The sequence below is a fragment of the Pararge aegeria genome, chromosome 22 (assembly GCF_905163445.1).
Source record: "Pararge aegeria chromosome 22, ilParAegt1.1, whole genome shotgun sequence".
In the NCBI taxonomy this organism is placed as follows: domain Eukaryota; kingdom Metazoa; phylum Arthropoda; class Insecta; order Lepidoptera; family Nymphalidae; genus Pararge; species Pararge aegeria.
Window position 1 is genome coordinate 11,337,830 of NC_053201.1, and position 72,089 is coordinate 11,409,918.

A 72,089-nucleotide genomic window follows, 5' to 3' on the forward strand; every position below is an offset into this window, starting at 1 on the left:
CTGACTGCACTCCAAGAAAATTAAATTTCTCCTTTAGGTAAGAGGGAGTTTTAGGGTTAAATAACACACAGTACAGAAGCGACAGAACATGCAGATCCCGGCGACGACGAATAGGGAGCCACTTAAGCTTTAGTCTAAATTCAGATACATGATCATATTTGCGTAAGCCAAATATGAACCGAATAGCGAGATTTTGAAGACGCTCAAGTTTGTTCAGTTGGTCCTCGGTCAGGTTAAGATAGCTTGTGTCCGCATAATCAAGAATAGAGAGAATAAGAGAATGTGCCAACATAACTTTGGTCGGAATTGGAAGAACAGAACGCAGGCGACGCAATGACCTAATAGTCGCAAACATCCTCCTACTCAATACGTTGACATGCACAGACCATGATAGTTGTTTATCAAGATGTAAGCCTAGATCTTTAACAGTATCACAGTAGGGAATAGTGACACCGTTGTATACAACAGGAGGGAGATTCTGCCAATCAACTCTAACACCCAATCCCGGGCTGCCAATAATGATAGCCTGAGATTTTACAGGGTTAACCTTAAGTCCATACTGCCTGCTCCACTCAGAAATGTTAGATAAATCACTATTAACTGCAGAAACAGTAGGACCAAGATTTCCAAGGGTAGAGTGACGATATATTTGAATATCATCTGCATACATGTGATAGAGAGAAGAAATACGATGAGTAATTGAGTTAATGAAAATAGCAAAGAGTAGAGGAGACAACACGCCACCCTGAGGTACCCCAGCCGCAACATCACACCAGGACGATGAGGACTCTTCAATCCGAATGCGCTGTTGACGACCATTGAGGTAACTCCGAAACCATTCTAACACCGATGGAGATATGTTAATCGAGCGCAGGAGACTCAACAGGATGTCATAATCTACTGTATTAAAAGCATTACTAAAGTCAAGTAAAGTCAGTACTGTGAGTTCCTTGTTATCCATCGCCCTTCGAATATCATCGGTAACTTTTACTAGTGCTGTAACCGTACTATGACCAGGGCGAAAGCCAGACTGCAGAGGACTAAGAATACAGTTTTTATTAAGGAAAAGACTAAGTTGCTGGTATACTAGTTTCTCAAGGACTTTTGAAATAAACGGCAAAATTGAAATCGGACGAAAATCGGAGAAAGATGCAGGGTTGGCCTTTTTAGGAAGAGGGATAATTTGAGCCTTTTTCCAGGCTTCGGGAAATTTGCTAGTCATGATAGAATGATTTAGAATATGAGTTAAGACAGGGGAAACAACATCAAGAATAGGAATGATCATATTACGGCTAATGCAGTCAGTACCAACAGCATTCGAGGTGATGGACAGTATGCTCTTCTTAACATCACATTCAGTGAAAGTCTTGAAGGTAAAGGGCAAAAAGTCTGGAGTTGCGTACGAAGAGAGAATACTAAGGGTACGATCTTTATCGATGCTATCCATTGTATCGGAAGTAGAGAAATGTTTATTGAGGAGCTCGATATCAATGTTGACGGAAGTCTTATGGGATGATTTACCAACTCCAAGTGACTCAAGAAATTTCCACGTTTTGGCTGTATCACCATTTTCAACTGACTTATGGATGTGGCGTCGTTGAGCATCTCTACACAATGTATTACAGCGATTCCGTGCTTTATGGTATTTTGAACGGTTTGTTTCGGAATTTAATACTTTATATTTGAATTTTGCAGAGTTCTTTTTAAGCATAGAAATTTTAATCTCTTCTGACAACCACGGGGCTGGTAAGTGCTTCATTTTAACAGGCCTTACCGGAGCATGTGTATCATAGAGTTTGGTGAGCAGTGTGTTAAATATATCAACCTTGCGATCAATAGAGTTAACATCCGCTATAGCAGCCCAATCCAAATGTCTGGCATCATCACAAAGACGATCCTTGTCAATTCCTCCAAAGTTACGCTGCAGAAATATTCTCGATTTTGCTTTAGGAGGACGTATTTTATAGGAAACGTAAATCAAATCGTGATATGAGAACGCATCAGCAGGGCATTGACCATGCTTGAGGACGAATTCAGGAGAAGAAACTATAATTAAGTCAAGAAGAGAGGGTGTACAGCCGGGAGAGTAATGCGTTGCAGCAAGGGGCAGGACAGAAAGACTACAAGATTCCACCGAAGTCAGTAATTTCTTGCTACGATAGTCGTCTTTGAGTAAGCACGTATTAAAATCTCCCATAATTATAGAGTGGCTATACGAGGGGACTTCTTTCTCTAACAAGGTTTCAAGAGAATGAAAGTAATTAGAAATAGTGGGCGGGCAGTAGAATACCCCGAGAAGGATTTTCGTTTGGGATAGGAGAACTTCGACCAGTAAGTGCTCAGCCGTATCGGGAGGAGGTGGTTGAGCAGACGAACTAACAACAGAAAAAGGAATATAAGATCGCAAATAGATCGCTACTCCACCACCTCCCCTACCAACACGATCATTGCGGATTAACCGAAAACCTGGTAGAGAATAGGAAGTTGAAGGTAAACAAGTTTTAAGCCAAGTTTCAGAAACTAAGATGGCATGTAAATTACGAGAATCAAAAGACGCAAGCATATCAGGAAAATGAGCCGGGATGCTTTGTGCATTAATATGTATGACATTAAAGGTTTTCAGGCAATCTGAGAAATAAGAATCAATAGTAAGGTTAAGTGGAAGGAGAGATGTACTGTGGAAACTATCAAAACTAGATGACACAGACAGAAAAAGATCACTATCTATACTGTTTGACGACATAAGTAATAAAATATAAATAATATAAATAAACTAAATATACTTAAAAAAAAAAAAATAAAAAAAACAAAAGTTTTGTATAAATATACTAGTGTTGCCCAATCCGCCAGCTGCTCAGGAAAGAATAAAAACAGAGTATAGAATATTTACACATAAACAAATAAAACACATGAAATAAAAAAAAAACAGTAACGAATTAAAAAACAAAAAACGACCAGTGTGCTGCGGGCTTAACATGATATCTGAGCTCAATCCTCATACATTTTTGAAGTCGTTTGAAATAGCCTTAATTAGTTACCTATGCTTGTAATGCAACGTGGTGGGTCAAATATGTGCATGAATAATGCTTATAATGAATGTGGAATGGCCATTATTAGGCTTAAGGATTTCTATTTTATCGTTTTATTGCCGTAGGGTTTGTGTTCAGAGGAAAGTTATACAACAGCAGATGTAACAACAATCATTTTATTGAACCTTTGTACTTAGCAGTAAGTAATGTCTGTATGCGTGGAAATGTAGGTATGGATTTGTGTCGTGGCAAATGACCGATGCGGGTTGAGGGAACCCAGGTAGAGATGTGAAAAAACCATGTAACGACAAACGGGGAGTCCGATAGCTCATGAATATCAAAGATTCCACAACGGAAGGTTCCAGAAATTAATTGCTGTGATACTATGTAAATAAATATATACCTAAAACAATATTTTACATGAGCGATTAATTTTAATTGAAACACAAAACATTATCATAACGATATTAACATAATTTTCGTGGTTAATTTTATGCTCAAACGTTTATTCAAAATAATATTAAATACTATTTTATAATAAACATCACACTGTAATGAAGCTATGTTTTATATTATATTATGTAAACAGAAGTTATTATACTGCATCGCACTAAAATTGTTATTGCAGTCTGGTCGTGAAGAGTGTCGCTGACATTTTTTTAAAAACAATATCATTTTAATAATTGATGTTTTCCCCAAAGCTTTTTCTAGCGTGTGGGCGCAAACTTTTATTTAATTCCGCTGTTTTTTATCTTCGCATAATTCTAATTTTCTGGAATTTTAAGCAGGATATAAATATTAAAATGGTAGCGAAAGGTTTTTAAATTAATTGAATTATTTAATAATAATTATGAATATAATAAATTAACAATATTTTTAAATTAAGCTAAGAGGATTCCAACTAACAGATCTTCGGACGTTTTGCTCCGATACCGAATCAGGAGACAAAAATGTTATCCCCTGAAAAGAGTTTATGCCCATTTATTATTATATATATATATATTTGGATATTATTTCCACTTGTGCTCCGAGTGTTGATAAAGCTGTGGGTTAAGATACATTTTTATCCTTGCCGGCAAGAAAATGTTGACCTAAATAATTATTAAATAAACTACAATTATTAACAGTGGGGAGTATAAAAATTTAATCTAAATATATATAAATCTCCTGTCACGATGTTTGTCCGCGATGGACTCCTAAACTACTTAACCGATTTTGAATTAAATGGGCACACCGTGAGCAAGTCTGGTCCAACTTAAGAGATAGGATAGCTTAGATCTTTAATTATAGTCGCAATTTTATTTTATTGCTAATTATTTTTCTATAATTAATTGACAGTCACATGTTAAATATATATATATATATATATATATATATATATATATACTACTATAATCATTTAAGCCTTAGCGATACTGAATACTTTAAAAACAAAATCAAACGCAGACGAAGTCGCGGGCAACAGCTAGTAAATTATAAATTACAACATACATCTCCTGCTTTCGTAAATTAAGCTTTATTATCATAATATATCATGGAATTCCGCAAAGTTACGCCTGCCGCTGTCCAAAGAGGATTTAACCAATAGTTTTACAAACGAATTCCTCTAAAGCACAACAAATATTGCAGGACCTTATTGCAGTAGTAATAGACAATGTTTGAATACAATACAACTTCCTCATGACAAAGTTGTCCGCGTAATATAAATTGTATGCCACTTCAAAGTGAATTCAAATAGGTTCATTCAAAATCTATTTGAGTTTCATTACGTCATTATTTGGTGTACAAACGGTACACAGTAGACTACGTGTTGGCAGTTGGAGTTTAATTAAACCTTGGCTTAACCACGGATTTTGCGAGCGCAACGCTGTTTACTGCTGTGAATTATAAACACACTGGCATGCACTGCGGCCAGTTGCGGTTGCTTTGTTTTCGGTATTTCTTTCAGTTAGCCTCTCCTGAAACCTCGAGCCTAATAACCATTCCTATGGTTGGTTAGGAATACAACCAACCATATTGTATACCTAACCAACCATATTGTATTCCTAACCAACCATAGGATGAGTTTGGTAGTTTGGGTCCAACTATCAAACCCAAAAACTCACGAGGTTTTGGGTTTGATAGTTGGATTGAAAGAATCATTCAAATTTTTTGGATTTTTCAGCAGGATATCAATATTAAAATGGTAGCGAAAGGTTTTTAAACAAAACAGAAATAATATTTTTAAAATTAGCAAAGAGGATTCCAGCAAACAGATCTTCGGCAATGTACTCTCTACGCACTTTTTGCTCCAGGCAGGAGACAAAAATTATATCCCCTGAAAAGAAGAAGAGGAAGAAAGAATCAAGCATAAGTAGGTATCATTTAACAGCATGAAGTCCCAGTTTTAAACCCCCGACCCAGAAACGACGCGGTATTATGAGTTTGACTTGTCTGCCTGTGGCATCTTATTTCCTAAACGGATGAACCGAATTTGATTTAGTTTTATTTTAATGGTGAATTAGTCGAAAGCTACCTTTAAAGAAAGACGATTCAAGATGGCCGCCACCACAAAATGGCGGATTATTTTGTATTTCACAACTGCCACTATATAGGTGTCAAATTAACCTCACTTCTAACTTTTCTAATTTATGTGCGTTCTCTATAATGTTCTCAAAGGTGTGTGACCAATCCGCACTGGGCCAGCGTGGTGGACTATGGCCTTAACCCCTTCTCATTGTGGGAAGAGACCCGTACCCTGTAGTGGGCCGGTAATGGGTTGATATGATGATGGTATTACTACATACTCGCAGTTTGGGAGTGAGTAGTATGATATTACTACTCACTCCCAAACTGCCGCTAGTAAACAAATAATACAGAGGCTTGTTTAATGCACAGTTGTACTATTTATACGAGTCGCATTGAATTCTTTGGGTTAAATCGCGTTGAAAAGCGGCAATATTATTCAAATGAATTCAATAACGTTTAACACTGCAGAGCGATTTGCACTGCGAAACCATCACTATCCTCGGTATTTTCAATCAGTTTCTATTGTTTGATTCGTGTCGGTGCCACTGTTTTACATAACACCAGGTTTACATAACATTTACTTGTCTACAATCGGATAAATCATTGTGCGAGACCAATACTCAAATTATTTATAGGAACCAATTAATGAAAGCTATGTGGCTTTCTTTTCTCCATCCATACAAAGATTTGCCCGGTAATGACCACGCTGGGCAGGCGGGTTAGTCATCGCAGGGCTAGACTGATCGCACCGGTGTCGCCGCTCCCCGAAACCGGTTTGTGCCATTTATTCAGTCTAGCGAATTTGAAGTGTTTATACCGCCACTTGTCGGTCGCCAGAGCCTCGTCGGTTAGATGTCAGGGTGCACCACGTATAGTGAGGTTGCCATTTTGGGAGGCTGACTGGTACTAGCCCACACTCTAAAAAAAAATTAGTTATTCCTAAAAAGATAGTGATTGTTGTGATCAAGCATCTTGATTCCATATGAGCCTAAAGTGCCCTGTTAACGATCAAATTGTTTGTCAAATTTTACGTGTTTGTCAAATTATTTGATAGTGTACTGCTGTGTTTGAGGCGTTTGTCAAACAATCTACGTGTTTGTCGTGTTTGATGAAAATCTGGATTGATGACGAGTTTGACAAGTTTTTCGAGTTTGCTAGAGTCAGTGCCAAAAATGCGTCATCTGAATTACTCATTGTAAGCGCTCGGCACGGCGACGTCACGTCACGAAAGGAGAAACCCGAATCTACTAGAAAGTTAACAAATTTGTTTGATATTTGGTTTGATCGTTTAAGCTATTGTTTGATGAAAACGTGACGTTTGACAAACAAATTTGTCAAGCAAATTTAATCGTTTACAGGGCACTTAACAAGAACACTACATACATCAAATAAGATGATAATGATTGTTTATCATAATTCAATGGACTGGGCAACTGTATTGCTCCTATTATTGTTACTTAACTAAGGCATATTCTTAACTGATTCAATTTACGTACTTGTTTAAGCTAAATAATTAAAAATGATCTAATCATACAAAGAAGTAAATAATAATAGAAACAACGTATTCATTTGTTAGAATCAATGAACATACCTACATTGTTAGCTCAATCTATAATGAACTTGCTGCTATAACTAATCAGCTTTTGTTGTTATGTCTATTATCATAATTGTTATAATTTATATAACGTCAACTAAGAGAAAATCTCTCTTAGTTGGCTTTCTTTTTTTAGAGTGCAAGAGGCTAGTGGGGTGTAAGTGGGAACTTACACCCCACTAGCCTCCCACGTATATGCTACACCCAGTGGCGTGCTTAGAGGGTATGCACAAAGTATGCAGATGATATAAAATCAAGGAAATCTCCAGTACGAGTTATAAATACTTAAGGGTGGGTACGCTTTTTATATCTCTTGCAACGCCTATCCTTAAGTTTTTCATAACTTGTACTGGATATGTTATTCATTTTATATCATCTGCATGCCCCATGCATATCTATATGAGGAAGAATTTTAGAACATGGTGGGAGGCTTCGGCTGCAGCTAGTTAGCACTCTACCGACAAAACGGCGCCCGCCATGCGATTTAGCGTTCCGGTATAATTTCGTGTAGAAACCGATTTGGGTGTGGACACAGAATTAAGCACATACAGAACTCTCATTCGTTCATTCATTATTGCATGCAATGCGTTCAAAAACAGTCTAAACTCTCCGCTCATGTCTCGCTTTACGCCCGCGTAATGTTGCTAGCTCACAAACTTATCCAATTTTATACATGTAGACATATAAGTTTTGAACATTAGAGGTAAAGTAGTAACTGTCATCTGCTAAATGGCGTGAAGTGACTCACCGCCTGTTCGAGAAACACTACTAAAATGGAGTGGTTGATGATGATCTTAATTCTGTGGATATGGGTTTAATAGAACTACCATACCCAAATTAGGTCAGCTCGTTATCATCTAAGAGTGCATGTTCACTTACAAGCAGGCTTAAATTACAGCTCATAGTGGAATAAAAAAAAGAACAAATACTTCTCACTATCACTATTTAAAGCCTATTCGCCGTTTTTTTTTTATGCCTAAGTTTTATTAAATCAGTACCCCTAATCGGTTTTCACGCAGACCAGAGCGCGTAATCGCTTTAAAGTATTTCTTTGTCGGCAGTTGTTCACAATGCACAAGCTTCGACTGTTTTCAGTCTCTCCGAACGGCAATAGCGTTTTTTTTATGCATGATAGACTTGCGCTATAATGCCTGATGTAGAGCAATGATGCGGTCTAAGTTGGGGCGTGCTTACCTAGAAAATGCCTATTAACTCTTGCCTTGAAAGCATGCAAGTTGTATGTATCAGAAAACACCGAAGCCGGAAGAGCCGACGGCCGATTGGCGCAGTTTGCAGCGACCATGCTTTCTCAGTCCAAGGCCGTGGGTTCGATTCCCACTACTGGAAAATGTTTGTGTGATGAGCATGAATGTTTTTAGTGTCTGGGTGTATATATGTATATTGCTATTTATTTATGTATATTATTCATAAAAATATTCATCAGTCATCTTAGTACCCACAACACAAGCTACGCTTACTTTGGGGCTAGATGGCAATGTGTGTATTGTCGTAGTATATTTATTAAAAAAAAAGAGCGTCCCAAACTTTAGCAGTCCGTATCAGAAACGTAGAGGAAAAGCGCTTCATGCGTGTTGCCTGTATGTCAACCACATAAGGATGCAACCGTCCGTGTCTCGCTGTTCTGTGGAAGAATGGTAACAATATTATGAAGTTCCTGAGCACACTCGCCTAAGTATATCGTGTAAAAAACCGCCAGGTATGCAACATTAGTGTAGTGGTATGCTAGTGGTATGGTATCAAATATATCAAATATAGCGATTTCGATTTTATCATATACATTACCTTAATATATATAAATCTCCTGTCACGATGTTTGTCCGCGATGGACTCCTAAACTACTGAACCGATTTTAAATTAAATTGGCACACCGTGAGCAGTATGGTCCAACTTAAGAGATAGGATAGCATAGATCTTTAATTATAGTCGCAATTTTATTTTATTGCAAATTATTTGTCTATAATTAATTTACAGTCACATGTTTTATATATATACTACTATACTCATTTAAGGCTTAGCGATACTGAATACTTTAAAAACAAAATCAAACGCAGACGAAGTCGCGGGTAAGAGCTAGTAGTTATATATATTATTAAAATTTACATAACAGGCTGCATTGTCGCATTAGGGTAACTCTTTCCCGTAATGACAAAAAAGTAAGATTGGGAATAAATAAATAAATCAACAAAGAGAAATAGAGCAAATATCTTTAAATACCAAGTAGGTAAGATATAAAAAAGTTTCCTACTTATCTTATTAAGTGAACCGAATCTTAATTAAGTAAAAAATGTTTTATATTTTATAATTATAAAACAATAAAATATAATTTCTTAAAGAACAACTTTCTTTTAATATCTTTTTTAACCTAGACAACCGCAGAATTAAGGACATATTATGTTTTTAGTTTTGTGTGGATAACTAACAGCATATGTTGTATTATTTCTTGATCAGACATTGTCTTCGCGTTGATAGCAACCAGGGTCAAATAAAAAAGCAGGAGGCTAGTCATGAAATTCATGACTGCATTATGAAATACATAAGCATGGTGGTAAACATCGTGGGTTTTCTTATTTTATTTTATTGTAAAAAAGATTAATAAACATTAAAAAAATCCTAATCACCTATTACACGACGGGCCTTCGATTTAAATGGCATAAGTTCAGCAGATGTAATTTCACGGTACGTTGCGCCGGTGCAACTTATAGAACGACTCTTTGTGGGAAATTAATATTGGAATGAACGAACGAGTGAACAAAATGAATGCATTTAATAATCTCGCTTATGCGTAGGGCTGTCGACATTGATCTACTGAATGTGATCATGACACATTTATTCTGACGTAACGGTCAGCGCAAGGATAGTAAAAGCAGGAGAAGGAGATACCGGGGTGGGTTCTTGGTCGAGGAGGTAAAATTTGGTTTATTTCTGGTGTAAAGTGAAAGGCGTGGTTGCGGTATAGTAACAGTCACATGAGGCTTATAAAACCTGCGCCTAACATTGATGGACACCGGGTGGCACGTTGCAGGACGTATTCCTAGCATGCCCTGTATGCGATGGTGGCCTAACTGCTTTATCCGTCAAATATAAGAAATTATGACTCGTCTCATCCATATCCTCGTCATTATTGAAGTTTGTATACGTTTAAAAAATATTTCTAACAGAGGCATCTTACTTAGTTACGGGTCTATAATGGCCTTGCACTTTCCGTTTTAAACCTAAACATTGTCAGTAACCTGGAATTTGATTCCAGAACTTATCCAAATCCAATACGTGATGAAATTTTTAATACACAGACATGATTTGACGGCAGATTGGCGCAGTTTGCAGTGACCCTGCTTTCTAAGCCCAAGGCTGTGGGTTCGTTCCCACTACTGAAAAATGTTTGTTTGTTTGTTTGTTTTAAGTCTTTATTGCACACACACATTTTATATAAATTAAACACAAATAGAAGAAACTTAAAATAATAAAAATAAAATAGAGCGTGCAAAGGCGGTCTTATTACTAAAGCGATCTCTTCCAGACAACCTTTGACGTTAGGAAAAAAAAAAAAAAACCGAAGGAACGGGTTGGTGCAGCAATTTAAGTATAAAAAAAATATATATATATATTTATATATATATAAAATAATTTTAATAAACTACTTACTCATAAATTCTAATACTACATACATATTATACATAATATATATAAATATATACATATTTAAGCAATATACTACATACTAGATAAAAAATGGTTTTCCAAACGCTTCTTGAAAACATTTAGGGATTGAGCCTTACGTATGTCAGCAGGGAGGGAATTCCAGAGTCTGACACAATTAACCGTAAAAGAGTTACTATAGTATTTCGTGCGACTGAATGGAACCTGGAGTTTGCCGTCGGTGCAAGATCGAAGCAAGTCCTGGCAGTCCGCTCCGTAAAAAATAAATCGTTCCTTCAAATAAGGTGGTGTTTGAGGAAAGAAAAGGATACGATATAAAAGGGACAAAGCATGCAAGTCTCTCCGCTGACTGATTGGCAACCACCCAAGTTTGTGTGATGAGCATGAATGTTTATCAGTGTCTGGGTGTTTATAAGTATTTATGTATTAATTATTTTATATTTTAAGTATTTATGTATATAATTCACAAACATATTCATGCGATGTGTGTATTGTCGCAGTATATTTATTTAATTATTATTTATACGATGAGTCTAAGTATTTATTTATTATTAGCACGCAACACAACACAGATTTTCCAAAATACGTTGTTAATGTATTCTGTTTTTCCGATAAACTTTGAAGTGCCAACCCTAATTATACGAATAAGCCAAGTTATTAAAAGTTGTTTTTGTTCCAGACTCTGCAGACTCAGTTTTTCTTCGACGCCGTTGTCTTCTTTTCAGCAAAGACTGTCCGTTTTAAAGATTGTTCTTGACAAAGGTCTTATGGCAGACAATCGTAAGTAAGAACTAAGAGTGTCGAGTCCTTAATAGCACAAATGCTTTTTAAAATTTGAGTGCACCTTAAAGTTTTATCACATAAAACTAAATTTTTTTAAATTTTCCTTTGAAGGAACAGTGTTGAATGGCATAATAAAAATAAAATAAAATTATAAAGTAATATAATAAAAATAAAAAAAATAAAATATTTTCAGAACTAGCTCAAACATTATTAAATTCAAATTCAAATTCATTTATTTCAAGTAGGCCTACTTTATAAGCACTTTTGAAACGTCAAGTATGCATGTTTGTGTGACTCTACCACTCTATTAGATTTTGTAAAGCGTTTGAGGCCTACTATTTTGAATAGATCCCTTCGAAAACTATACGTCTTGCCTAGGGTTCCCAAATACCGTGAGAAAAACAATAAGTTAAAATTTTAAATGCAAACACAGAAAAATGAGCTCTAAGCTATGTACTTGACAAAAAAGCTCAAGGTCAGCCAGAGCCTATAGAAAAAGCTTTGATAGGTATATCTCTGCGTTGTCAATACTAATATTATATAGCGGAAAGATTTATATGTTTGTACCTAATAGGCTCCGAAAGTACTGGTCCGATTTTAACCACTTCCTCGAAAAAAACAGCTTTTATGTTCTAAAAAAAAAAGTTGGTTACTTTAGTATCGCGTACTTAAGTACTTTAGTAATTCTTATTTAAATTAATAGTTTTATCGTCAAGAGTATTTATATATCAGTAAAATACTTTGTTATTCATTACAATTGGTCATTTAATTTAGAAGTTAACGCAAGTTAAAAAAATAAGAGGACTAAGCCTAAAAAAAGAGTTATTTTTAGAGAAACACAAAAAGTTCAACCGATTTTAAAGAAGAATTCAAATATATCTATAGAACCACTCTTTAATTGAATACTTAACATCTCCTAAATAAATTGTTCCTACGGGATGATTTAAAAGCAAAAAAATAAACGCGGACGAAGTCGCGGGAAGTCGGTTGAAATAAAATGAAGTGAGCCTCAAGGACATAATTAGATTAACAACATATTCAACGAGTGCTGATGAATGGAATATAATGTTATTATATATCCAATTGGGGCCCCAAGGTGGAAAACGCCACTAACGTAGATATAAGTCCAGCAGTAGATGTCAATTGGATTGTTATGATTGAGAGAGAATTTTAATTTTGATTATATTTTGGCATACTATGAAAATTAAGCTAAATTTGCTATACTCCGCGAAAAGCAAGAGAATCTTTATGGTGTAATTTATAATTTCTTCAATCCTTATACTACAACTTTTCAAATTATGCGCGTTTTTAAATTATCACATGATTAAATGGTAAAGGATAACATCGTGCCTGCCTGCATGCCTTAGAGTTCACCGTCAATGAAGTGTACTAATTTGCATTTCCACTAGTGTGGAATGCGAGCACAGCCAGTTAATTCTAAATGGAGGCTCGTGTAGTCCGCCTATAATGAGTTGGTAATGATGTAGTTGTTGGAATGTAAATGAGAATGAAGTCCTTCGTTTATGTACCAACGCAACATAGGAATCATTGTTAAATTCTACTGAATTTATTCTACTCACGTTCTTCTCTTAGTTTCACAATAAAATAATGTTAACATTTCCGATCGTTTCAAATGCGGACTAAACACGATTAAGTTGTACCTATTGCAATAAACTCGAGCATTCTAGAGCAATATCGTGTTACGATATTTCTACGACTTTGTATTATTGTATTAGCAATAAACCCATATTATTGTAACGTTGTTATCAGGGCAAAATAGTTTTTAAATGAAACGGAAAACTTCTTATGGTTAAATGAACGAACACTTATTTAACGCTGCGGAGAAAATTAACTGAAAATCAAATACAAGCAATTTGGTAACCTTATTGCTAATCTCCCCATCTTCCATTAAATCAAAGGCAGAACAAGAAAAGCCGTAGTTCAGTTCTGTAGAAGGTATATTCAGGTCCAACATTCACATTGTTTGTTTTGAGCTAAAATTTATAAAAAAGTTGTGAGTGAAGTAGAATGAAGTAAAATTGCTATTTCATCTCTTCTGAGTTCTTATTTGAGTAAAGTACCTACAAATATAATTATTAAAATTATTGTATGTTATAAGTAATGGATGTAGAAAAAAATTTAATTCAGACTATTTCTAAAATGAGGCTAATATTAACAAAGATTTTTCTGACTGCTAAAAAACATATGTTAGTGTTAAGTGCTAAGATTAGGGGAATTTCAAATAGGTAGCTGATCTTGTAAGACTATAATAAGCTCTTCAGTTCGAGATTCCAGAACACACTTCTAATGCACAGGTCAATCGTAATCCAGAACCCTCCTCTAGGCCCTTCTCTAGGCCTCTAGGTATCACACGTTTCGCTTAGAACTTACTTGATTTCGCTCTTGAAGCTCACTGACTCACTCGCGTCGTACGCCCGCTTTAATACCATTTACCTGAGGCCTAGAACTTTCTTGACTTGGAATTCGTAAACAAAAGGAATTATCCAGAAACATTTTCACTAATAAACTATTTTTTATAGAACTCATCTCGGCCACCACTCCTTAATACCTAGGCTAAGTAGATTATTTAATGAATTTAGTGCCAAAAGTGAGTGTATTGATTTGTTAAACGATACACGAGGAAAATTTAAAACTAAAATTATTAAAACGTTTGGCACTTCGCTAGAAGGTGACTCGTAATTTGATGATTAGGTACTCCAACTTTGTTTTCTCAGTTCCTTAAATATTAACATTGGTAATGTTAGTTTCTATTTCTGTCTAAATTTTATTATTATATATACGAGTACATTTATTTTAATAATTCTTGTATTAAATTGGGTTATTGTACATATTAACCAGTGCATGCTGTGACTACATATAAGTGGAATTATGTGTGGTATTAGTGACCTAAGGCTAGCTTTATTCATAACTATAATACACGTAATTTTGTTGGTAGTCCTAATAAAAATAAATAAATAAATGACTATTTTCGGAATTAATTTCTTGTTTCGTGAGTATTATGTATATACACGTTAAATACGCGTTACGTTGTCACGCTAGTTTAGGAAGTTCCTACTAAAAAGGGTTATTTGTAATATTAATCTTGACCATATTTCTCCGGCGTCCTCAACACGATGTTGACTTACTTTCAAGTGCTGCATCATTGAGTTTAGGTAAAAAAAATCGTTCAATCTTGCTTATCTTAGTATTTAAAGACTGTTGTTAGATTCCCGCCTATTTAAGTGGTGGGAGTACTCCTGAGGAAGTTACAGTAAACTACGTGGAGAATTATTATTTAACACTGTAAGTAAGTATGATTATTATATTCTACATTTGCTTTCTGTACCGTTAACATTATTATATATAGTTTTAGTTTTATTTATTTTACCATATAGTCAACTTGACGTGCACAGTCAGTTGTGTTTTGTTAGTAATGAACGTCTAGATAATTGTTTTGATTTTAAATTAAAAAAAAAAAATTGTTTTATAAATATAACCTAAAATACTAATAATATTACCATGTAGTATTTTATTTTATATATGTACTGTTTTTGTAATTATTAATATGTATGTATATCCTTAGAGTTTTGCGCACCGCTATAAGGATTCAAATGTGAGCCAATACCTCAAAATGGTTGCCTGGAAGAACCTGTACCTTAGTTCTCTTTTTTTTTTTATCTTGTGTGCAATAAAGTATTTTTGATTCATTGATTGATTGGAGAACTACGTGTAAATAACAATCTGATGTAATTTTAATATCGTTACATTTTTTATGACATTTTACATTTTTTGAGGCGTTCCTATATTAATTTTATGTAGAACTGATGTTTGTCAAAACTTTATAAATGTATCTTTATTAGCCCAGTAGTTCTAGTAAATACGATAATTTACAAGCTATGAAATCAGTTTTGTTGTTCTTATCCTATTCATAATTTAATTCTGTAACTTCATCAAATTCGTATTTTGAACTCAATAATTCGTAGAATCACAATGCATAAATTGTAGAAATAATAGACCGAGAGCCAGCGTTATAAATCGAACACAATTGTAAACAGAAAGTGAAAGCAAACGGAAGTAAAAATACAAGTGGAATAGAAAACCAGTAGATAAATAAGATACAACAAGTACAAACGGTGTATTTGTATAATTTTAAATATTATTTATTGCACCACCTACCTCTTTTCTGTGTTTTTTTCCTTTTACGCCATTGGTTACCTGGAAGAAATCGCTATGTAGCGATAAGGCCACCAAATTGTACTCTCTTGATATGTATTTATATCTCTGTAACTACTTTTTTTTTCTTTGGTGTACAATAAAAGTGTATTCATTCATTCAAACGGTGTTGTTGTTTATGAAGGTATGGAATTTACCAATTATTACAATTTTTTTTCTATGTAATCAAAAACTTGCAATTGCAAAATTCCTACTATAATTTAAAAATATTTTATTATTATTATTTTTTTCTCTTTTACACTTTATAAGTACAGAAAGCCTCGCTTCGTACTACGGGTAGCGAGGTGCTAAGTTCGAATCCCAGATCGGGTCAACATTGTAAGGTATTGTTTTTATTCGGTTAAAGAATATTCAGTACCAGGCCAGTGAGCCTCTTAGAGCACGTTAAGCCGCCTGTCCCGCTTATTTTTTTGCCAACTTGTGCCAATAGTCGTTAAAGGCCACTAACACGCATTGCAGCAGCATGTTGGGTCTATACTCGAAAACTGTCTCCGTATGAGAGAGGAGGCCTGTGCCCAGCTGTGAGACGTTCATAATTTGCGGAAAGTGAAGTACCTATAGAATGCAATTTTATAAATTTAAAATTGATAATTCCTCCAAGTGTAGGTAAAAACACTAATAAAAATTATAAAAATATAGAATGCAAATACAAAGTCGCGCCAAAACCTATGAAATTAAGCTTAAAATAATTTAATATTCATAAGAAAGAGTTGTGCGATTGTCTCTTATACTATATGCAATTTGGAATCTAATCTCGTGGTTATACGAAATGTGGTTTCCGGTTTGTATTATTGTTCCAAATCCGTTTTGAATAGTAATAATTCAAAATTGGTTATACCTACCTAGCGTACTTTTAAAAACAAAATATATATTATGGCATACGTGGTGATTCCTTTTTTAAAATATAATTTTATATATACTCAATAGTTTCTCATTACTTTGATACACGAGTATGTTTAAAAATAAGGGTAACAGACAAAAAAAAGTAACATCATGTCACCGACCCGCGGTTGTCACATGAACTTCCCTGATGTTGAGTAATTACCGCCTGCCATGACCAGTTTCTAACTTGTTTGGTCTTTATCCGGTATTTTTTTAACCACCTCTTGAATAACCCTACCCCCGCAAATGGAGTGTCGGGCACGCCAAAATAGTTGGAGCAGCGACCTCCGAAAAGAGGCATCGACTGGACGAGAATGGCTGAAAATATTGGAAGTTTAAATGCCAACTCATAATATTTTCGGCCTTAACTGCTGAACATAGGCCTCGAGCAGTGGCTTGATTCTTATGTCCAGCAGTAGATGCATGTTGGCTGATGATGCTAATGATGAAACTTAGTGGAATTAAAGCACAAGGAAACTGGTTTTAATGGTCCCGTGGCCCAAGCTTAGATTAATTCTATTTTCGAAGGGTCCACCTGTATTTGATTAAACTTCTTTTAAAGGAGATTTAAAAAAAAAAGTACAAAAATTATTACGAGTGAAATTGCAATTGCATGCATCACGTTTCATATCATTATATCAACCCATTACCAGCCCACTACGGGCCGTAGTCCACCACGCTGGCCCAGTGCGGATTGGTGGACTTCACACACCTTTGAGAACATTATGTAACTCTCGAACATGCAAGTTTCCTTCATCGTTGAAGCAAGTAATATTTTAAATCACGTTTAGACCAATATATTTACATAAGGTACAAGAAATATTCAACTTAAATTTGTTTTTATTCCGACCACAAGGAGGCGAAATATAGACTTTGAGCATTTAAACATAACAGTCATCAGTGGCATACATAGAGGGTATGCACAGAGTATGCAGATGATATAAAATGAAGAAAATCTCCAGTACGAGTTATAAAAAACTTAAGGATAGGCATTGTAAAAGTTATAAAAAGCCTACCCTTAAGTATTTATAACTCATACTGGAGATTTTCTTCATTTTATATCCTGTGCATACCCTCTACGCATGCCACTGACAGTCATTGGCTTTTACCTCTTGAGAGACGGTTCAAACAGTGTCTAAGCGACACTGTATTGTATGGCTAAATAAGCCGATGCGCGAGCGACGCTTACAGCCACAAATATCACAGTTCAACTAAAATGTAGAATAATATAAATTCTAACACGTACACGGTTATATACGTGCTTTATTTATTTTAAGATTTAACAAAGTCGCATTACGCGAGACTAGGTTACGGCTTTTAAACTTGGTTGGTAATCAACGTCTTTTAATAGGATGATCACAACCAGTGCACGCCGCGGTCGTTCCGTGTAACGCAGAACGCCTACACACAATAAACTTGTTACGGCCATTTGCAAAACGACTATGGCTTGTAATTAAGGTTTTTACGGCCGCATTCTATTGCGTGTAACGAAAAATGTGTTCGAATTCCATAAAAATAAAGTTCAAATCTATTTATGGCTACGGCGTGGTGTGGTATAATCTTTTCACAAACGTTTGTTCCTGAGGGCGGCATAAAAATAATAACTTACATTAAGACGTATGGTTGTCAATTGACTAATTTTACAATTTCTCATAGTTTCTAGGGATCGTCGAGTTACATAAAAATTTAATTTTGTATACCTTTATTAAATTACTAGCGGACCCTCGCGACTTCGTTTGCGTATGAGTCAATCGAGAAGATGGAATAGATCTGATGATATTTTAGTTGATACATACATACATACATACATCCTCACAAACTTTCGTATTTATAATATTAGTAGGATGGCACGCATGCACTTGTTGTCCCATATGCCTTGCTACTTGCTGTTAGTTGCGAAGAGTTTTGTCCTATATCTCCGACAATATTTATCAGATCTTTATAAAAATTAGATAATACATACTTGATAGTATACACTTTCAAATAAAAAACGAATTATTATAATCGGTTCAAATTTAACGGAGCTATGAGGTAAAATTTATAAAAAAAATTATCCCAGTTCCCGGAGGAAACTTATTGTTTATCGGGATCCTATATATTGGACCCGAAATATCAGCTTCCACTATACCGAATTTTAATTCAATCCGTTCAGTAGTTTTAAGGTGATGCCCAGACAGACAAACAGACAGACAGATATAAAATGTATTAAATGTACAGAAATCTTCCGGTTACAGTTTTATTATAAGTATAGATTTTTCCTGTACTTTAAAGACAACAAAAATTTAAGTAATTAAAATATATACAGTAACCAAAATACTTAGTAACATCTACACAGTATAGTGTTATTTTTATACCAACATTTTAACAATTAAGTCGATAAACCACACTTAAAATTTCTAAGTATTTTATAAGTGTTTATGTAGATCTACCTTCTATATATCTATAAATATATAAAAGAGAAAGTGTGTGGGTTATGTTCCGCATAGGCTCCGAAATGGCTGGACCGATTTCAATGAGACTTGCAGGGAATCTCCGGATTGACCTGGCGAGTAATTATGTATAGTTTGGTGATGATCGGAGTACTCCTATTTTTGAACTGTCAAACTGTCAAATATAGCTTTTATTTACTATGATGATATTCTATTGTTGGGTGTAGATAATGATCTTCACCCGCTCGAGAAGAGAATAGAAGAGAATGAATACGGAGAGAAATAAATGATTTAATATATTATGCGACTTAAATTAAAAAAATAATGATTTAAGTTTATTGTTTAAATAAAATATAGCAAAATCTAGCTCGGCGAAGGCTGGGTACGCTAGTTATTCATAAAAACATTCAGTCATCTTAGTACTTATACATAAGCTATGCTTACTTAAGAGCTAGATGGCGATATGTGTATTGGCGTACTATATTTATTTATTTATTTATTTAACATGTTCAACAGTCTCTGAGAGAACGTCAGGCTAGTCAAGTGACATTGCGCAAATTTTACTGAAAATACAAATTTGCTACACGAAACGTATGTGGTTAGAAATAATTATATCGATTTAATTTTTTTTCATTTTCGGATTATTGGTTAGATTAATTATTATAAATATGGATTTAGAACGGCGAATTATTTGCATATCTATAAAAAAGCTAACTAAAACTGATGCACTGTGCAATATCGGTTTGATTATGGATACAATATTATGCTAATATGTCCAAGCTCCGGAGAATACTTCAATCACAATATTATTATTCTCGCACCGGTAATGTTATCTTTGATAATATTCAGGCAGGTATATTATTCCTGAATGGGAATTCCTTTATTCCTTAATATTATCTTTAACTTTAACATTTTGAATTTGGACGGCCGAGTGGCGCAGTAGGCAGCGACCCTGCTTTCTGAGTCCAAGGCCGTGGGTTCGACTCCCACAACTGGAAAAATTTTGTGTGATGAACATTAATGTATTTCTGGGTGTTCTGTATATTATTATTTACATGTATTTATGTATATTATTCATAAAAATATTCAACAGTCATCTTATTACCCATAACACAAGCTACGCTTATTTTGGGGCTAGATGGCGATGTGTGTGTGTAGTATATTTATTTATTATTTATTTACTAACACCTATTTTACAATATACAAATTGGACTCAACTAAAGCAAAGTGATTGTACTAGGATACCATAGTAAATATTATAGATACGGAGGTGTGTCTGTTTGTTGAATTGTTTGGCCCCAATGTTCGACTCAACCGCTACATCGATCTTGATGCAATTTGGCATAGAGATAGTTAGTGACCCAGAAAGGGGCATCTAATACTTTTGTCCCTAAATTAACGGTTTAACTCGAGATTTTTAACAAAACAGTATGGGATGCAGCCGGATGGACTACTAGTCATAATAGGTAATAATTGATTGCGAAAAGAAGCTACTGTTTTTTCTTTTAAATACATAATAAATTATTTACCAATGTGGCATATAACAGCCCTAGCCAGTTTCAAAGCATTCAATGCCAACTAGAAACTCTAACGCCCGTATTAGTGAACCGACATCAAGTTAAGAACGGGATCCCAAGTAGGTATCGGTCAATTTATCCGAATTCTTACCTCGATATTGGTTAATATTACCGGTCTGGTACTGGTGTATACCTATACACCAGTACCCGACTGGTAATATTAAACAAATGAACATGACCTCTAATATATTTTAAAGGAGGATTTTCGGGACTTCTTATGATTCTTTGCTACTAAACCCAGTGTTTGGATCGAAGGTACAAGGGACTTCTGTTTTTTTTAATAATCTTAAATGACAATCTGAGATGGTCATAACAAAAAGTACACTCTGCTAAGTTTGTTGTTGCTTCTTTTTAGACCAGGCTGCCTTTGGAACCCTCGTAGCTTAAGTTTCAAGTTTACAAATGTAGTTTGCGCCATGTTGTCACTACCATGTACAAATCTATAGCCTAAGATATTTTTGACGATTAACTTTGACTTTGGGCATACTTCGCTTGAAGGAGTAGGTCTTTCCCTCTATTCGTTAATGCACGATCCATCAGACTAGTGGCTTAGACTAAGGCCTGCCACTCTGACGTCTTCTTCTGGAGGGAGGGGAGTTGCAAGTTAAAAAAAGATTGTTTAAATATTCCGAGATGCTTAAAGTAAAACAATATGATTTACGGTAAAGAAACTATTTAATTTAACGTTAGTTAGGACTAACGTCTTAACGGGCGCCATGTTGCTTTCTTATCTTCCCTCTCACTCTTGCTCACACATTTATCCCTCTCACTCCTAAGTTTCGTTTCCCACAAAAATGTGACGCTTAATTTTTGGTGATTCATGTAAATGGAAATGTGGCATCGAAAATTGAAGTATTAATGAATCTTCGTACAATTTGGAACCTTCATAGCTTTAGTTTTAAATTAACAAATGTAATTATCACATTTACATTATAATGATGCAGAATAAATATAAACGCTGTTATAGAGTCTACAGTAGGCCGGTTTTATATTCATACTAGCTGTTGCCCGCAAATTCGTCTGCGTTTGATTTAGTTTTTTGATGTGGCATTAAATTAAGTTGGAGGTCTGAAAAAATTAAAGTATTTAGTATCGCTAAGCCTTAAATGAGGGGTTTGCGCTGTTATCCGCTGAGGAGTTCTGTCCTCTATCTCCAACCACAGTTTGGGCAAAATTTAACACATATTATAACCTCTATAGCAGAAAAACAATTATTTAAATCGGCTATAATTTGTCTGAGTTTTGGAGTAAAATCGTCAAACACTTTCATCAACTCTCCCAAAAGAACCGAGCTTATTGTCGGGATAAAAAGTATCCTATATTACTTCTATCACTTTCAAGAAAATGTGTACAAAAATTTATGAGAATCGGTTAAGTAGTTTTTGCGTGAAAGCGTAACAAACAGACTTACATTGACATTTATAATATTAGTAGGGATAGGGATAATCATCTTCAATAGCCTGTAACAGTCCACTGCTGGAGTAAAGCCCTAGTAGCATAGCCCTAGTAGCATAGAGGATGCTCCTGCCCTTCTCCGATATATTCCCTTTGTCGCCTCGTGCAACACCAGTAGGACCGGTCGGGAGGTGATACCTGTGTTGGGGATGACGTTAAGGGTTGTAGGTTTAGACAAAAGATAGGACTAGCCAGTTAAGCACAACTTTAAGAAATTTTACACTGGATAGTATAGATAAGGGGCGGGGGGTGTTGGGTTGGGTTTGGTTTGGTGCAAGGGAACATGCAACCTTACATTTGTTCCGCGTAGAATGAAGCGCGAACATTCTCCCGGCCCTTGAAAGGGAATCTTCAAGCAACAGATATTCTGATCTGCCATTATCACATAGCACGGTGTAGTCAATTGGACTGTCTTACTAAATTAAACAATACAAAATAAATTCTAATAAATTTTTCAAGTATCTTTAATTACTTATCTCAATAAATAATATTTGTACCATTTAGTATCTACTACTATGTTTATTTTTAAAAGTTATTAGAAATAATAAAATATTTGCGAGAATTCGACAATCACGAGTTTAAGCGTGATCAGTTCCCTTCAATGTCAATCCCGATCTAATGTATTGAATTTTTAAATCCAGTATGTAAACTAAATAAAGCGTTGATAGCACAGCGGTTAGGACTGCGGCTTCACTTTTGGGGGGCCGAGTTCGAATCCCAGCACGCACCTCTAACTTATGTGCGATTTAAGTAAGAAAACACGGTTTTTTTGGTTGGTCTTGCGCACAGATTTGGATGGTTTATAGTTCAAATTTAATTTTACAAATAGAAATGGCATGCCAATGGCATTGTCTAAGCGCTGGAAAGATGCTGGCTTTATGTCAATTATTATCTATACTCGAAATTACTTGGCGATTAAAACTAATTTTGTAAACAAGGATTTGAGATCACGATCCGTCCATCCAGGTCCTTGACGATTGGAGACTGTTGCCGCACATAATCCATTAGCACTTCGTAGTCCAGTCCAAGAATCTCCACGTTTTTACGGTTATTGGCTATCATCTGTGAAGTAAAAGATAAGTAAAATAAATAAATCCGTTTTTACCCAAATATAGAAATATTGGGGTAGAAGCATGCATAACGTATTTTACGATTCAAGAATCTTAATGTTCCTACAAAAAACAAGACGAAACAAAAGTTGTCTTAGTCTTGTTACGAAGAAACAAATTTCAACTTGTGTAAATTGCAACGGAATTGGATTAATTCCGATCATGAATCGCCACAATATACTGGTCCATTAAATTGCACCAAATTTCGCGCTAACATCTACGTAGAACGGTTCCCCCAGTTAAAATTTGACGGTAAATTTGGTCCGGTTTGCGAGAATAGGACAATCTCTAAGCTCATTTACACAGTTTTGTATCGGACAAAATTTTGTAAAGTTGAACGGCTACTTTGAATTGAGTTCAGACTTGTTATTGAAATTTGGAGAGTGAAATAAAATGTTGGTTTGTATTGGAATTCCTAATTACTCTACTCTTTGGGAAGACGGAATAAAAATTACTTTATAGTATGGTTATTCTTACGAAAAAAAGGTATTTTTACCAATTAATAAGTAATCCCACTACTGTGCAAAAGCCTCGAATGTTTATAGAAGAGCGAATACGAATATAAGAACCAATACTGGAAGTACCAGCAAAGTATCTGGGTTCCATAATATTTGGGTGCTTTGTAACTGATACCAAAATGCATCTACGGTTTAAATGATTTCAACATTGGCCCAATCCGTTATGGCTAAATGCGCGTGTTAGGAAATAGGGAATTACAGCACTTTATCTATGATAAACCCGATGATTATATTAAATATATCAACAAATCATAGTTTGTATACTCATTGATAATGTATTGAAAATAGAATAATGGACTTTAGTAGACTGTCAAATAAAAGTATAGGATCTATGGCGGGAGACGCGAGTTTGACAAGTTAGATTGGCGGCAAAGAAAAGTGAGGACGGATTTAAATTAATGAATTGAGAATAGAAGATTAAGTAAAGTATTGTGGATAGAACGTTACAAATTGGGAATAGATGATTTATAATGGAAACGACATACTTAACGAAATATTGTTGTGGCAAAACAAGAGTCGTATATACTGGTGATGGAGTTGAGATAAGTTGTTAAAAGTTGTTGGTACTATGGTTGTACCTGATGTAGCATCAGATAAGTATATCTCTTATATCCTTTGGGTTATTCAGGTATCATATATGGAGCCCTAGCATTATTTCATACAGATAGCTTATGTAGCATATGTTGCTCTATACAAACAATTTGTTTCAAAAGTCCTGATGTTATTAGTGATAATAGTAGTTATGTTTGACCTGTCTTATATGTCTTGTATCAAAGGGCCTAGCGTTATAACATATGATAATGTTGTAATTGTGTTTATAAGTCTTGTTTTAATTGATTGAATAAAAGAGCAACGGTAGAGTTTCTTGCCAGTGGTCTTCTCTGCCGAAGACAGCATTCCGAACTGGTAGTAGAGTCATTTGAAGGTAATAAGTAATATGAATTATAGAGAAGCCTAATATACAGTATTAGAGTCAGTCTAGTTGTTTTATTTCACTCCTTGGGAAGTCAGGTTTATAGAGTACAGACCCACAACACTGCTCTAAAGCAGGTTGGTGGGCTTTAATGATGTCTTTTATAAAATTAATACTTTAATATGAGAAACTAGGTATTTAGCTTCAGTAATATTGTTAATTAATGAAAGATCTAAGTGCCATCCTGAACATTGTGGGTATTGCAGTGAATATCTGAATACCTGGGCCTTCCATTCTTTTTAGCATCAGAAGTGGGATCCTATTCATGTCCAATTTATGCCTTTCTCTAATGCAGATTTACTTTTTTTAGAACCATCCCGTCAAATGTGGACATAGTAAAGAGTTTGATGTTTTTAATGATGCCTCAACTTTTTGCTGCTATGTGCTGAAACAGAAAAACTCTGGAGACAAAGCACCATGCTTGTTGAAATTCTATATAAGGATATGTGGTCCGGAGAACCAATTGATGTGATATTTTTATTTTTTATTTTTGTTGGGTCTACTTTGCAAAGATAGTACTTATTATTTGAAACTGGTATGGCCTAGTGGCTCTTTTTTTACTTGGAGTCAAAAATAGATTTGATTTATATTTGTTTTGTTTGTTATAAACCAACTAGTCAAGTTAGCCAAACAGAATGTGTGATAAGTTTGATTAATTTGAATTATCAAGTTTTATTTAATTAGTCAGGTTAGCCAAATAGAATTTGTGCTAAGTTTTATTTTATTAGTCTGTCCAGGCTAAAATAAATTAACTGGTCAGGTTAGCCGAACGGAATGTGTAATAGATTTTTCTTTTAATTCTTATTTATTACATACAAGATTTCAAGTTTATATTGAGCAACTAGTCAGGTTAGCCAAGCGGTTGACTTTTATTTAGGAACTATTCTATGTACTTCGAGATCGAAGTACTTGTCAGGAAAGCCGAGATAGGAGAGATTGTGTAAATTATTCAGAACATATAAAAGAATACACAAAAAACAAAACAAAACAAAAACAAAAAAAAAAAAAAAAAACAAAATTTCTTGGTAGAATAGAATAGAATATGATTATGTGTCAGAACAATACATATAGGGAAAATTACTATTGAATAGCTAAATGAAATAGTTTAGTTTCTATGTTGGGTTGTGTGAAGAAAAGAATTAGGAGTCAGCTTAAATGTTGTGGGTTAGGTTAGGTCCGTGATTTTTCAGTATGTTGTTGAGAGAAGTTTTTAAAAATGATATAAATAAAATACAATTATAAACTAAATTAATGTTGCTGTCGCAAAGGAAAATATATTAGTTGCATTATAAATAATTAGATTATACTTAGGTTTACAGTTGTTTGAATTATCAAATTGTATGTGAAATTTTAAGAGTCCTCGCATGATAAATGATTCTGTTAAACAGGTGGTTTAATTGATGTTTAGATTGAAATAAAACATTGAATAATAGAAATAACAATTGAACATATACCTTGGCTTTTATGATGAGATGATAAAAAAAAAAAGATGTAAACTAATAGAAATAATTCCATCTTAGCGTTTTTATATTAATTGTTTTATATTTATCTTATATATTACTTGACTTGGACAGTGGAAAAAATATGAATATCACCAGTGGGTGATGATGTTATTGATATCACTTGAGAGTGATGATGATGTGGATATCACTAGTGAGTGATGATGTTATTGATATCACTTGAGAGTGATGATGTTGTTGATATCACCAGTGGGTGATGATGTTATTGATATCACTTGAGAGTGATGATGTTGTTGATATCACCATTGGGTGTTGGTGTTTTGGTATATATTGGTTTGACTATTAGACTGTACCGATTGCATCTGTGACTAAATGAGACTAACAATGTCAATGACAGAATTGATGGGAAATACAATTACCTGTGTGGATATTTTGATAAAGTTGGACTGGAGGCAAAAGGATAAATTGTTTTGAGATTTATATTGAGATGGAAATATTTGGATTGTGATTGTACATGTTAAAATGTACAAGATAATAGAAAATGAGTATTTTTGATTTACATTGTTGAAAATTAATCATTTTACTTTATTAGAAGTATTATATTGTTGTAATATGTTAAATGGTGTGGAATTTTAATGAAAATTTTTTTTGGTCTCTTTCACTTTAATTATAAAATGTTATGATTATGCCTATCTTTTGATAAAATATTGTTTACAGTTTATTGATAAAAGTGTATACAGAATGTAACTGATTTGATGATTTTTTATGCTTATATACCATTTGAACTAATGTTATAGAGGTGTACATAAGATTATGTACTTATAAGGATGTTCTTTGAACCTAAAGACTTATGATACAATACATATACCTAAAAAGAATAACCCTATGTACTTCGAGAACGAAGTACTTGTCAGAATGGCCGTGTTAGGAAATAGGGAATTACAGCACTTTATCTATGATAAACCCGATGATTATATTAAATATATCAACAAATCATAGTTTGTATACTCATTGATAATGTATTGAAAATAGAATAATGGACTTTAGTAGACTGTCAAATAAAAGTATAGGATCTATGGCGGGAGACGCGAGTTTGACAAGTTAGATTGGCGGCAAAGAAAAGTGAGGACGGATTTAAATTAATGAATTGAGAATAGAAGATTAAGTAAAGTATTGTGGATAGAACGTTACAAATTGGGAATAGATGATTTATAATGGAAACGACATACTTAACGAAATATTGTTGTGGCAAAACAAGAGTCGTATATACTGGTGATGGAGTTGAGATAAGTTGTTAAAAGTTGTTGGTACTATGGTTGTACCTGATGTAGCATCAGATAAGTATATCTCTTATATCCTTTGGGTTATTCAGGTATCATATATGGAGCCCTAGCATTATTTCATACAGATAGCTTATGTAGCATATGTTGCTCTATACAAACAATTTGTTTCAAAAGTCCTGATGTTATTAGTGATAATAGTAGTTATGTTTGACCTGTCTTATATGTCTTGTATCAAAGGGCCTAGCGTTATAACATATGATAATGTTGTAATTGTGTTTATAAGTCTTGTTTTAATTGATTGAATAAAAGAGCAACGGTAGAGTTTCTTGCCAGTGGTCTTCTCTGCCGAAGACAGCATTCCGAACTGGTAGTAGAGTCATTTGAAGGTAATAAGTAATATGAATTATAGAGAAGCCTAATATACAGTATTAGAGTCAGTCTAGTTGTTTTATTTCACTCCTTGGGAAGTCAGGTTTATAGAGTACAGACCCACAACACTGCTCTAAAGCAGGTTGGTGGGCTTTAATGATGTCTTTTATAAAATTAATACTTTAATATGAGAAACTAGGTATTTAGCTTCAGTAATATTGTTAATTAATGAAAGATCTAAGTGCCATCCTGAACATTGTGGGTATTGCAGTGAATATCTGAATACCTGGGCCTTCCATTCTTTTTAGCACGCGCATCAATTTCACGAAACAAAATTGTCACGGCCTTTAACCGTACTGCTATGTAGATAAAATTTTACTATTTTTAGAATTAGATTTAACAAGCTATAAACTGATACCTAGCCATATATCTAAACTGATATAAAGGCATTAATACTAGTATGAATGCCTTAATTATTAATGGGTTTAGTAAATGATCACCGTGCCTTCTCCATCTACAAGACACTGGCGAAGTACCTTAAGCCCAGTTGGTAAGGACAAAAACGATATAACGGCGGCGGGAGGAGGACGCAGTCGCGGATCCTCTCCGTCGCAGAAGAGCGGGTCGCAGGCGACGTGCTCACGAACGCTACCTGCCTAACGAGGAGCCTCGGGCGACTGATTTGAGGTATCGGTCGCCCGACGAGAAACGTCTTCGAGTCGGGAGGCGCACCGAATGTTCGTGGTACGCCTCTGACGGAGTTTGGAGACCTTGAAAAGGTCCCCCTGTGGAGGGTGTGCCTCGGCAGACGCCGCTGGCTGGGATACGGACGATTGCGCAAGTGTTCTCGTGTCCCAGTCACCAGGCGACGAGTAGGAACATCGCTGGGTTTTAGTGGGTATTCTGGCCGCTTTATGCCAGTGAGTCCCACATAGCCCTCCGGAAACAGCGCAGCTTCGGATGCCCTATTTCCGGAGGGGACGCATAAACGCATTTCCCAGCGTTAAAAAAAAAAAAAAAGGTAAAAGCTATATACAAGAATTAAACGGTCCGACAGTGTACCACACTCTTCAGGCTACATTCCTAACTCGAGCTGGCGCTGAGAATTTCTGAGCATCGAATCCATCATATCAACCCATTACCGACCCATTACATGGCAAGAGTCTCCTCCGACAATTATGCGGATTGGTGGACTTCACACGCCTTTGTGAACGTTAACATGCATACCTGAGAGAGAAATCCAACTCTCAGGTATGCATGTTTCCTCCCAATGCCTTTACCATTGAATCAATTGATATTTTAATTCCCTAGAATGCACGTAACTTAGAGGTGCGTGCTGGAATTCGACCTCGGCCCTACGAAAGTGAAGTCGAACTCCAGACCACTTCTACTACGCAAATAATGTTATTCTATATTAATAAATAAATAAATAAAATAAATATACTACGACAATACACAATATCGCCACCTAGCCCCAAAGTAAGCGTAGCTTATGTTATGGGTACTAAGATCACTGATGAATATTTTTTATGAATAATATCCATAAATACTTAGAATATATATATAAACACCCAGACACTGAAAAACATTCATGCTCATCACACAAACATTTTCCAGTTGTGGGAATCGAACCCACGGCCTTGGACTCAGAAAGTAGGGTCGCTGCAAACTGCGCCAATCGACCGTTAAATAATAATAATAATTAAATACTTTTAATTGTGATCAGATATTTACCCAGAACCCATCGCCGCCTTCACCAATAAAACTTTGTGTGACGACCTTGTATGTCTTGTAGACGTCTAAAGGCTCATACCGAGGTACATCGCAGTCATTGCACCGGACGGTCGCGTTAATGATCCTACTGTTCACCGGCCGTAGACCATCAAATACTACTCGTAGCCCTGCGTTCACAAAAATAATCATCAGCCAATTTCAGTTACAACTAAATGCCTCTCCCAACTGGAGGATTTGCCCATAATCACCACGCTAGGCAGGCAAGTTGGTGTTCACAGTAGATGGTTGTAGTAGCACAGAGGACGCTGCTGCCCGCTCTATATTACCTTAGTCGCGTCGTACGATACCCGCGGCTAGAAGAGGGATGGTGACAACTGTATTCTGATCTGCTGTCACCACACGACACATCACAAAAAGAATAAAATAAAATAATTAATATCCCACACAACGTAGTCTATCTTAACTAGAATATGTGTATTTATTATGATTATTGATCACAGTAAAAGTGATATTACTAGTAAGATTCACATTTGTCTGTTTGTTGTATTTATTGTTTTTTGTTTTACACCGATTGTTGACACAACTGGAGATGTTTGTGTGATAAACATGAATGTTTTTCATTGTCTGGGTGTTTAATCTGTATAATATACGTATATATGTGTATTATATTCATAAAAATATTCATCAGATATCTGTCTTAGTAGCCATGACACAAGCTACGCTTACTTTGGGGCTAGATGGCGATGTGTGTATTGTCGTAGTATATTTATTAAAAAAAAAAATAGCATCAACAGCCATGCTTGCTTTCATAAACAGAATTGTTTCTTTCTCTGTAAATAAAAATCTCTTTCTTTCCTTATTTACTTCTTCTCTTATATCGGTTTTTTAGGTATTATTGACGGACCAAGCAGATGGCCCACCTGACGTTATGAGGAGAACTATCACCTATAAACTGAGCAAACTTGGCAGGGCATGGAAGAAGCACGACCTGCAACATGCCGCGCTGTGTCCATCGATTCGAGGAGTAGGTGTTAAGCCTCTTGGGTCTGTAATAACACCGGCAACAATGTCCATCAGACCGAAACACAGCATTGCAACAATCAACAATTCCTGCTTAGCAGCAGAAATAAGCATGGAGGTAATTAGGTACTTTCCCGGATGAGCTCTGTTACAAAAAGCTCTACTGCTACTATAGAATAGGATATATATAATATATGTTATGGAAACTATTGTATAGCAGTATACAATATATACATGTATACATATACGTATACTATAAATTAGTAAGACATATAATATGTATAGCATCCTATACAATACTTCTAAGTTTATACTGCACAGGATATGAAAAAGAACATATTATTTTAGAATTGCAATCACGTAAAAAAATTATTTATTGAATTTGACGTAAAAAGCAAATGTAAAGTATTGTACAGTTACCAGATATTTGTAACATCCTTGCGCCTGGTGAAGGATCGTTTGCCACAGCGAACTCCAAAGCTTCCAGCACATGCTGTCCTTTTAAGTCAAATACTTCCACTCTTTTTTCAAATGGTGTGGTTGATAGTAGTTTTTCAAATGTTATATCTGAAAACAGATTAGAGGTGAAGTTTTTCTGGATGTATCAGGCGTTTCATCTCCTGGAAAATACAATAACTAGATTTTAGAATACCTTAATGTTGTGGCATCGATATACAAGTAAGTAAGACACAAACGATTTCAAAACCTGAAGCAGGAAAGAAAAAAAGAAAAGAATTAAAAAAGTCCTTCTAGGTGTTCAGCTAGACCAAATGGTTTGTCTTTGAGAAAGCAGTTCCTGTTATAACATATTTCGGAAAAGAAAAAGAAAAAGTTCGATAATAGCTTGCTTTACTTTGTGCGCTCACTTAATCCAGCTGCATGTATAAATTACTAACTTAATACAATGACCCACTTGAGTGACCACAATGAGTCACTTTGCAATTTTTATTGTCAATTCAAAATCTTGTCATCGTGTGTAGTTCGTTTTAAGTCAAAGTAAAATGTGCACAGAAAGTGCATAGTATTTATACAAAAGCAATTTTCACGATCATAATGAAACTTAAGCTTTTTGTGCTATACTCCACGAAAAGTAGAAGAATCTGCACAATAATATTTGTAATTTCTTTAATCTTAATACTTTAAGTCAAGCTCTTAGAAACTTCATTGCAAAGTCATCATATCCCAAGAATGCTCCGCTATCAAGCAAACGTTCGTAGATAATACATTGTGGAAGATTATACATCACATCGTTTATATTATCCAGCAGCAGCAAGTACAGCAAATTAAGTTGAATACATATGACACTTGCATTAACATCACATTAAACTTATTTTGGCAGTACTCAGTGATTAATTTTTAAAACGTTATCAAGATTAACTTACTTCCTGCGTCGATGTCAACTCTCACGCCTCCCGTGTTAATTAAGCACAAATGTGCGTAATTCCATTGATTTCCCTGCGCTTTTTCTATTGCCTGTTTATAATTTTTTTTCATTGAATAGTTTAATATTTTATTTTAAAGTAATATTCTGATTCTGAGTATCTCTTGATTACTACAAGTGCCTAGATGCGTCCTAGGTGCGTCGTTGTCATAGAAGTTAGCGATTAAACTAATCGTTTTCACTGTTTTTATTTCAACGGATTACCTCGGAATATTAAAGTCCGTCCGGAATATTAAACAGTGGCTAAAAAATATATTGAACCAATTATTTATAATTGGAATTTTGAAACTTCAATCAAATTGAGTATTAACAATAGCCTCTGGTCGACTGATGGACTAAAGGACTGGTTTGTGATGCATAAGTTGGTAGTAATAGCACAGGGCTACTACCCGGTCTCCGTCATATTAACTTCGTCACCTCGCATGACATTCGCGGGAAGAGGACATGAGGTGACAAATGTATTCCAATCTGTCGTCACCACACGGCACAAATTGAGCATAACGATATCTTATTTCAACATTATTTATTTGAGGAAAAAAACTTACAGCATTCATAAATGCATCGCATATGAAACTCCCAAGGTTACATTCGGCGCAGGAGCAGCTTGAAGATAGTTGCACTTTAGAAGTGCCCACAAACTCTGAGGCTTTCTCGTTTATGATTGGAAGATATTCATTGATCTTTGCCAATACGTCGGGTGCTTGAAAAAAGACATTTTTTCAAACGAAATTAATCACACACACAACAAACACACATTTTGATGTACTCAAATGACAATCACCACTCCAATTCAAAAGATCCCCTTTATACCGAACTAACATAAGGATTATAAATTCAACGATGGAACCAGTGTGCCCTGCAGTTCAACGAGTGGGTCAATTGAGATAAGCTTGAGTTTATTTCACAATTTCATTACTTTGCTCAACATCGTTGCAGCTAAATGAGAGTCACCACTTCAACCTCACCTAACGATTGTTCAACTCCTACTTAGAATGCCACAGCATACGCCTTTGTACGATGGAACCAGTATGCCCTGCAGTTGGACGAGTATCAATTGAGATCAGCTTAAGCTTTTTAATAACTTCATTACCTTGCTCAACGTCATTGCCTGCAAAATGAGGTTCGCCACTCCAATTCACAAGATCCCCTTGCTCGTTGAAGTAAAGCTTGATTTCTCCTACAAACGCCGTACGGGCTGCAGCTTGGACTACGAGCACCTAAATAAGAAATTTAGTATGAATAAAGCGAGAGCCTCACAGCTTCCAATCTGTATCGTTTTCCGCATTCAAGCCAATCATGAGAGCACTGCTCGAAAGCCCGCTTCTTGGGACGCGACTATGACGCTGTGATTGTGCCTTGCCTTTAAAAGTACATTTTAATAGAGTATAATTCTTAAGTAAGTTTAAAAAAAATTGTGAATCAATGCAAATACAATTTTGTAATAGAGGTTCATGTCCTAATTTTCAGCGGTTTAATCTATAGACAGAACAACATAAGTACGTTAATAACGTAGGTTCGTTAGTAGGTTAGCTACCCACATCTTTATTTTTATAATTTTTCTCTCTCTCTCTCTCTCTCTCTATCTCTCTCTCTTTGCCTCTCAACTACTGGAGGTTGGCCTTCAGCTCAGCGAACTTATCGCGGTCTTACGCCAAGCGAAACAATGTTTCCACGCTTACGATATTGGCCCATTAATGGATGTTGCGCCACCATGACTTCTTTCTACTTCCAACACGTCGTTTGCCCTCTTCTTTGCCAATCATTATGAGCTGGAGCACTTGGTATCGCTTATGTCTCGGAACGTGGCCCAGATATTTGATTCTCTCCCTCTCTCTCTCTTCTCTCTTTCATCTCTTTCATCTCTTTTTAATGATCAGCAGTACCTCCGGCTTCTGGCAACGCATTTTTAGAGTGAGAATAATTAAAAAGGTTTAAAAAATAATAGATAAAATCGAGAACGAAGACTAGGTGTTCAGCTATTCCTTATATCTTAATACAGCTATCACGTTAATTTACTTACAGATCTATTCTCTTGTTCAACCACAATTGGGTAGGGTCCCTGAGGTACAAACGGAATACCCGCTGGTGGCTCCGTATTTATTAGCAATGAGTGACTATGTGCTCCAACTACTATGTCTATGTACGGACTGGCTTTCAGTGCGATTTCTCTGTAAAAAGATTTTGTTTTTTAATTTTTATCTGTGTCTCATGACAAAGTTGTCATTTATAGATATACTGCTCAGAACAATTGGACGCTTTTGCTGGACTAGCTTGATAATTTCATTTTTTTTAATATTTTATAGTAAGCCTGTAAGTATAAGCATGCCTTTCAGACCGGAACATACCAATACTGCTTGGCGGCAGAAATAAGAATAGTGGTATTACTTTCCTGGACAGGCTCGGTCACAATAAGCTCTACCACTACTTTAAGTATTGCATGTAACCTGTTCCCTTTGTGAGAGTTCTACCTGCCAATTTAGCTTTTCAACTCTATGACCAATATCTTGTGCACTTCTGGGGTAACTGTATCTGACTTAATCCACATAAATTTAAGAAAATTAGTTCAGTGTGTTGAAGAATAGTAAAATTCTTAAAAAATATGTTGCAGTGATTGCTTGCTTCCTTTCACATAACAATGCGTATAATTTATATCGATTAATTTAGATCTTTTACGGAAACTCTAAGTGAAATCTGAAACCACAGAAGCACACAAAAGTACTGCAGCCTAATTAATAGAATTTACCGTGAAATGTTGGACCATCATAAATATTATAATAATAAGAAGGCTCTTCGACTATAAGAGCGATTCATGTATAATAATTAAATAGTTCAAACAAACTAAAAAAACACGCTTGGTATAAAAAACTAAACTAATTTCTTTCTTTTAGTATAGCGAGTATTCATAATAGCGATTTTTTTTAGTTTTTCTTGATCGTTTATTTTTATTAGAGCAAAATTAATCGGTAACCCATCCACCATTAAAGAGATAAAATATATATTTTTTTTAATTCAGTGTGCCCCTCTCGAAATGCAAGTTCTAATTATTATTTAAAACAGGCCATTAAAAAGTAATAGCTAACGCCCTCCACCATCTAGTAGCTTAATGTTTTCTGTGGAATCTGTTAGGTACGCGAACGCCATAGGTTTTTTACATTTGGGTCTAGATGGCGCTGTAGTAATTAGTAAAAAATCTTATTTTTTATAGTGAAAATTGGAATAATCTTTTCAGATTAGTGTATTGTCATCGGTCCTCGATATGTCTACAAAGTTTGAAAGAAATCTGACCGTTAAAAGTGGGTCAAAATCGCGCCCAAAGAAGTCGGTTACAAACAAACATACAAGTGAAGCTAATATAAAGCGTGTAAAAATGAGAGAAACTATATATAATACCGCACTTACCAATCCACACTTGGTCAGCCTGATAGACTACGGCCTAAACCCTTCTCATTCTGAGAGTAGACCCATGCTTTGTCCAGTAATGGTTTAATAATGACGATGAATATATAATATATCGTTTTTAATTTAGTTTAAAAGTAGTTCATACTTATATTTTGTAAATATAGGGATTGGACCAATAGTTACCATTTTCTCCGTCTATTTTAAATCTGCCGTTTAAATCTTCTACTGAACATAAAAAATATATTATAAAATTAAGAGCAGATTCAAATAAAGAGTGGCATGCTTTGTTTTCCCCTGGAGTCTTCGTATTAAAAGTTATTAATAATTCTCAGAAAATCTTACTGGTCTTTTTCAAGTCCACAGTGAGATAGAACGACGATTATGTCCACGCCCTCTTCATGCAATTTTTCAGCTTCCCTTCTGGCCGCCTCTATTTCATCAGTAAAAGACAGATTCCCAATAGATGCCAATTCCTAAAAAAATCAATACCATAACGTCTTAAATTTTTAATTCTTATATTATATTTTTAATATTTATGTGACATAGATACTCCTCGAAGATATTGCTACGGAGAGATTAACATTGCTAACGAATTGATGTCATATCTATTTAGAATGTTTAGACGACTGATTATATGAAAATTGTAAAAGAAATTGCTTACATTTGTAGTAGATATAATGACTCCAATAATACCAATCTTGCGACCCTTCCTCTCTACTACGACACTTGGTTGATACAAGCCTTGGATATCTGGTTCTTCATCATCGATTATATTAGCAACAACTACTGTAGAATTTAGGTGTCGAAGGTATGGTACAACACCTTCTATACCATTATCAAACTCATGATTTCCTAGTACCTGTAGATAAATGATATTCATATTAAGATTAAACGTTTTAATCAGTTTGGCTTCTTTTTAGTGGCAATAAAACAGAATAAACCTCCCAAGCTACCGTAGGTAAGAAAATCCAGACTATTATTTTTTGACTAAATGTCTTTCCGCCAAATAAATATTTCAAACACTGGGGTGGTACTAGTTACAAAAATCAACACAAAATATGAAGTATATCTGTACTTACGTGAGCATCATGGGGTATCATATTCATAAACTCCTGGGTGACATTCCATTTAAGCAGGTTGTACCATATAGTGCCTTGAAAACTGTCACCACCATTCAACACTATGGAATCTGGTTCTCTTTCTAAAGCCTGTCTAATAAGAGTAGCGGTACGGGCGAATCCGCCTATGCAAGGGGCAACTTGTGGGTTGCATGCTGATGCAGATAGACTTGTTTCTACAAATCTGGAAAAAAACCCAACTTTATTTTTTAATCTTACAAACATATATTATGTTATATTGTAAGAGCCTCACCTAGCATGGAAATCGTTATAATGCACTATATTCAATTCATACAACTGAGCACTAGCTATGCAGCAAACACTTAGAAGCACAGAAGCTTTCACACTCAGCATAGTGGCTCGTTCAACTACCTACTGACGACTAGCAATACGATCTCACAATAATATTTGTAAGATAAGATTATCTTTGATAATTTTATTTTATATTATCTGCCCGTCATGTCGGATGATGTCATTGAACTACGATGATGTGTGATACTTCGACCGAGACTTGTTTACATCCCACCAAAGTTTTTCCGCCAAGCAATTTTGCGTTAAGGTACCATGTCGCGTAAAAAATGATTGTGATTGTATGGCTTCAATATAACTGCAATACCTCTAACAGGTTAGCCCGTTACCATCTAAGACTACGTCATTTACGATTTGGTATGATTGCACTTAAGGCCAAACTTGTAGAAAAATGAAAAAAAATATTGAAAATGTTACCGGGGTGTCTATGCCAATAGATAATAATAATAATGAAAATAATGTTCGTTTCCAAATAATCTTAAGTCTTAAAGCTTAAATATCATAAATGCAGTTTTAATTACTTAAGAATAACAGGAAGATATTAACGGGAAAAGGCAAAATTGAAGCTAGAAGGCAGAGCTTTAAGCTAATGAAAGCCAAAGACCTGTCACACTTCCTTCCCCTCTTTAGTTAAAAAAAAAATTATAACATCTCTAGAATGCTCCAAGAATCATCATAATAGAATCATATTAAACCATTGAATTTCATTACGTAGGTCATGGGTTTTCTGCAGAAAGTTCCAAATCCGATTGTGTCCAGCAGCTCCTAGCGACTTGCTTGATGTGTCTGCCAGTCATTTAGGATACTTTATAATAACCCCCAACGCATAAAACGACGGGAAATTAAGTTTTGTGTGTGTATGTGTGTGTGCTTCTTGTCTGCCTGTTATTGATTAATTAAAACGTGACGCTTCATTTTTGTGATTAGATGGAAATGGAAATTTGGAATATTGTGGGAGACCCATGCCCTGTCGTGGTTTGATATGATGATAATATTGAACTTTACTTTTAAATTAGCGAACGTAATTATTAACCTCACCTTTTAACAATGGGATATGTGCATGAACGCCATCATACTAGTCTCTGTGAGGCCGGTTTTAATAGCGACGTTATTGATTATGCTTTTCAATTGCACTACGTTATTAGATGAAACAATTAAAATAAAACTGCGCTTAATTTGTTCAATTATCTTTATTATTTTATCACAATAAATAACATTGATTGTACAACTTTATTAACAGCAGCTACATCTAAGTTCTGTTTACCAATTTTTCTAAATAACTTTTCTGAAACAATTGCGAAACTAAATTAAACATTAAAATAAATTCGACTATAACGACACCTCGTTACAATATCGTTCCTGTCCTGCGATCCAATGAGAAAACTCCAGTACATTTCATTAACTCCAGCTAAACAGCTATAAGCTTTTCAGCTAAACCTTTACTTGTTAATTATTTTATTCGATTGCAGAACTAGAGCTACAATTCAAATTTATTGAAGGGATAGTAAAGAAAAATATTTTATGATAATTATAGAAATCATGATCTCTGTTTAGCATTAAGAATTGAATACAGCGGCGTTGGATGTTGAGTTGTAATAATCCTGCGTAGAGATGGAAATTTAAATTTTGCCTCTAATGTAATTCCAGTATGCAGTTCAGGTCAAAAAATTCTGTTGGTTGTACGCAAATTATTGCCTATAACCGAAATTACTTGGTAACTAAAACTAGTTTTGTAAACAAGGATCTGAGATCACGATGCGTCCATCCAGGTCCTTGATTATTGGAGACTGTTGTCGCACATAATCCATTAGCACTTCATAGTCCACTCCAAGAACCTCCACGTTTTCACGGTTATTGGATACCATCTGTTAAGCAAAAGATAGACCAAATAAATAAAAAAAATGTGTGAGCCGTCATGGGACGCTTGGCAGATGTAAAACATTGAAATTGTATAAGTTGTATGCATAAAAGAACAGATTACGTCAGGAATCGGATATAGCGTACTGAAAGGATAACGCATTACAAATATGTTCCATAAAACCAAGACTGTTTATTACATTTTTTTTAAAACAAAATAAAATTAAAAAAGTTATTTCAAATTTAAAAATTAATTTGAAATCGCGACAACTTAACTACGTATTACATCATATATTCCATCATAAAGCAAGGCGATGCATCGCCAAATCCTGTATCGTCACGCCCACATTCAGGTTTACCCTCGCCTATAGATGTTTCACATGAAAAAATTGGATAGAAGTAAAGTAATATACGGAGTAACTTAACCGAAGTCTATGATATAGAATGAACGTTAAGCTAAATTTAGAATTAGATTCAATACGCTATAAAACTGATATCCAGCCATAAATGTCATTGTCAATATGAGTACGAAAATCTTAACCATTATTGACAGAGAATGTACCATGTTCTCTAGCACGAATGTGACTATATAAACTCCGAACTGGTACTGCGAATTTATTGGAAAGCAAATCTTAATTCTCACAGCCTTATGAGCCATATGAAATAATGTTATTCAAAAAAAAAATAGTTGTAATTGTAATAAGATATTTACCGAAAATCCATCGCCACCTTCACCAAGAAAACTTTGTGAGACGACCTTATATGTCTTGTTGACGTCTAAAGGCTCATACCGAGGTACATCGCAGTCATTGCACCGGACGGTTGCGTTAACAATTCTACTGTTAACTGGGCGTAGACCATCAAATACTCCTCGTAACCCTGCGTTCAGAAACAATATCAAAGAAAAAAAATTGAAAATATCTCGGCAACTTATTCTATTATAAGAAATATACTAGTGACAATAATACGAGTAAAATATTAGGAAATTATAGCAGTGTTGTAAATTAACGCTATATTATATTGATTTTCCCCTACTACGATCAGCAGTATCTATTATGAAAATTAAACTTAATTTACTATACTCCGCGAAAAGCTGGGGAATCTGTACTATGGTGTAATTTATAATTTCTTCAATCTTTATACTCCACACCAAACAGATCTTTGGCAATGCACGTTTTGCTACGAAATCGGAGCATTCTCAGAAGATGTTGATATTATTTTTATAATATATCATGGAATCCCGCAAAGTAACGCCTGCTTCTATCCAGCAGTATCTGCTTTCAAAAACAGAATCATAGCAGCCACACTGTGCCTTGCATCCTTTCCTATTTATTTTATTCCTTTAGTATTTTTGAAACAGCCTGTCCTGGGATTTGTTTTGAATTAGGAAAACAGTTTAAATTATCTCATTTATAGCCATCTCACATTTCAAATCTCATTTTGAAAACTGATTTAAAATAAAATAACAATTGTTAACTTTGGTAAATAACAATTCTAATATAAAAATAATAGACAGTTACCAGAAATTTGTAACATTCTTGCACCTGGAAAAGGATCGTTAGCCACAGCAAACTCCAAAGCTTCCAAAACATACTGCCCTTTTAGGTCAAATACTTCCACTCTGTTTTCAAATGGTGTAGATGACAGAAGCTTTTCGAATGTCATATCTGAAAAAGATTAACAGATTAAACGTGAAGTTTGTTTGGATGTATCCAACGTGTTGCTTGTCGTAGCATGCCCTAATAATGTGTTAAGACACAAACGAGTTCAAGCCCTGGTGCAAGAAAGAATTAAATAAGTACTTCCCGCTTTACAGATAGAAGAGCACAGTCCAGTCGCAGACTTTGTGCGTTCACTTAAAATATTAATGTCGGTTAAAGCTAACTTAATATCCCCAGTTAAAAATACTGACAACACAAAATCAGTCACTAATTCCGTACTTGTGAGTTGTGTCAGCGCATATGTCACTCTGTGTACCATTATGCACTGCTTAATTATTGATTTCTAAAATGTAATTAAGATAAATTTACTTCCTGCATCGATGTCAACTCTCACGCCTCCCGTGTTAATAAAGCAGAAATGTGCGTAATTCCACTGATTTCCCTGCGCCTTTTCAATTGCCTGTTCAGAAAAAAATAGTTTAGCTATTAAGTGGATGTTGTCGTCCATGGATATTGTGCGTTATCTGTGGTCACGTGGGTGGCAGCATTGGACAAGCGGCGCGCTCGGCGCGGGCTTAAACGAAAAACGAGTGGTACGACTGCTGGAAAAATGGCGGGAAGGCGGTAGATTTTTCCATTCAATTGGCTTCATGCAAAAAAGTTATATATATATATATATATAGGGGGTGTAAGTGGGTGTGGCTAGTACCAGTCAGCCTCCCAAATTGCCAACCTCACCTGCACGTGGTGCACCCTGCCGTTTAACCGACGAGGCTCTGGCGACCGACAAGTGGCGGTATAACCACTTCGAATTGGCTAGGCTGAACAAATGGCACAGACCGGTGTCGGGCAGCAGCGACGCCGGGGCGATCAGTCTAGCCCTGCGATGACCAACCCGCCTGCCCAGCGTGGTCATTATCGGGCATATCTTTAATGGGAAGGAGAAAAAAACCACAGCCCCTAGTTCCCGGCGGCCCCGCTATTCCTGGCTCTGGCAGCGGTTATGGTAACGGCGGGGCAAGGGGTGTTAAGAATCTCCGGCAGAGATTCCGCTGCCAACCCCGACGACTTGACCTGGCAACATACAACGCACGCACGTTGAGGACCGATGGAAAGGTGATTGAGCTGGAAGAAGTGGTGAGCAAGTTGCGCTGGGATATTATAGGATTGTCTGAAGTCCGGCGAGAGGGGGAGGACTCGATAATCTTGGAATAGCATCAGGGTAGCATACCTTATACTCAGAATTACCAAACGGTATTCGTTGAAGGTCATACAGGTATACGCGCCGACTTCGGCACACCCAGACGAGGATGTAGAGGTTTTGTATGAGGACATTTCAAAAGCCATACATGCCTCGAACACCTACTACAATATTGTGATGGGGGATTTCAACGCGAAGCTTGGCGAGCGAACTGGTTCAGAGTTGAGGGTGGGGCAATTTGGGTATGGGCAACGGAACCACAGGGGTCAAATGTTGGCTGACTTCATGGAGAAGGAGGGCCTTTATATGATGAACTCCTTCTTCAAGAAGCGGCCACACAGGAAATGGACCTGGATAAGCCCCGATGGTTCCACGAGAAACGAGATCGACTTCATCATGTCTACCAAACGGCATGTATTCAATGATGTCTCTGTGATCAACAGGGTTAAAACCGGAAGTGATCACCGTATGGTAAGAGGCACATTGAGTATAAACGTTCAACTTGAAAGAGTCAGACTGGTGAAGTCTACACTCCGGCCTACTCGTGCCCATATTCAAAACCCCGAGAGCTTTCAACTAGAACTACAGAACCGGTTCGGTTGCCTAGCAGATTGCGACACTGTGGACGATTTGAACAACAGGCTGGTGGAAACTGTCCAAACAGTCGGGTCCAAATTCTACAAGGCCCACCGTAGAAACAAGGCCAATAGGTTCTCAACCAATACACTCAAGCTTATGACGGAGAGGCAAGAGATGAGACTACAGTCTATAGCAGACGCGTCCGCTTACCGGCGGATTAATAGGCAGATCTCTAAATCACAGACTCGTGATATGCGGCACTTCAATACAGAGCGTATTAAAAATGCCATCGAGCAAAACAGAGGCTCTAAAGTGTTCGCTAGAGATCTGTCTATCGGTCAGAGCCAGTTGATGCGACTGAAGACCAATAATGGTAGTCTTGTCTCTTCCAAACCTGAGATCTTGGGTGAGGTTGAGAACTTTTATGGACAGTTGTACACCACAGTACAGACGCCTGTTGAAGATTTGGCTAAGGATCCTAGAGCCAAATTAACTCGACACTATACCGAAGATATCCCAGACGTCAGCCTATACGAGATTAGTGTGGCTCTCAAGCAGCTTAAAAATGGCAAGGCGCCGGGTGATGACGGAATAACGGCAGAACTCCTGAAGGCAGGTGGAAAACCGATACTGAAAGTCCTTCAGCGATTGTTTGATTCCGTTATTCACCAAGGCACAACGCCAGAGGCATGGCACAGGAGTGTGGTGGTTCTGTTCTTCAAAAAAGGTGATAATACCTTGTTGAAGAATTACAGACCCATCTCGCTGTTGAGTCATATCTACAAGCTGTTTTCGAGAGTCATTACGAATCGTCTCGCTCGTAGGTTTGATGACTTCCAGCCTCCCGAACAAGCCGGTTTCCGTAAGGGCTTTAGTACCATAGACCACATTCATACGCTGCGGCAGGTTATACAGAAGACTGAAGAGTATAACCGGCCACTTTGCTTAGCGTTTGTGGACTATGAAAAAGCCTTTGATTCGGTGGAAACTTGGGCTGTGTTTAGGTCACTGCAGAGATGCCGAATTGACTACCGGTATATCCAAGTGTTGCAGTGTTTGTACAAAAACGCCACTATGTCAGTTCGTATACAGGATCAGACTACGAGACCAATCCAATTGCAGCGAGGCGTGCGACAGGGAGATGTTATCTCCCCGAAACTATTTACCGCTGCGTTGGAGGACGTCTTTAAGCTTCTGGAATGGAACGGACTTGGCATCAACATTAACGGCGAGTACATCACTCAACTTCGGTTTGCCGACGATGTAGTCATAATGGCAGAGACTCTGGGAGACCTAAATACGATGCTCGATGGCCTCAGCAGAGCTTCTCAACAGGTTGGCCTACGAATGAACATGAGCAAGACGAAGATTATGTCTAATGCTCATGTTCCGCTTCAACCAGTAATCGTTGAGAACACTGCACTCGAAATTGTTGACGAATACGTATACCTAGGACACACGATCCAGTTAGGTAGGTCCAATTTCGAGAAGGAGGTGAACCGCCGAATCCAACTCGGATGGGCAGCGTTCGGGAAACTCCGTGCCATCTTTTCGTCAGAAATCCCTCAGTGCCTGAAGACGAAAGTCTTCGAACAGTGCGTGTTGCCAGTGATGACCTATGGCTCTGAAACATGGTCGTTAACTATGGGCCTCATAAGAAGGCTTAGAGTCACTCAGCGGGCGATGGAGAGAGCTATGCTCGGAGTATCTCTACGCGATCGAATCAGAAATGTGGAGATTCGTAGAAGAACCAAAGTTACCGACATAGCTCAACGAGTCGCGAAGCTTAAGTGGCAATGGGCCGGGCACATAGTTCGGAGAAAGGATGGACGTTGGGGTCCCAAGGTGCTGGAATGGCAGCCCCGTACTGGTAAGCGCAGCGTTGGTCGACCCCCAACGAGGTGGACAGACGACATTAAGCGCGCCGCAGGTAGCCGTTGGATCCAAGCGGCTCAGAATCGTGGAACTTGGAACTCCCTACAAAAGACCTATGTCCAGCAGTGGACGTCTATCGGTTGATGTGATGATGATGATGATGATATATATAGTATTGGAAAAATATAAGTAACCTCGGTATTGTATTAAGGATTATTTAATAAAAGATTACCGGTCGTATTGAGCCTGCAGCAGTTTGGATTTTGTAGTCCTACAAACGGTTATTCCTGTACCGTCCTATTTATTGTAATGTTCAGATATACTCGTATCAATCGCATTCTATAAATATGTATTAGCATAACTCCTGCTAAAAGAACATTATTATACTTACCTGCATATTGGTGTTAATTAATAAATGGTGTATGTTTTAGATAGTATTTTAATATGATGTAATAATTTATCTGAAATAGGTGTCCCTTGACTTAGAAGCGCTAAGATTCGCTCGTTGCTATAGAAGCTAGCTATCTAACTAATCGCTTCGACAAAATGAGTTTTTATTTAAACGGATGGACCCGGTAAATTCTGCAAAACCTTTCTTTTCTTTTTCTTAAATGTTATCATAAAAAGAAGAAAAAAGTAATAAGTAAAGCTCTATTTTCCTCAAAAGATTAGCATTTGTGATTAATCAAACGGAGCAACAACATTAGCTTATAGCAATCCACTGCTGGACTTAAAGCCTCTACTAGCGGGAGGGTGTGCCCATAATCACCACACCGGTCAGACGGGCTGTCGACGCAGATTTTAGTATTAGCAGCACAGAGGACGTCTCGTCGATTATAGTCGCCTCGTATGACACTGCAACTGTATTCCGATCTGCCGTCACCACATAGTTCAAATCTATACTTATAATAAAACTGTTACTGGAAGATTTCTGTACATTTAATATATTTTGAAATTTTTCACCGGGGGATGCTTTATAATCGATACTGAGTCCAAACAATAAGTTTCCTCCAGAAATGGGATGAAATTTTTATAAATTTTACTTTTTTATTTGAAAGTGTATACTTTTGTGTATACGATTTGATAAATATTGTCAGAGATAAAGGATATAACTCTTCGCAAATCAAGTCGCAAGGCATATGGTACAACGATGGAATGCATGCGTACCATCCTACTAATATTATAAATGTGAAAGTTTGTGAGGATGAAATGGATGGATGGATGTATTAACTAAAATAATTACATCTTAATAAACTTACAGCATTCATAAATGCATCGCAGATGAAACTCCCAAGGTTACATTCTCCGCAAGAGCATCTTGATGATAGTTGCACTTTAGAAATGCCTACAAATTCTGTGGCTTTTTCGTTTATGATTGGCAGATATTCATTAATTTTGGCCAGCACGTCGGGAGCTGAAAAAAAAAGTAAGCAGTTTTCTTGAAAGCTTTATGTTAAAAATTGTAAGTTTAGTGGTAATTAATAGTGAAGTAACTGTTTATTTATCTGACTACTCATAGCAGTTTATGGATTGCTATTTCCATGTAGAAGTTTCATCAGTTAAATTCTCATCAGAACTGATCCTCATGAAATTGGAACGGATGATAAACCGTTTTAAAAATGCAATAATAGTTATACCTGATCAAATCGCATTAAAAGTGAGGATTAAAACTGTGAAATAATTGGTGCCGCTTATAAAAGTCAATGTCAATCTCATCTATTGTTCTTATATGCAGATTAGAAGTCCATTTCAGAATATCATAGCGCACGGCTTTGCACAAGGGAAATTGTGCGCTGCACTGCACGAGTAGGTCAAGTTACATCAGCATCAGTTTTATAAAGTCTCATTACCTTGCTCAACATCATTGCCAGCAAAATGAGGGTCACCACTCCAATTCACAAGATCTCCTTGGTCGTTGAAGTAAAGCTTAATTTCTCCTACAAACGTTGTGTGGGCTGCTGCTTGCACCACGAGCACCTAAATAATAAATTCAGTATGCATAAGGCAAGAGCCTCGACGCAGCGTCCTTGCAGGCGCTTAAGTTTGCGAGAAGCTACTCATATGCCTCCTGTAGCCTTGGTACAAGATTTGGTCGCTCGCAATCGATGAGTCTTATTCGAGTGTAGAATAATTTAACATCGGAGCAATATGAATCTTATTAGCATTGTATTAAAGCTAAAACTTGCTCTTTCTTTAGCTCAGGCTTTTGATAGAACGTTTGTAAAATAAAAAATAGAAGTACACGATTTGCGACTCTAAAACGAGTTACATTAGGTTCTTTTTACTTTGGCGATACAGAGTTTACAACTTTGAACATGCCTTAGTATCAGCCTCAGAGCAGTAGCTCTAACCCAAGCTTCTTGGGATAGGTCCCACGCTGCATGCAAACTTGAATGCCGCTAAAGACGTAGTTTAGTCGCCGCGGTTTGGACATGTCTTTAAATTACCATGAAAAGTATAAGTAAAATATCTGAATCATAATAAATCGGAAATAGCAGAATTTCGTAATTGATCTCTAAATTTCATTGTTTCAATTTATAAGCAGAAAAACCAAAGTAGGTTTATACATTGAGTTTTTGCTGAGCTACCCCAATTTATGTAGCGGAAGCGTTTTCAAAAACGTATAAGTGTATTCAATAAAATTATAGATTTATTATAGTTATTATATGGTTCAGAAACAACTCTAGTTTCTAAACGTTCCAAATTTAGAACTTACAAAATTAAAAATTATTGCTGTAATATTTTTTTATATTACATAGATGGAAGGAAAACGAAGGACAGGATATTCAGCTATTATCTCTTAGTACAGCTTTCACGTTAATTTACTTACAGATCTGTTATCTTGTTCAACCACAATTGGGTAGGGCCCCTGAGGTACAAACGGAATACCCGCTGGTGGCTCCGTATTTATTAGTAATGAGTGACTATGTGCTCCTACTACTATGTCTATGTATGGACTGGCTTTCAGTGCGATTTCTCTGTAATAAAAAGTACATGTTTTTATTTTGAACTATACAAAGTCAATAAGTAAAATCCCTCAGCGCTTGAAGACCAAAGTCTTCGAACAGTGCGTGTTGCCAGTGATGACCTATGGCTCCGAAACATGGACGCTAGCTATGGACCCCATAAGACGGCTCAGAGTCACTCAGCAAGCGATGGAGAGAGATATGCTCGGAGTATCTCTACGTGATTAAATCAGAAATGTGGAGATCCGTAGAAAAATCAGAGTTACCGACATAGCTCAACTGAAGTGGCAATGGACGGGCACATAGTTCGGAGAAAGGATGGACGTTGGGGTCCCAAAAAGAGGTCCCTTGGTGGCAGATATAGGCATAGTGGAAGTACTTCCTACGACAAGCTCTATCACAAAGGTCAATTGTTAATAGTTGATTAATAGTTCTTAGAAATTCTTACTGGTCTTTTTCAAGTCCACAGTGAGATAGAACAACGATTATGTCCACGCCCTCTTCATGCAGTTTTTCAGCTTCCCTTCTGGTCGCCTCTATTTCATCAACAAATGTCAAATTCCCAGTGGATGCCAATTCCTGTCAAAATACCAATTGCATAACGTATCAAACATAACATAGTCCATTATTAATATATATGTTGCATAGTAGCCCCGCGTGTATAGGCTACTTATTGCTGCGGTCAGATTATCATCGTTTATGAATTGTCGTAACTAAGTATTCTTATCTATTAAGAATACTTAGTTAACTGATTACATGAAAGATTGTAAAAGAAATAACTTACATTTGTGGTAGATATTATGACTCCAATAATTCCAATCTTACGACCTTTTCTTTCTACTACTACGCTTGGTTGATATAAGCCTTGGATATCTGGTTCTGCATCATCAATTATATTAGCAACAACTACTGTAGAATTCAGGTGTTGAAGGTACGGTACTACACCTTCTATACCATTATCAAATTCATGGTTTCCTAGAACCTGTAGAAAAATGAAATTTAAATTAAGAAAAAAAAAATTTAGACTTTAATCAGATGGACTAATTTCTAGTGTTATTTAAATGGGAATAAGCCTTCGAACCACCACCAATCTGCCCTACGCCAGCGTGGTGGACTACGACCCCTCCTAGTTGTTGGAGGAGACCCGTGCTCTGTAGTGGGCCAGTAATGGGTTGATGTTATGATGATGATGATGCCTCCTGAAGAAGATTCCAAGCTATCTTAGATAAGAAGAATCAAGTTTATTTCGGCATCGATGGAATGAGTGAGTGGAATGAGTGGCTTAACTGGTAGCTACAGAGTCGGGCCAGAGATTCACATCCTGTCAATTTATACATGCATTCTCAATTTATAAATTTGATTTCCTTTTCATTCTTCCTTTGAAGTGTAGGCAAAAACACTACAGTAAAAATTATAAAATTTACTGAAACATATTTAACACATATTATATAATTCACAATCATCGATTTTTTTAGTGAAAAGTTTGCTTGAAGGAGACCACATTTTATCTCTTACGAAATAGAAAAAAGTTTTAAAACGATAGAAACAAACAACTGATATGTCTCTTGACGATTTCTTCTCGTTAAAATAAGCCTTTCAAACCTTCGATAGAGTAGACAAAGTTTTAAAATTTAAAAATTCATTATTTCATTTATTTATTATTATTATTTTATTTTATTTTATTTGTGCACTATCCGCCATTCCACCTTTATATCAGTTTCACATGCCCAGCTATTCTTTTAAATACCACATATGCACCCTAGCTAAGTTTTTTTTAATGTTTTCCAAGTATTATTTCTTTGTGTTTTGTTGAAATAAAACTTTTCTCCTATAATCACGTAGAAATACTACGAACATATCTCTCTCCTAGCTAATAAAATATGAATGCTATAATACAAAGTGTACGTGTACTTACATGGGCATCATGGGGTATCATATTCATAAACTCTTGGGTGACATTCCATCTTAGCAGGTTGTACCATATAGTGCCTTGAAAACTGTCACCACCGTTCAGTACTATGGAATCTGGTTCTCTTTCTAAAGCCTGTCTTATAAGTGTAACGGTACGAGCGAACCCACCGATGCAAGGGTCAACTTCTGGGTTGCATACTGATCCAGATGGACTGGTTTCTACAAATCTGAAATAAAGAACAATTCAATTTTGACGGCCGATTGGCGCAGTTTGCAGCGACCCTTTCGAAGCTTTCTGAGTCCAAGGCTGTGGGAATCGAACGATTCCCACTACTGGAAAATCATGTGATGAGCATGAATGTTTTTCAGTGTCTGAATGTTTATGTGTATATTCTAAGTATTAATGTATATTATTTATAAAAAATATTCATCACTCATCTTAGTACCCATAACACAATCTACGCTTACTTTTGGGCTAGATGGCTATGTGTGTTGTCGTAGTATATTTATATTTATTTATTTAATTAAACTATATTTACCCTTCAATAGTTGTGGTTTAAAATTTGCCAATAAACGATTTTGTGGAGCACCACATAGTAAAAAAATATTTATTAACACTTCTTTAAAAAAATCCTAAAAAGGAAACATATTGTCTGAGACTTCGTCCGCGTTTGTGGCTGTTCGTTTGTTTTGGCATGCTAAAAATTACCGCATGGTTTGCACATAGATAGATGTCTATCTAGAAGACTTCAGATATTTATCTACAGATATGCAATATTTCATCAAAATCTGTTCAGCTGCAGAGCCGCAATATGTACCAAATAAGCAAAAGACACATATTTTCACTTTCATAATATCAGTATTTGGTATAAAATACACCTACCTTATGATGAAATTAGGTGAGAATCACGTTATTGATAAAAGCCATAAAAATATATACCTTTATCACAAGATTCTTATTGATATAAGTTATATGTGTCTAACGTTTTATTTTTAACTAAATTATAAAAAAAAGATAATTTGGTCATATTTTCTAATTTTCTGGTAAAGTCAATGACTCTCAATCCATTTTGAATATTGCTTTCATTTTAAAGGCTCATCCTGACTTCTTGGTTGATATCGATCTTCGGAGATTGAGGACAGAATTACTGGACTTTTATTTCGTTTTATTGTATCACAAGTTAGCCCTTAGACTGCGATCAGACCGGTGTTAAATGATGATGCGGTGTAAAATGGTACGGCGCGCTAAATTGTTAGTGTATGGTATTTATATTAAGGCCACACCCTGTATTGTTTATCAAAAGCCGGTAATTTTACTGGTTACACGGAGTAACTAGAGAACAGGCATTTTCATTCATTACTAATAAATCCTTTTCGAGAATTTAACTCAGTGATTCTATTGTGTCGGTTGTTAAAAATATCCCATCACACAATCCGTAAGACACACAGACATAGGCCGTGTGTCGACGGCAGATCAGATTATAACAGTTGTCACCACCCCTGCTCTTTCCGCGGGCGTCGTACGAGTTGATTAAGTGAATGTAACGGATGGCGGGCAGCAGCATCCTCTGTGTTACTACTACCAACTAACTACTGTAACCACCACCCGTCTGCCCAGCGAGGTGATTATTGTAAAACCCCTTCCGTTAGGAGCGAGCATTAGTTCAGCAGTGGAACGTATAGGATAATGATGTACCCGTAGGAAAAGGATATCTTTATCCCCATTTCATATGTCTATATTATTTTTGCTCTATTCTTCTTCCTTGTCTCATCTACCTCTTCGTCGATCACTACTTTATTTTTTTCTGTTATGTGTGTGTGTCTGTGATTTTTTGCAAGGTGCATTTATTAGTTAATGGGCTTTTATACGAAACAAACTTACTTACTAACTTACTTTTCTTTATTTATTTAGAAAATATTAAGCAATAAATGGGAAAATGCCTTTATGGATCACTGGGTTGGTACACACTCCTACACCAAGTGCACAAGAGGAAACTTGCCTTAATTAGGAGATATTTATAATTATAGGTTACTTTAATTAGAATAATAAGATTACTGTTACTAGCCATGGATTTTTTTCCAAAATAAACATTATTATTATTATGTTATTATATGTATATTATGAGTATTTTTATTCATTAAAATATTCATCAGTAATCTTGGTACCCATAACGCAAGCTACGCTTACATTGGGACTAAATGGCATTGTCTTGGTTTATTTATTTCACTTGATGACTGTTGCGTATTTTGTGTGCAAGTTCTGTTTTATAGTGGTAAAACGTAAACCATACTGTCACAAATAGGTCCATCGAGGCATACATAAAGCTTTTAGTGCGTGCAAGTCCCAACTGCTGGTTGTCTCCCAACGATGCGGTATACATCAGGGATTTCCTCTGTGAAAAAAACAGTGATATTTTAAAAGCCTCACCTAGCATGGAAATCGTTATGATGCACTATATTCAATTCATAAAACTGAGCGCTAGCTATGCAGCAAACACTTAGAAATACTGAAGCCTTTACACTTAGCATAGTGGCTCGTTAAACTACTGACGACTAACAATACGATCTCGCAATAATATATGCGAGATAAGATTATCTTTTGCGATAATTTTATTTATTGTTATCTAGCCGACAAACTGTGTCAAATTTATTTCTCTCAACTCTTTATCTCTGTTCTAGCGGGTAGCTTACTAACACGTTGGTTGAGTGGTGAGCATATTCGACTGAAGATCGCGAGGTCTTGGATTCGATCCTTTGGGAAGTTTTGGGATTTTCTAGCAAAAAACTCTAAGTACCAGCCCGAAGTTCGGTAATTAGCGGTGATTCACCGTGCCTCGAGGGGCACGTCCTACCGTAACCGCTTTCCGGTAGTATTAGATTTTCCGTTTGATCGGACGATGAAAGTAAGGAAATAGAGAGGACGTCTGAGTTTGACTATATCTAATATAGTCACTATATTTAATACCGCATTATTCGAAAATCTCTCTGGATTTTCACCGTGGCTAAAATCAGTCAACTATGTATCAGCGGATGCCGGCAACATCCTCTGGGTAGAATTTCTAATTAGTAAATAAAAGCTTAAAGTATAGAACATACCACCTTTCTTCCCCTGTTATACCCTAGATATATAAATTAAAACTCCTTTATTTTTGGTACATCTTCGACATTGCTCCAAAATACTCATCCTCATCTTATGAACCGATTGACGTCTACTGCTGGACATAGGTGTTTTGTGGGGAGTTTAAAAAGTCTACTACTCTCTTGATGTCGCCTCTACAGCTCTTTGGGTCTCGACCAACGCTGCGTTCAAACCCATAGAAAGTTGCTACCTCAAAAGTGTTCCCATTTTCCCTATTTTATTGTAAACGTTCAACATGACGGTGGAACTTTAGAATATGAGAGGTAAAATATTTACTGTAAACTGCTAAATTCATTGATTTAGTTTTTTAAAAGTCATCTTAGTACCCCTAACACAAGCTAGGCTTACTTTGGGGCTTGATGGCGATGTGTGTATTTTCGTAGTATATTAATTTATATATTATTTATTCCTTGTGGCAAAGTTTTTTAAATTACCACGCGAGCAATGCCGCGGATGAAAGCTAGTTTACTATAAGTCTAGCAACTTATTTAAGTAGTTCATTAGAAAATTATTCTTATATCGCTCGTAAAACTGTCTGAGTAAGGGCGCCCATAAATTACTTTATCGCGTCAAAACAAAGCTCTTGTGTCTCACTTAACAATTCTTTATGGACTCTAGTTAGGGAGAAGTTTTTTTTAAAGATTTTCATTCGCAGATTAAGTTTTTTAAACTTAAGGGCATTTAAAAAAGGGGTACACTAACAGGATTATGAAAATCTGTGGAAGACTTCGACCAAAACGGGGATGGTTTTTACCTCTATGCTCCTGTGCCGGCACAGAAATTCCATCTAGCCATTTCGCGTTTCAGTACGATGCAAATAATCCAACCCATTTCGACTTTTATTACGTATTATATTTATCATAGTAATGACTTCATTTCAATCTGTTTATGTATATTTCCGGGGGAGAGGGCTGGGTATTAACAACCTTAACACAGATAAAATCTAGCTGGGATAGTCTACTCATAATTTGTGCAATTTTGATAAAAGAAATAAACGATGTGCTTATAATCTTTTTAATAATAATTGAATACGATGAATAATTGTTAAGTTCAATGTAAGTTCATTGTAAATTCAACATCTCCTGAGGATGCTCCGGTTTCGGAGCGTAACGAGCGTAGAGGGTACATTGCCGAAGATCTATTTGGTGTGGAGTATAAGGATTGAAGAAATTATAAATAACACCATACAGATTCTCCTGCTTTTCATATATCATGGATTTCCGCAAAGTAACGCCTGCTTCTTTCCAATATTTCAAAACTTAAACATTTTCAGCCTTTTAATATCCCACTGGTGGGCATAGGCCTCCCTTGATAAAGGAGAGAGAGTATTAGGGTATTTAATAATATATAATAAAGCCTTTATTCAGACACAGTTGTTTTTCAACTCACACTAATATTAAAGACTCTGGTCTAAAGACACCGACAACTTAGTCTGTTTGCCCAACGTTAGCAAAGGTATCCCCCATTCTTTTCCACTCTTCTTTTCAGTTTAAAGCTTTCCTAGACTATGTTTTCCCTGCTACTGATTTCAATTCGTCTTCCCACCTTCGAAATTGTCTGTCTCTTTCCCTTTTTCTATTTCTTGGGTACCAAAATAAAAAATGTTTGTTCCATTTCTCGATTCCTCTTACTACATGCCCCGTCCATTTCCACTTGAGTTTTTTTATTCTAATTGTAACATCTTCTATTTTTGAAAGTTCTCTGATGGTTTTGTTACATATTCGGGTATTTAGTTATAACCAAATATGAATCATCATCTACCTATTGTATAACGTAGTGGTATAACCATGCAGTGACTATCTAATAGCATTAAGTGGGCTTACTGAAATATTCTCTGCATGAATTTCCAGTAGCACTTCATTGATAAAAAGATTTGGGTGTCAGACACCAATTCACAAGAGTAGATGTTATCTCAACAGTCAATGCATGCAAAAACAAAATACCTAAAGATATCGTTTTTTATAGTGATTTCTTACAAAGCTAAGAATGTAGTTATCGCAATCCTTTCACTATAGTGTACACATTTTTGATGAAATGTAAGCATCAATTCACCAATCCGCACTGGGCCAGCGTGGTGGACTTTTTGTGAGAGGAGATCCGTGCCCTGTAGTGGACCGGTAATGGGTCGATAGGATGATGATGATCTATCAAAAGTGCCATCTATGGGCCTATTTGAGTAAAGAAATATTTGGCATTTAAAACTTTCAAACAATTAATGTTCAACAACATTATATAACAACTTATTTTGTCTTTGTAAATTAAGTAATAGTTAATATCTGTAAATTAAAAGTATTTATATAACGATATTATTAATAGAAATATCTATTAGTTATCCTAGTACCCATAACACAAGCAACGCTTACTTTTGGGCTAGATGGCGATGTGTGTATTGTCGTAGTATTTGGGTTGTTAATAAATATTAACAACCCTAGGAGTCGCGAGTTCTATCCGACAAACAAGACTGTCTATTCATAGATAATCATATATATTTATCTGTAAGTCTAGACATTACCATTTGTAGTGTGTACAACTCGGTAAAAACAATTTTTGTTTTTGTATCGAAAATAATGAGCTTTTGCTATCCGTTTTGAAGCATCAGTTTAGCAGCGCGTGGTTGTAGACTCGTTGGCAAAAATCCAAGGGTTTACTGCCGTGATCCCACGCTTGCCGATATGAAAGCCTGATTCCACTTCCTTATCGTTTAGTAGTCAGTTCTTGTGCCAAAAATGCACGAAAATTGTTGAAACATTAGTATGGGAGATTCTTTTAATTTTTTATTAAGTATTTATACCACCACTCGTGTGCCTTCTTATCTTTTCAACTGCCTTTAGGCTGTATTCAACATATCAACCCATCACCGGTCCACTATAAGGCACGGGTCTCCTCCCATAATAAGGGGGGGGCGTAGTCAACCACGCTGGCGCAGTGCAGATTAGTGGACTCCACACACGTTTGAGAACATTATGGAAAACTCCCTGAGAGTTACAGCACAGTACAGGTTTCCTAACGATGTTTTCCTTCACCGTTGATGCAAGTGATATTTGAATGGTTTAAAACGTATATAGCCCAGAAAAGTTAGAGGTGCTTGCTAGGATTCGAACCCTACAGTGAAGTCGAAGTCCTATCCACTGAGCTATCACCGCTTGCGACTGTTTACAAACGAGTAATAGGCTGTTTTACAAACGAATAATTATTACATAATAGCTGTTTCCCGAGACTTCAAGTATGTTTCAGTTTTTTTTAAACGCCGCAAGAACGGTTAATTTTTCCTGTCAAAATTTACGGTTGATTTTCTTACGCTGTTCTTGAGATGTGGATTTTTGAGCTACGGTTATTTAAGTGTATGAACCGTGGTGGGTATTATTTTTGCAAGCTGCTCTTGTCGTTGTAGGCCCAAAGTAAGCGATCTGAAACATTGTCGCTAACTATGGACCTCACAAGAAGGCTCAGAGTCTTAACATCATCATCGTTACGTAAAAGTACTCTAACAAGGTTCCTTGAATGAATGAATGAATACACTTTTATTGTACACCAAAGAAAAAAAAGTAGTTACAGAGATATAAATACATATCAAGAGAGTACAATTTGGTGGCCTTATCGCTACATAGCGATTTCGTACAGGCAACCAATGGCGTTAAAGGAAAAAAACATAGAAAAGAGGTAGGTGGTGCAATAAATAAGATTTAAAATTATACAAATATATAACATAAATACCTATATTTGTTCGTTCTATATAGTTGTTCCTTCTTAAATATTTTCATGTGAGATGGTGATAAAAAGAACACCCGGCTAAGTTTGTTGCCCACAATAAACTTCTTCCTACCCAGGGCGCGTTTGGAACCCTCGTAGCTTTAGTTTTAGGTGTACGACACTACAAAACATATTTTGAATGTCATGACCGCATCAAAAGTGCTATCTATGTGCCTTCTTGAATAAAGAGATATTTGAATTTGACTCTTGCGTTTACTATGGCGTTTGTTGAGGGTAAGATCTCTAAGCCTTTGCTTATACTATGTAACGATTATATTCTTCTTCTTCTTTTTATACTTGCACAATGTGTCTTAAAACTTTGAGACTGACCTTTCTCGCATCAACCTTCCTTAAAAATGCAAAGTTTAAATAGTTCAACTTGCCGGTGTGTATCAAGCTTGGATCAGCACATCCCAAGCACAGCCTAATCCACTTTAAAACGCATTCCACGTCAGCTACCAGCACGTAGTTGGCAAAAATCCAAGATTTCATAGAGGCTATGATACGCCGTTTCGAGATATAGGAAAATCTGGATATTGCTTTCCTGCCATTCTGAATTTTCACGTTATAAATTATATTACTGCAGCTGAGTTTTTTCTCGTTTCTTAGTAATCACGGCAAGAACTTTTAGTTTTATCTTAATGAGAGTATCTGTGGGCGCCGATATGATGAAGACAGCTGACGACGACGGAGACGGGCCGAACGGAACGCGGCGCCACTAGTTCAGTGACAAGTGACAACCAATACAGACATTAATTAATTACGAGCGTACGCGACGTAACGGCTTTATTAATTTTCGCGTCTTCCTTGCTTCCTTTCATCCTTCGTCCGTTTCCAGGATTCAAGATATATATAGGCAAAATTCCGGCAAAATTGATTTTGCTGTGAAGCCATATAGATAACAATCGTTTATTCAAAATTCATTTATGCCTAGCTTTAAGTACTCTACGATTTCTAAAAGTATAAATTATAAAGATTGGTAAACTGTAAGATGATGTTGGAAAAGAGCAACTGCTGAGGTTCTTGCCGGCTTTTTCTCGGTATAATCTGCTTTTTGTGTCACTACAAACAGACAGACTTGACTTTTGAAAAGGGCTTATATTTATTAAAATAAAAGAATTCTGAACTTTGGTAAATAAAATAATCGCCACCTAGCCCCAAAGTAAGCGTAGCTTGTGTTATGGGTACTAAGATGGCTGATGAATATCTTTATGAATAATATACATAAATACATAGAATATACATATAAACACCCAGACACTGAAAAACATTCATGCTCATCACACAAACATTATCCAGTAGTGGGAATCGAACCCACGGCTTCGGCTCAGAAAGCAGCGTCGCTGCAAACTGCGCCAATCGGCCGTCAAACTTTGGTAATATTAGTAATTTATTTGATGCAGCCCTACTTAAAAACCCTACTACTGGTTTAGATGCCAAAGAGTAGGATTCGTTTCGATTAGTTTTTAAGGGTAGACATAGAGTGCCACCATAAGTTGGTTAAGTTATTAAAAGGAAGTTTGTCATAATAATATTTCAGCCAAGTGAATCATGCTTTGGGAAAAACGTCGACGTTAATTGCTAAGTTTTACAGCCATTAGATTAAACTGCATTTAGCTATCACATCTGCTCCCTGGAGTGATCCCGCTGTGAAAGTTGAAAAGTTTCCAACATTCTTCAGCGGTGTTCATACTGCCACTTGAATCGCACTGAAGACTTTATGCGACAAAATGTTATATTAACATGCTCTATTATCGCCTTCCTCCTGCTCTATAACCGACTGCAAAAAGGGTGAAGACTGGTAGCGATGCAGTAAGTTATAGCCACAAATAACTTACTGCATCGATGACTTGTCGTAAAATTTTTCTTACATGTTGAATGATATTAACGTAAAAGTAAGTATTACAAAATAAAATTGCTATAAAACGATACGGCCGCCAAATTGTATTATTTGTGTTGTCATTGTTTTTATTGTTTATAAACTCTTTGTGGTGTACAGTAAAACTGTTTATATTCATTTTTATTAGTCCAAAAGTTTTAGCCTTTACAGCTTTTAATATAAAAAATTTAAGTTTTTTTTTATATATATATTACTAAAACTATTAATAAAATAATCGCCACCTAGCCCCAAAGTAAGAGTAGCCTGTGTTATGGGTACTAAGATAGCTGATGAATATTTTATTATGAATGTAATAAACATAAATACTTATGATATACAGATAAACACCCAGACACTGAAAAACATTCATGTTCATCACACAAACATTTTCCAGTTGTGGGAATCGAACCCACGAACTTGGACTCAGAAAGCAGGGTCGCTGCCTACTGCGCTGCTCGGCCGTCAACATGAGTTAACATGAGTGCAGCTAAAGATTGTTTAAAAGAAGATCCATTTGGCGTGGTTGCCGGTGTAGGTGATTACAGGCCCATGAGGGTTAACACCTACGCCTCAAATTGATGGACACAGGACGGCATATTGCTGGACGTGCTCCTTGCATGCCCTGTGAAATTTTGCTCTGTTTAAAGTCAAAGTCAAACATTTCTTTATTCACTGAAATACTGGACTAAAGACCAATAATTATTATTAAAAAAAAAATCCTCCGTGCCCCTCTCATTGCCAATTTAGCTTCGCCAATTTCTCAGCTATTTATTCTCTAGTTTACTAATTTTTCCAATTTGATAACTTAGAGATACTCCAAGCATAGTTCTCTTCAGGGGACAATTCCCCTGAGTGACTCTGAGCCTTCCTATGAGGCCTATAGTTAGCGATCATGTTTCGGAGTAATAAGTGATTAACTCAGTAGTATCCTTCAGTAATTCACTTCTTTATTCGTTATTCATTTATAGATGGCAATTTCAATTCGTTGATTATATACAAAAGTTGCAGTGAGTAGTGATGGCGATAACTACAGTCGCATACTTAAAACTAAAGCTACGAGTGTTCCAAACGCGCCCTGGTCTAAGAAGAAGCCCGCAACAAACTTAGCCGGGTGTTCTTTTTGTTATCACCATTTCAAATTGTCATTAGAAAATATTTAAAAAGCAAAGTGGTTAGAGCAATTGTTCACAACCAAGCTTTTTTATCGTTTACGTAATCCTTTAAACTATAATACGACTTTTCTATAAGCTTTCGCTTAATACAAACTTTGAACTTTTTTAGTGACATCCCCAAGATATCAACCGGTAATTTATTGTAAAATTGTATACAATTTCCTTTAAATGAATTGCTTATTTTGTGTACTGTAGTGTACTGCACTTTATAGGCAATGGTTTTACCCTTACCATCAGATGGGTCATCTGCTTGGTCCATCAATTAATACTATACAAAAACAATCTCAGGCAACAGTAAAGTAGGATTTACCTATATTACGGAAACATGACATTAGTTACGACATTCATTTGTTTTTTTGTTTTTTTTTTTCATAAATATCTTTATTCAAATAGGTGGCACTTTTAATGCGTACACAAGAAGAGCTCTTCGTAGACCAGGGCGCGTTTGAAACCCTCGTATCTTTAGGTTTAAGTTGGCGAACGAAGTTATCACAATGCCCTTACAATTATGTACTCGTATATACTAGCTGTTGCCCGCGACTTCGTCCGCTTTTGTTTTTGTTTTTCGAAAGACATGCGCCTCATAAATGTGGCAGCACTTTATGTATTTAGGACAGCTAAGCTTGGTGTAAAATTTTCCAACACTTTTGTCCCCTCTCCCAAGAGAACTGAGCTTAATTTCGGACTAAAAAGCATCCTATATTACTTCTAATACCGTAGTTTCGTGATGTTAGGTAATAATTATTCATTGTAATTTATAATTCGCAGAGTATAGCAAATTAAGCTTAATTTGTATAATATATTATATATATTATACAACGTATAACGCCTGCTTTTATCCAATATAAATGTTTAAATTTTTTACCAGGAATTAAGCAAACTAATAATCTTTAGGTACAAGATAACCTATTATGTGATAGTCATTTTACGTGCTATTTGGATACAATAACTATTTGTAGCAAAACATGGCTAATATTATGTCGTTAGTGTGATCAGAACCTATGGCACTTCGAAAGTAAGTTTCCTACGTTCTACAACCCTGTTCATACAGTCAATAGAGCTGGAAGTTTTCCCGTTATCGTCGTCTCGATGCAAACTTTGCGGTGCAGTATGAATACGGCGCTATGGTGGATAAATCTATACTTAGTATATAGTGTATACTATCTTTATTTATATATCCATAAAATATAACACCTTTATTATATGTATTTTCTATTTCCTTTTACTTTAAATAATATTAACTGAGGAAACAACTCTGGTGTAGGATAATTTACATTTTATTTTATTACAGTCGAATTCAAATAGGTTAGTATATAAGCACTTTTGATACATTACGTATGTGTGTTTGTAGCGAATTTACCACAGCTTTTGAAAGCAGATTCTACCGAGAATTAGCCGGCAAGACACTCAGCAGTTACTTTTTCTTGGATAGTAAAATTAAACAATAAATAAATAAATATACCACGACAATACACACATCGCTATCTAGCCCCAAAGTAAGCGTAGCTTGTGTTATGGGTACTAAGGTGACTGATGAATATTTTTATGAATAACACACATATATATACTTATAATATACATATAAACACCCAGACACTGAAAAACATTCATGTTCATCACACAAACATTTTCCAGTTGTGGGAATCGAACCCACGGCCCTCAAATATAATAATTATAATATAATAATAATAATTATAATAATAATATTTTTTATCAGGACACGCGTAATAAGCCAAGTTCAATCCAAGAAATTTATATCCTAGTCCCGTGTCCAGGATAGGTTCTAGAATATTTCTCGTTGCGAAATTTTGCCAAGATCAATTTAGCTGTGAAGCCTTGCATATTAATAACAATGGCGATTTTTTAAATCTCTCGGGCTCATCACCTTTCCGTGATAAAAATTTCATTATCCTATGTACGTCTTGAGGATAAAAGCTACACGTATTCTATATTTCAGTAACATCTAATGATCAAGCGGGAGTAGGTAGTTTCTTTTCTCAGAATCACTTCTGGCAGCTCACAAACAATACAGTGCCACACGAAGCGGCCCACCTCGCGGACAGTGGCCACATTTATCAACAATGGACGACGTTATTATAAACAGACTAACAGACAGATTTTCTCATTGTAAAGATTAGTATGGATTTAGAAGTGTATCTGTTGGTTTCTTGGTTCCTGCAGAATCCATAATAAGGAAGGTTGTAGTTTGTACCTTCCTTATTATGTCAAACATTTTAGAAAAGAACATAAGACACTTCTTAGCTCGAGAATTAGCCTGTCTCTTGTTGCCTGAATTAATTTAAATCCGTGCTAACTTTTCTTTCCCGCCAATCTATCTTGTCAAACTCGCGTTACCTGCCATAGATCATATACTTTGCTTTGACAGTCTACTAAAGTCCATTATTCTATTTTCAATACATTATCAATGAGTATACAAACTATGATTTGTTGATATATTTAATATAATCATCGGGTTTATCATAGATAATTATCATAGATTTTATCATAGATAAGAGCAATATGTAATAATGCTGTAATTCCCTATTTCCTAACACACGCTACTGGGAGAAATAGAGCTTTTTTGTAACAGCTGGTCAAAAGTACTACCACCAAGCTTATTTCTGCTGAAAAGCACGATTGATGCAATGAATCCAGACTCTAGTCTGAAGATAATGGTTACCGGTGTTATTATATCATGAGGCTTTCGGAGGACCGAGTTCGAATCCCAGCACGCACCTCTAATTTTTCGACCAATTAAAATATCACTTGATTCAACGGTTAAGGAAAACATCGTGAGGAAACCGCATGCCTGAGAGTTCTACATAATGTTCTCAAAAGGTCAGAGAGGCCACCAATCCGTACTAGGCCAGTGTGGTGAATGGCCTTAGTTCCTTCTAGTTGTGGGAGGAGACCAGTGTCTTGTAGTTGGCCGGTAATGGTTTGATCATAATGAGGCTTACATACACACACACGGAGCAAAAAGTATTAAATTTTAATTTTTTTTTTTGTTTTTTTAATTTTATTTTTTTAATTGTAATTTTTAATTTTATTTTTTATTTTGTCTTTTTAATTTTATATTTTTGACATGCCATTTGAATAAATTTATACATTACTAATTGTTGTTTTAAATGGGCTTTGCCTGAAATAAAGAGATTATTATTATTAATAACACATAACACATACGTTGATGGACACAGAGTCGAACGCCACAGCACGTGTTCCTTTCATGTCCTGCGTAGACTTGCTCAGTTTCCAGGCGATGGATTTCCACCTACCATCAGGTGCACCATCTGAGTGGTCCATCTATTATGACTATTAAAATAACCTTTGTACATTTAAGTACTCTTTGGATTAGTTGTGTGAGTATTGGCGTTCAGAGCATAATATAGGCAATTTAGTTATTTAATGCCTCGTCCGGCACAATAAGTGCTGTATTAATGTTATCTTTCCTGATTCAAGCACCCTGTAGGTTAACGGTGGCTCGGTTGACTTTTACGATGTCGTAAAATGTTGAGGGCTAGTTGACTTTAGGAATAACTTTAAGGCTGGTTTCACATTAGTTTGAGACAAAATAAATATGATACCTGACAAGCATCTCAAATTTATTTCAGGCATCAGCTATAGAAATTTCAAAGATGAATCTGACAGTGTTTCAACATTTAAAAATCGGCCAAGAGCTAAGTAAAGTTGTATTTGTGTAATTTTTGTTTTTGTATTCGTATATAGTTATTTGAATGTAGGTTTATAATAATTTTACACCACCTATTTGTTCTCGCTCTTGTTGTCCTAATCCTAAGGTTGCCTGGCAGAGATCGGTTCTAAGCGATAAGGCCGCCTTTTGTTTTCAACACCAGTCTTTGTGTTTCTCACTATTCGTTCTTTATTTTCCTAACTGTGTGGTGGTGTACAAATAAGGAGTTTAAATAAATAAATAATTGCGAGATGCAAAGGGCTCCTTACCAAGGTAAAATTAGGAACACTTCTTACCATGATTAAGACCGATCTAAATGCAAGTTTCCTGTATGCTTAATGTTATTTGTTTTTATAACGGCAATAAAAATAAACATTCTGAGAAAATTTTATATTGTAGTACTAGTAGAGCTTTTTGTGACGTCACGGAAGTACTATAGCTATGTCTGCCGCTTAGCAGCATTGTTGCAATGATGTGTTCCGTTTTGCGGTTTAATAATTGATGGACACAGGGCGGCATGTTAGAGGACGTGCTCCTTGCATGCCCTGTATAATGTTGATCTGTTTATAGATGGGTTTCCACCTACCATCCGGTGCGCTATCTACTTGGTCCGCCAATTATTAATATATCAAAAAAATATTCTTTACTAATCACGGGTGTAAAGCCCACTGACTGAAAGACGGAAGGTCGGACGAAAGGACAGGCTTACTTTAGTTTTAGTTTTCACTAAGTGCCATTCGCACTCTTCAGATACGGGATTCTTATAACTATTGATGCTTTAGAGACGTGCTATTTCGTACTAGTGGTTAATAACTTTTAGGCGCTTGCCGTGCCACACCTACGATATACCAGTTCCACAAACCTATTTCAGGCATCGTTTATAAATAGGACAGCGATTATTTTGAATTTTATGTAACGAGTGCTTGATAGTTGTGAAATTTTGTACTAAGGGTACTTGAAAATATCATTGTTAGTCGCTTACCGTGTTTGGACTAGTTAACGTTATAGCCTCACGGTTTACCAACGTGCCACAAATCTATTTCAAACATTACTTATGAAAAGTACAGCGACTATTCTAATATTATGGAGTTGGGAAACTAAAAACTTGAGAGTTGATTATTGAGAGTTGTCAATTTTGTGCTAGTGGGACTGATTAATAACCGGCCGTGCTTCAACTAGTTGACAAGTGGGTAATAGCCTCACATACAGTAATACAGTATCCCAACGTGCCACAAATCTATTTCAGGCATCGGTTATAAAAAGGTCAACGAAAAGCAGTTTCGTACTAGGGCACTGGTCTATAACTTCCAAGAATGTCTAAGACTTTTCTAAGTCGGTATTTAGTAGTAGAAGTATCAGTAGTAGTAACAGAAAACAACCTAAGTAGCATACAAAGGTTGCTTTCTAATTGTTCTATTTTTTCTGTTTTATGCATAACTGGGCAGAGTCTATGACAACATTATAGCGTCTGGAAACGCAAAAACTATACTCGAGAGTTGTGCCATTTCGTACTAGAGGACTGGTCAATAACTTTTTTAGGAGGCGATCGTGGTTGAACTACAAGTAATAGCATTAAAGCCGGCTACGTACCAACATGCCAGAAATCTATTTCAGGCATCGGTTATAAAAACGTCAACGAAAAGCAATATCGTGCTAGGGCACTGATCTTCAACTTGCATGGAGATCTAAGACTATTCTAAGTTGGTATTTAGTGGTAGAAGTAACAAAGTAGCATACAAAGGTCGTTTTCTATTTATTCTATTTTTGTGTTTTTTGCAGCACTTGGACATAGTCTACGACAACATTATAGCGTTTGGAAACGCAAAAACTATACTCGAGAGTTGAGCCATTTCGTACTAGAGGACTGGTCATTAACTTTATTAGGAGGCGATCGTGGTTGAACTAGTCAACAAGTAATAGCATTAAAGCCGGCCACGTACAAACGTGCCACAAATCTATTTCAGGCATTGGTTATAAAAACGTCAGCGAAAAGCAATTTCGTGCTAGGGCACTGGTCTACAACTTGCACGGAGATCTAAGACTATTTTAAGTCAGTATTTAGTGGTAGAAGTATCAGTAGTAATAACAAATCAACCTCTCAAAAACTATTCTCGAGAGTTCTGCCATTTCGTACTAGAGGACTGGTCAGTAACTTTGTTAGGAGGCGAGCGTGGTTGAACTAGTCAACAAGTAATAGCATTAAAGCCGGCCACGTACCAACGTGCCACAAATCTATTTCAGGCATTGGCTATAAAAGCTGGACCTGTAATGACAGTTTCATATAGATTGAAATACAAAATAACGCAAATAAAAAGCTAAAGTAGAAACTATGGACTCTTGCATTCTTCACTCTGCCATGCGTGGAAATTTTCTGAGAAAATTAGTTTGTGCGGCGAAATTCGTACCGTCTCACAAAAAATAAACATATAATAAATATTAGTATAATGCATTTAATTCCGTTAGAAGATACGCTTTAATTAAATTAAATAATATGAACTCTGTATCACCTAAACGTCTATCAATCTGTATAGACGATAGCATACTTAGTCTTACTTACATAGTCCTTATGGTTTGTATGCATTTATTTAAAAAAATAAAAACAAATAGTATACAATAGATGCTAGTATACAATAGTGTTACTATTTTTGTATTAGTTATTTGCAATTTTTTTTTATAGAATTTAAACCTTCCCGGAATTTCACGAATATTTCACGACGAAAATTAGCCAAATTGGTCTAGCCGTTCTCGAGTTTTAGAAAGGCTACGATCCGCATTGAATTTTTATGTGTATATAGATACCGAAGGTTATTAGATTTACCTTTGTATAAGTTTAAAGAATGCATATCGAGTTTATTGATGGATTTCTTAATGACAAGGATGCTTGAAATCAAGGCTTTTATTTCACATAAGATAGAACAATGATTTTTAAATTATACAATTACATTGGAAAAGAGCAACTCCTGAGTTTCTTGTCGGTCCTTCTCGGTAGAATCTACCTAATGAATCAGAGGCAGTGTCACTATAAAAATTTATTGATCTCAAGTAGGCCTAATCTGCTTGAAATCAATGAATTTTTAATTTTTATTTAGAATTTACAGTACCATTTTATTTTTGCTCATTTTCACTACCGCAGATTATTCAAGAAAAGAGTTTTTTAATAAACAGATATGCATCGTAGTGACAAAAAAAATTAGGAATTCACTATTTGGTACTCGTGAGTCGCGCCCACTCTTCATTCACTTATAAAAACTTCCCACTTCATTTTTTCAATTACATTCATTCAATTCATTAACAAGCTTTTTTTTTAACTTGCAATGTCGTCTTATTTCAAGAGTGAGGATAGGTAAGCTGCCGTGGATCATCATATCAATTGCCGGCCCACTACAGAGCACAGGGCGCCTCCTGTAATGAGAAGGGTTTCAGTCCGTAAGTCCACCACGCTGGCGCAGTGCGGATTGGTGAACTTACTAATACTGGCATGGATCAACCCTTATTAATACTCTTGTTCAAATAAAAGTTCACTTATTAAAAGAGCTATAAATTGAGACAAAATCGAAAGATAGTAAGGTCCTCCGGAAAGAAAATAGCCGGCTTAAGATTTTAACAAGGGCAGTACAAACATCAGACAATTTTTTGAAGTTATACTTCTTGAGCGGCGTTAGGAATAATCATGGGAGTGAAATTATACGATGCAACGAAATGCGCGCGCACATGGTTACACGACTTTAATAGGATTAAGGTAGTTGCGAAACCGAGTGAGATGGGAATACATCGCCGCCAGCTCACTTTTTACGATGCGCGCGCACACCGTCACAAAAAACCGGCACCCTAAAGTTAGCTTTATTGTTTACACTTTCAATTGTCAAAGTCTGCCGGAATGGGCCCGCAGACTTGTTTTAATTGATTTAATTGTACAAAAATCTCAAATTTTAATGTTCAGTGAAACTTGGTGGTCCGATAATGAGATAACTAATGCATTATAGTAAAACTTTCAATGTATTATATACCTTTTTTCTATTGTTAGTGTCGTTTTCTCTACAAACGTAGAATAAGGCGTAAGATAAAATTTTAGAAAAGATTTGTATCTTGTTACGCCATAGAAGTATAACTTCTACCGCGTGTACTAAAGAACACACACTTTTTATTTTATTGCTACACTGAAAAACCGATCTAGCCGAATTAAATAATAACATAAGCTTCCCCTGAACTAAATATATATATATATAAATTTCAAGAAAGAAGAACTTCACTCAAAGAGAGATAGTAGTCTTTAAGAAGACATTTAAATATGGGAAGGGATTGACTTTTACGGATGTCAGCAGGCAAATTATTTCAAAGCACAACAGCCTTAAAAGTGGAAGAGTTACATTTTGCGTAACTTTGTTTTGCAAAATGGCTAAAAGCTTGAGTGGAGACAAAATGTAGGTAACTCACTCTGTTCTGCGTTATTTTGTCTTATGTCCGCTTTTCCCCTAAGCAGTCGCTACGCGTATTCGACTTCGGGCATCAATAAAATAAAAAAGCAACAAAAATTGTAACTCACGTACCGACGTAAATTGCAACACGATCCGCAGGGGTTAGACGTATTGAGAATAACTATTGGGAATGGATTTCAAAGAATTTCTGCCTTTTGTCGATCCCAAATTCAATACTTCGCTTTGTGGAAATTGTTATTCTTCTTTTTTTCGCAAACTATTCCCGACAGAGTTGTGATGATGACTTCGAGATAATCATGATATTAATAACGGAAAAAAGCTATGGCTATACAACTGCACGACTGTTGTATGGTAGGTTGTGATATAGTAACGTCACGCTGTAAATAAATCTTTAAATATACATGATGGTACTATGAATACGTGCGAAGTACTTTGTCTTCTAATATCTAAATTCGCTTACCACTTGCAATATAACTTTTGTTTTTTTTTATTATTCGATTACTAGTTAGCCCTTGACTGCAATCTCACCTGGTGATAAACGATGATGCAGTATTAGATTGTATTGGGCTAACCTGTTAGGGAGTATGGTAGTTATACCCGTAATAGGTTTCTACGCGACATCGCACTAAATCGCTTAGTGGCACGTCTTTTGTCGGGTGGTAACTAGCCACGGTCAAAGCCTCCCACCAGACCAGGTGAAAGAAAATTCAGAAATTATAAATTTCAAAATTGCGTCTGCCGGGAATCGAAGCCAGGGCCCGCTACTTAAATTCACAGCAACGGCCGTTGGGCCACCGCAACTACAAGTGGTTGCCCGTGTTCTTCGTCACCGTTTATTACAGTTTGTCACCAATCACGTGGGAACAATTTGTTTACCTGGGATAAAAAGTAGTCCATTTTACTTCCCATCCTTTTTCTCTCTTTGACTCTTTGCCAAAAACTTTGTTACTAGCTTCTGCCCGCGACTTCGTCTGCGAGAATTGGGTCTAAAGCTTCAATTTACAAATTTCAATATTCCCTCGGGAACTACTTAAGGAATCGAGATAAAAGGTAGCCTATGTACTTTTACATGTCAAAGGCTACATGCATGCCAAATTTCATCTAAATCCGTTCAGCTGTTTTTGCTTGGTTGAGTAACAAACATCAACACTTTAACATTTATAATATTAACTAGCCTTCCCTGAATTTAATTTCGCCTTAATATTTTTGTACATCACAATGTATTTGTTACGTATACGTAAAATCAGGATTAATGTATCTCTCTATTGGTCACATTAACCGTTTTATGTTTAAAGACGACATGACGTGCACTGTCAGTTGTGTTTTGTAACTGATGAACGGCTAGGCTAGGCTATTGTTTTTATTTTACATATATTTTTTTATTGATAAATATTATATTTTAATACTTACTATCCTATTCCGGACTAATAGAAATCCAACAAATCAAAAATACCGAAAATAGGTCTATCCGTTCTTACGATATAAACGGTGTAACTAACACGACTGTTTTATATATATATAGTAGGGCTAAGGATTTAAATAAAGAAGGTCGTGACCTACTTTAACAAGTTATAACATGCCAAATGTTCGCAAAAATTAAAAAAAAACATTCACAAACGGAAAGATCCGCCAAGGTTTTTATTTCCAACCTCTTTAGCCGTTTTATTTTTTTTGAATTGCCTAATAACGAAAGCTGTAACGGCGCCTTCCGTGTTGCGAAAAGGAATAATAGGACCTTTTCTAACGAGACAGCACTTAGGTGTAATTTGAATCAAAATGATGTCGATTAAGGGAAATTATCTCGGAAGAGATTGTCTTATCTTTATAACAGAGTTGTTAATTAGCGTCTAATCACCGCCATAACGCTTTTCAAATGGTTTTTACGACTTAAACTTGTATAATCCTTATTAAAATTCAGTTTTTCGACGTTTATACGCAGATTTTGAATCAGCGTAAAAGTCTTGCACCGGCTTCTTCTCTCTTTTAAGGGGGGGGGGGGGGGGGGGGGGGCTTTAAACCTTCGATCCTCCATGCTCACTTGTGGGTTTGAGGTTTTTTTTGCTCCACTTCAAGTAAATTATTGACAGCAATCTCATTTGGTTGTTCGCGACACGGTCAAGCGGAAAGCAGTTATACCAACCCAACTAAATCGCTTCGCGAGACGCTCAGGCCACAAGGCAAGACAAGAGAAAATTATAAATTACCAACTTACCCCTACCGGGTATCGAACCCACGATTAAAACAATTAACGACAAATAGATTGCTCATCTTGTCTCAAACCACACAAGGTTTATGTGACAAGGCGTATTGTTATTGTTACTTTTATTTATTTTTTTAGTTTAGTTATAATACCACACTACCAGTAGTAGGGTTGTGATTACAACTAAAATAAAATAAAAAATATTAATAATATTTATAAAAATAATAATTTATAGTGTAGTATAGTAGTAGTAGTACACAAAATGTCAAGTTTACAATTACAATTTTCAGGAAATCTAAGTTTGATAGAACTTTTTGGAACCCCGATTAGTTCATTGCAATCCGTGAAGCTGTTTAAAAGTTATAAGAGGTGCACACACACACACATACACACATAAATACAAACCCATAGCAGATCAAGGGCTCTTTAAACGATTTTGCTACGGGCCCCGCACTTGCTTAATGCCAGTGCCACTGCTTGCCCCACTCTAGACCAGAAGCTGGTTGTTGATTATTTATGATCATTCATTCATTCATTCCCCAGAATACTAATTAAAACTACAAAAACGATAAAAATGTCCTTTAAATAATATGTACTTACTAATTAAAAATATTGTGGTAGTAGTGAAATGAGATTGAATTTCAGTGTTGAATCGGTAATGAATTCCGTGGCATATGAATAATTCATCAGGCTGGTTAGTGAATGCTCAGTTTATGCAGTCAGTACTCAGTATGTACATTCACTGTTACTTCAAGTAAATTATAGATGTTTAGATTACGAATTGATGCATGAAATTCTGACGTATGACTTATTTTTTCCTAAAAACTAAATTAAAAATAAACTGATTTAGACATTATTTTATTAAAACAGCAACCTGGTTAGAGCAATAATTCACACCCAAGCTTTTTTGTCGTTAACGTCATCGTTTATACTACGAGTATAATAAGACTTTTCTATGAGCTTACGTTTAATACGAACTTTATACTTTGTAAGAGACATCTCTAAGTTGTCAATCGGTAGTTTATTGTAAAATTAAATTCGATTTCCTTTAAACGAATTACATATTTTAAGTAGCCTATATTGCACTGCTAATTTTTACTTAACTTCTAAAGTTCAAATTATTGCAGTCACATTTTTTCTCCAATTTTTCGAATTATATTTGTATGTTTATAAATTACCAAATATGTTTACAATCTTGTTCCTCCGCCCCCGTTCTACCACAGAACAGCGAGACGCCGTGAGCGGTGGCATCCTTATGTGGTTGACATTCCATCAGCACGCACAAAACGTTTTTTATCCACGTTTCTAATACGCACCGCTAGGATGTGGAATGCCCTCCCGGCAACTTTAAAGCAAGAGTGAATAGGCTTTTTTTAGGCAAGCGTGCTCCCATCTAAACCTCATCATTGCTTTTAGAAGGCACTATTGTCGACTAACGATAGGCCAACGCTTGAGCGTTGGCCTATCGTTACTAAAAAAAAATCCGAAAAAACATTGTTTTGAAATTTTTTTTGGTAAAGATAAAAAAAAAATTAAAAACTTAAATAAATTACACCATACAGATTCTACTGCTTTTCGCGAAGTAATGCAAGTTAAGCTTAATTTTCATAATATACGAGTAACATAGATTTCCGCAAAGTAAGGCCTGCTTCGATTAATGGCAGTCAATACATATAAAAAACTAGCTGTGGCCCGCGACTTCGTCTGCGTTTGATTTTGTTTTTAAAGTATTCAGTATCGCTAAGCCTTAAATGAGTATAGTAGTATATATATATATATATTTATAACATGTGACTGTCAATTAATTATAGACAAATAATTTGCAATAAAATAAAATTGCAACTATAAAGATCTAAGCTATCCTATCTCTTAAGTTGGACCAGACTGCTCACGGTGTGCCAATTTAATTTAAAATCGGTTAAGTAGTTTAGGCGTCCATCGCGGACAAACATCGTGACAGGAGATTTTTATATATTAAGATATGTACTGACTGCCATTTTTTTAACATCTTTAAATGTATCTCTCGCCAATGTCTTTCTCGGAGCCACTCTGTAGATTTCACGAACATCCCTCTTCTGCAGCACCAAAACAGTGCTAATATCCGCAGCATTACCCCATAGTAAACAAGTTAACAAGAATAGTTGTTATCAAACATTCAAAATCCCACATCTGACAAAACGCTACTGAAACCGCCGCTGTCGATTAAAATGGTTAGCGACTCGTAATATTGAAGTGACAGACGCGATACAGGCTAATCCGCCTGAAACCATATAGCTGTGAAGAGGGTTCAAAGTGGGGATTATGAATATCACAATAACACGACACTTCAGTCACTGATAAAATAATTATATAAATAAGTCCACTATTGCTATTATAGAAGTTATATCCTAAAATGATTCGGACGTCGGCTATTATAATACAAACATTTATAATAACTAGTGGTTCAAAAATAAACAAAATTCGACCATAATTAATTTAAAAAATACATTATGAAGCTTCTATTATCAGAGACAGAAGTATAATATAATCACGGATTTTGCCAAGTCATTGACACTGTTAATTTGCCTATTTTTTTCCAACAAATTATGATAACAGAAATGATTAAAATAGAGTACCTATGTGAGTCGTGTGTGTATGTCAAATACGAGGAAGTGTGTAAAATGATTTTTTTTATTGATTTAATCTACTAAATACTAATATTGTAAAGTGTTTTTTCCGCAGTTATTTCACAAGCAATGCTTATTAATCTATTTGGAGAAATTAATCTTCCAATTATATTCTAAATTATTAATATATTTAGATTATAATTGGAACGAATTATATATAGCAAACCATTACTATTTATTCAATTCAATTTAATCTTGTATTGGC

At 35.9% G+C, this 72,089-nt stretch overlaps 2 protein-coding genes across 2 annotated transcripts; both read right to left on the reverse strand.

The window, feature by feature from the left end:
• Nucleotides 1-23,089: 23,089 nt before the first annotated feature.
• LOC120633798 (apyrase-like) lies at nucleotides 23,090-36,949 on the reverse strand. Its single transcript, XM_039904152.1, has 11 exons — nucleotides 36,846-36,949; nucleotides 36,554-36,776; nucleotides 36,136-36,333; nucleotides 35,817-35,947; nucleotides 34,096-34,243; nucleotides 33,166-33,292; nucleotides 32,621-32,775; nucleotides 32,017-32,107; nucleotides 31,055-31,201; nucleotides 29,615-29,781; nucleotides 23,090-23,230 (listed from the first exon to the last, which is right to left on the reverse strand). The coding sequence occupies exons 1-11, from the start codon at nucleotides 36,944-36,946 to the stop codon at nucleotides 23,090-23,092; spliced, it is 1,629 nt and encodes a 542-aa protein (XP_039760086.1). The 5' UTR covers nucleotides 36,947-36,949.
• Nucleotides 36,950-38,135: 1,186 nt separating this feature from the next.
• On the reverse strand, nucleotides 38,136-51,483 carry LOC120633709 (apyrase-like). Its single transcript, XM_039904027.1, has 11 exons — nucleotides 51,380-51,483; nucleotides 48,956-49,178; nucleotides 47,825-48,022; nucleotides 47,489-47,619; nucleotides 46,905-47,052; nucleotides 45,925-46,051; nucleotides 45,334-45,488; nucleotides 40,789-40,879; nucleotides 40,279-40,425; nucleotides 39,471-39,637; nucleotides 38,136-38,766 (listed from the first exon to the last, which is right to left on the reverse strand). The coding sequence occupies exons 1-11, from the start codon at nucleotides 51,478-51,480 to the stop codon at nucleotides 38,626-38,628; spliced, it is 1,629 nt and encodes a 542-aa protein (XP_039759961.1). The 5' UTR covers nucleotides 51,481-51,483; the 3' UTR covers nucleotides 38,136-38,625.
• Between the last annotated feature and the right edge of the window lie 20,606 nt (nucleotides 51,484-72,089).

Coding starts and splice junctions, on each gene's coding strand:
- LOC120633798 (XM_039904152.1), bottom strand. CDS start 36,946: ATGCTGAGTGTGAAAGCTTCTGTGCTTCTAAGTGTTTGCTGCATAGCT. Junction 33,293..34,095: donor TTGAACAAGAGAATAGATCT/GTAAGTAAATTA, acceptor TTTCTTATTTAG/GTGCTCGTAGTCCAAGCTGC. Junction 31,202..32,016: donor AGTTGACATCGACGCAGGAA/GTAAGTTAATCT, acceptor ATCTGTTTTCAG/ATATAACATTTGAAAAACTA.
- LOC120633709 (XM_039904027.1), bottom strand. CDS start 51,480: ATGCTAAGTGTAAAGGCTTCAGTATTTCTAAGTGTTTGCTGCATAGCT. Junction 46,052..46,904: donor TTGAACAAGATAACAGATCT/GTAAGTAAATTA, acceptor TTTATTATTTAG/GTGCTCGTGGTGCAAGCAGC. Junction 38,767..39,470: donor AAGGTGGCGATGGATTTTCG/GTAAATATCTTA, acceptor TTTGCTTAACAG/ATGGTATCCAATAACCGTGA.